Below are 72,089 nucleotides of genomic sequence, written 5' to 3'. Positions count from 1 at the left end.
AACTTCCGAAGAAACCGCTGGAGGAACTTCCGAAGGAATTCCTGGAGGAACTTCCGAAAGAATTCCTGGAGGAACTTTGGAGGAACTCATGGACGAACTACGGAGAAATTCCTGAAGGGACTCCCGGAGAAATTTCTGGAAGAGCAGTTTCAAGTTCAAACAGAATCTTCTGAGCCTCAGATGTGTTTTCATGACATTTGAGCAGTCGCATGCCCAGTTTCATTACAATTGGTGATATGGCCCTTTCTCACCCCATATGGACCTCTGAATCCGACCCTGGTCAAAATTTCGAAAAGTCAATTTGAAGTTCGAGCAGAATTCTTTGAGCTCCTGATGTGTTTTCATGAAGTTTGAGCAGTCGCATGCCCAGTTTCATTGCAATTGGTGATATGGCCCTTGTTCTCCCCTTTTTTACGCCTGAATTCGGCCCTGGTTAAAATTTCAGAAGGTCAATTTCAAATTCAAACAGAGTTCTTTGCGATCCTGATGTGTTTTCATGAAGTTTGACCAGCCGCATGCCCAGTTTCATTGCTATTGGTGAAATGCACCCCCCCAGGTCATCCATGAATTCCATCAAAAGTTCCTGGAGGGATTCCTGCGGAAGTTCCTTCACGAATTCCTTAGGAAGTTCATCAAGAAATTCCTCCGGAAGTTCCTCAAAGAATTTCTCCAGAAGTTCCTCCAAGAATTCCTCCGGAAGATCCTCCAAGAATTCCTCCGGAGGTTTCTCCAGGAATTCCTCCGGAAGTTTCTTCAGGGATTTCTCCGGAAGTTCCTCCAGGAATTCCTCCGGAAGTTCCTTCAGGAATTATTTCGGAACTTTCAGAGGAAATGCTGGATGAACTTCCGGAGGAATTCATGGAGGAACGGAGGAATTCTTAGAGGAACTTTCGAAGGAATCCCTGGAGGAACTTTCGAAGGAATTCCTGGAGGAACTTTTGCAGGAATTCCTGGAGAAACTTCTGCAGGAATTCCTGGAGGAATTTTTGGAGGAATTCAAGGACGAACTTTGGAGGAATTCCTGGAAGAACTCTCGAAGGAATTCCTGGAGGGACTTCCAAATGAATTCCTGGAGAAATTCCTGAAATTTCTGGAAGAGCAGTTTCAAGTTCAAACAGAATCCTTTGGGCCTCTGATGGGTTTTCATGAAATTTGAGCAGTCGCATGGCCAATTTTATTACAATTGGTGATATGGCCCTTGCTCTCTCCATTTGGACCCCTGAATCCGGCTCTGGTCAAAATTTCGGAAAGTCAATTTGAAGCTCGAGCAGAATTCTTTAAGCTCCGGATGTGTTTCCAGAAGTTTGAGCAGTCGCATGCTCAGTTTCATTGCAATTGGTGATATGGCCCCTGCTCTACCAATTTCCGCCCCTGAATCCAGTCGAACAAAAGGCCTATAGTGACCTAAGTTATACCTAAGCATTAAGCGCATCAAGCGAGTAGAAATAAGCACCGTAGTAAAATAAGTACCTAGATAAATTATTATACCTACGCATAGTATAAATAGTGTAAGCTGCGATCATTTTCTTCAAGTCGAGTCAAGTACAAGACACTGAAGACGGCCTTACTGTTGAGGTCGAAATACGTATCTGTCAGGATACAATTAAGTGGTGGAATTCAATGGGATTGTTTAAACTCGTCTTATGACAGGGGAAAAGGCCTATAGTCGTTATGGCAAGTGTCAATCTGACGAGGCGTTCGATTGCACGCACACAGCGAGACAAACAAACTGACAGCGATGAAGTCATTCGCCCGTTGCTGATCTCTCGTCCACACGCGGTGCGAATCAGTTCGCGAGAAATAAAACGTTTCGCGTGGAAAAACGTGTGATTAGGCACATATCGGCTCGCTGAAAACTACCTTTTCATGACCATTCGAAGGATTCACAAAGGTGTACCTAACCTCCTGCATCTGAGTCGGTAACCGGGAGTCCCCTGGAAACGAGCGATCGGTCGATATTAAGGGCCATGAAGAATCGGCGGCGGGCATAAAGCTTCTCAAAGCTGGATGTGCCAACGAATTTGAGAAGAAGGAACTCTCCCCAGTCGCCGCGTGGAGCTAAACCGTCGTGACAAAAGCACGAAACGATCAGTGACTGGACCAGCTCGGAATCCACGAGAGCCGAAAAAAGACCCCTCTGGGGTTTTATTGTTGAGCCAACTCGATCGAAATCCGGTCGACTCACGGACGGTGGTCGTTGTGGACCGACGACACAGTAACGGGATTCGCTTGCACACACATCCGCTTCTCGATTGCCGGAGAGTACCCATCTACCCGAATTCCAGACGCGAGCAAAGACAACGGTTGCACGACGCGTGGCCGATCCGAGATATCCCGAAGCACCGTTGGAGAATCCACTCACATCAGGAATCGAAGGTGGAGTGTTGGAGTAAGGGACAACGTTGGAGTTTCGGCATCGAGACATCGCACAGGTGCGATCGACGCAGATTGGTTGCTGATCATGGGATCGTGCGGGGATGCTCACGACGCCAGAGTTGGGGGACGCCCCGTGTAGCTGGTATCGTGAGTAGGAAAGATGATTAGCATGTAAGAACTTGATTTTGATAGGAAGAAGAGAGAAAGTAGGAATGGAAGGATGATTAGGCTCCGTTAGGAGAAAATGAATCGATGGAATAAAGATTCCATGTATGGTTAAATTGATTTGTGGAGTTTTGTTTTCAGTTTTTTTTTAGCGCAATTCCTTGAGCTTTCCGGGACTGTCTGAGGTTGCTATTCCCCTCAACAGTAAACCCGCAATAACTGCTTTCTTTTTCTTTGTTCCTTCTTCATTCTGCCTACTTTTTTCTTCCTTCTTGCTTTCTTCTTTTTTCTTCCTCATTTTTTTCCTTCTCCCTTCTTACTTCTAGTTTCTTCTTCCTTCCTTCCTCCTTCTTTCCTCTTTTTTCTTCTTTCTTGCTTCTTCCTTTTTCCATCTTTCTTCTTCCTTTCTACTTCCTTCTACCTTATTCATTCTTTTTCCTTCTTCTTCCATATTTCTTCTTCCATCTTTCTTTTTCCTTCTTTCTTCTTCCTTCGCTTTTCTTCCTTCTTGCTTCTTCCATATTTCTTATTTTTTTCTTCCTTTTTCCTTTTTTGCCTTTCTCGTATACAAAGTATACGTAAAGGCTATATGTTCGCTCCAAAAACGAACTTTTTATAGGAGTACCGGAGACCCATAGTGTTATATACCGATCGACTCAGTTCGACGAATTGAGGTGATGTATGTGTGTGCGTGTGTGTGTATGTGTGTGTTGTGTATGTGTATGCGCAAAATAATCTCACTAACCGATTTGCTCGCAACAAGTTGCACTCGATGCGGAATTTTGTCCCATTGTTTCGTATTGAAAATTGAAATCGGGCTTCGGAGTTATATATTTTTTAATTAGAAAAATTCTTACTCACTTTTTAGGTACTTACTCTTAGCTGATTAACTCGCAATAAGTTTCATTCGACGCAGAATCTTGTCCCATTGTTTCGTTTGAATATTGGACATATCGGACTATGGGTTTCGAAGTTATGGCCAAAATACTTTTTCTTCATACCAAAAGTGCGTAGAAATTACTCACTCGAAAAAAACGAGAGAGGCACCATCACCGCTAGTTGGATAAATCTGGGTTTTTTCGTTCTTTCTACTTCCTTTATCAATGTTCCTTCTTTCTTCTTCCATCTTCCTTATACCTTCCTCCTTCTTCCTTCTTTCTTCTTCCATTTTCCTTCTTCCTTTATCCTTCTTCCCTATTCCTACTTCCTTTTTCTTTCGTTTTTCTTTCTTTTTCCATATTCTTTTGCTCATCTCCCTCCCTTTCCCTCATCATCTCCCCATCTCCCTTTGCTTTCTTCTTCCTTTCTCTTCCTGCCTTTTTCTTTCTTGGTTTTTCCATTCCTGTTTTCTTATTTCTTCTTCTTTTTTCGTTCTTAATTTTTCCTTTTTTTTTTCGCTGTTTCTGCTTCTTGCTTCATTCTGTCATCTTTCTTCTCTCTTTTTACTTCTTCCTTATTTCTTCTTTCTTCTCATTTCTTTCCTCTTCCAGCCTTCTTCCTTGTTGTTTCTTCCTTCTCCCTTCAACCTTTTCCTTTCTGCCTTCTGGCTTCCCTTTCCCTTCTTCCTTTTTCTTTCTCCTTCTAATATCTTCCTTCGTCCTGCTTTCTTCATTATTCTTATTCTTTTCATTATTCTTCTTTTTTTCTTATTCTTTCCTCTTTATTCCTTCTTATTTTTTTCTTCTGTTCACTTCGCTATTCCTGCTAACTGCATTCTTTCTTTTTTTTATTTCTTTCCTCTTCCAGCCTTCTTCCTTCTACCTTCAACGTTTTCTTTTCTTTTTGCTGGCTTCTTTTTTCCTTCTTCCTTTTTCTTTCTCCATCTTGTTTCTTCCTTCGTCCTTCTGTTTTTCTTCCTTCTTCCTTTTTTTTCCAATCTCATCTTTTGTGTAGTATTTATTTCTACTCGCTATTACAAATTTCTTAGTTAATTTTAGACCTTATGTTGTGTTTGACTTAAATAGGCTTCGTTTTGTTATGGAAAAAAGCCGCAAAAACGTTTAAGCTGCTTTATATTCAGTCTTATAAAGAGCCGATAATAGTCAAACAAAATTTAGCTTAACAATCGAAAGCATCCCATAAAATTAATGATTTAAGTTCCAATACAATGATTAACAGTTTGAGTTATTTATAGTAAGCAATGATTCTTTAAGCTGTTTTAAATTTGACTCATAAATGTTTTAAGTAAAATTTGAATGCGATTCAAAACATTTAATAACTAATTGCTCGAGATTGAAATCAATGCATGGAAAAGGCTTGGGCCATCATCCCCTATATTCTAATAATGGAAAAGGGGCCCTCAGGTGCGAAAGCTCATTTTCTGGTAATGAGACAGATTGAATGATAATAGGAGCAGTGCGTGTTGATAGATGGTTGCGTGATGTTTCGGAATCTCCAGCAGAGTTAGATTTTAAAATAGTAGGTATATAAATATGGGTTTTTGTTTGCCGATACAATATATGGAGGCGGGACTCTTGTGCTAACTTTTGAGGGCAAGGTTGAAAGAGTAACCAAACATGGTCACACCATGGCTGTCTCTGTATCTCGCAATTTTAGGGGTAATCGCTGGGCGATGAGTTTGGTTGCGAACCCGAAAATTGAAACAGTCACGGATCGCCAGACATTTATTCAAGATAATTTTCTATATAAAATAGAGTGTTCCAGCATTGATTGCTCAAAGTCACCTTGATTAAACGTTTCACAGAGTTTGAATTTCAGTTTCATTTCAAGTCATGTTATACAAAGCTACGAGGTTCCACAATATACACATTGTTACCTGTTCTATAGTTTTAGGTTGCCGTGTTTCAATTCTTGTTCAGGAAGCTGTTTAGAGCTAGTATTGACCATGCCTTGACGAAGGTTTAATCGTCCTCTACTGCGCAATCAAACTGCGTATTTAACATGAACAAGTGCTAATATCTTCTTAGTTTCTGGAATTCCTCAATGCCATGTTTTCTATGGAAAATTTCTAATTATTTACCGGTAGTTAATTTTGCTGCCAAAATATTCGCATAAAAAACGCTCAAAAGACTTCTGTGTAGATTAGGAGATTCCGGGTATATGAACTGTATGTCCGACAGATTATTTTTGTGTACCACATTTTACTACCCCTTTCAGGTCGTTTAGTTTTGTTTCAAATCTTCAAAAGGGTGAGTAAGTTGCCAAAAATAGACACTTTTTCGATCCGTGTACGGATAGAACCTAATAAAACCCGCATTGCTTGGGAAGCAAAACGCCACTTTAGCAAAACCTCCCAAATCAGTCCACTGTGCTACAACAAAAACCTCAAATCCGTGGTGCTTCATCATCCGGTCACGCCAACCTACTCGATGGACCACTACCGGTAATTAACCCCATTCCGTCATGGACCCGCCACCTCTGACGCGTCGTGACATCCGCCAGGGCTGTACAGTTTTTGATGTTAAGCGGTGGTACTGACCCTGCTATTTCCCCAGGAGTTCCGTTTATCGCTAATCTCGCCACATTCGAAACCTTTCTCTATAACAAGCGATCAATCTTTCTGGCGAACGGTACGTCGCGTCGTCCACGTGACACGTGTATTTTAGCAGCACGACGAGGCACTCGCTGGCTATCGCAATTCGACTGGGTTAGGTGCTATCACGAAATAATTATCCTCCCTCGCCGGTTTTCATTTCCCCCAGGTTCCGATAAGTCGCTGGCCGTTGATTCCTCTTCGGGATAATTTCGCTGATTGAGTCTGATAAGCAGCATGGTCCGGTCACACCACCGAGCAATAGTCAGCGGTGTGCACCGACGTCAGATGATGAATTTTGGAATGGAGGATTTGAAATGTTTCAAACTACCGTCCAATTTATTAATTGGCTCAATCGTTTGCTTCAGTTTGTGGTGGTACACTAATCACGAAAGGATTTTTTCCAAAAGAACTTTATGTTTGTGAATAAAAATGTACCCTGTCGGATAAACTTCGCTGTGGAGAAAATGCAATACATAAAATACTGGTTTGCGGGGATTTGAATAGCCCCATGCAGTGGACGTCAACAATCGAAACAAATCGAACGTGAAAGCATTGGCAGAGGCCTGTGATATGATTCCGTGCTTGAAGGCAACAGCACCACCACACCGTAGAAGGAAGGAGGCGTCACTATCTAATCTAAAACTGTCAAGCGGAGAAGCTTAATTTTTCAGACACAAACACCTGTATTCACAGCACAACTGGGAGCAACATAGAAGCGGGACTCGCGTGCGAGCTATCCGTTTTGTCCGCAGTAGTGGGACAACATAGGGAAGATCCATTAATTACGTAACGCAAAAATTGGACTTTTTCAACCCCCCCTCCCCCCTATGTCACACTTTTTGTATGAAGCTTCTGAAAATTTTGTATGGATCGTAACACTTCACTCAACCCCCCTCCCCCCTCTAAGCGTTACGTAATTTGTGGACGTTCCCATAGACGCAATTCTGTTTCTGGCCGGATGCCAACTAGCGTGGAAGGAATCAATGGGAACTAGAGCACCCCGCTCTTCGAAGGGGGTCTGTTTTGCATTAATGGAAGAGAAAGCGCTGGTTGACACGCAAACCATCGAAAGAGCCCAGCCAGTCAACCCGCCAACAGCAGCCTGAGTGAGGCGTTAGAGGTCGCGTGTCTTTTACCTGGCTTGGCCTCGGTTTAAACCCCGGCCATGAGCCAAACAAATAAGTTCGAGGGAACCGTGCTCACAAACATATTGGGATAATTTATTCATTCTGTTGCGTATTATCGTTTATGGTGGGATTGTGATTTATGAAATAATAGAAACGTGCGAATGTTCTAACTTTCAGAGCGGAATGGAGCGGTCTAGCCCATTTTGATGTTTGCAGGCAAACATATTGGTTTCATTAAAATGAAAATGGTGGGACTTGGATGTTGTATCGCTCAGTGGAGCAGATGGGAAAATTTTCGCGTATGTTTATAAAGCCACTCAGAGATCATGCTAAGGAAGCTCAGGTAGTCAGGCACGGCTAATGAAAATACTTCGTTCGTTGTCTTTTATATGTTAAGGCTCCCCTAGACCTAAGCGATTTCATCGCCGCGACGGCGACAGCTAGTCGCCGCAATTCTATCATTGGGTCGCTGCAAGCGATATTGGTATTTACGCTTCCATATTACCGACGACAGAATCGCTGTCGCCAAGCGATAGAATCGCGTCGCGACTGTCGCATCGCTTGGGGGAACCTTTATACGAACATCTTTGAACACTAATTCAATTGGACTCAGTATATACGATATAAGATCCAAATTCTAGTTGCTTCTATTTTAAATTAAAGAAAAATAAGTTTAGTACTTGATTGTTAATAAAGTTTTGCATTTAATCCTCGAGAACACGCACCGTTGCAAAAAGTACAACACTGGCGAAAAAAGCACGCTTGTAATATACAACGGAGGGGAGACTGCATGAGTGATTCAGAACTAAGCGAGTCCCGGAAGAAGTCAGTTATTAATTTACAGAATAAACATATTGATAGAGCACATTTAATATAATTAAATGATTTTAAAAACAATTGTTGCTCGGTAGCAATTGAGTGGGTCTTCGCCTTTTGAATGTATAATTTAGATGTTGACATGGACATTTTTGTGGAATGTCTTCATGTGTATTTAGACGAGTGGTACTTTTATTAAGTCAAGTCAAGTATGAGACAAACAAATTGAACGGTTCGTTCTATACTTCTAGGGTATAGATTACAACAGAACTAAAGTGATTTATTCAGCAAAAACAGGCCAAGGCGATGAGTGAGGACAAAGACGAAGAGTGAGAGAATCATTCCGGTGAGATTTGGGCCGACATAAAGTTGTGCCATTTCGTGCAATATGCTTAGAAACGATATTGTTTTCCTTGATACTAGCAGAAATACTTTGAAACACAAACATATTTCGCTTTGAAAATGAAGGATTTCAATGGAGTTTGGCGCTTAATACTAAAAAGTACAACATTATCGAATAAGGGCAACCCTTACATATAGAAGAAGAAGACAAAAGATGATATTTGAAATGAATGGGACGGGAAAGCACGGTGCAATTTTATAAACGCTTCTCAAAAATTTTAGAAGCAATTTAGACAAAAACGGTACGGGAATGGACTTTCCTTATATTGTATAAAAACACTTCATTTCAATTTTGAATTTTATTTTGTGATAGTGCACACTATACAGTATACGATCAATATGTTTTCTGTTTTTGTTTCGACTTTGGAACTGTTGCATTTACCGAGATTACCTGACGAAAATTGTATTTAGAAATCGTCACTAACATATTTTAAAGCGACAGGTGGGGCGGTATAATGTTGGAAATACAAGGCAAGAATAGTTTTGCCCACAGACAGCTCAAAAGCAAGCTAAAACAAAATATCTCATATTAATACCTTATCACGCATAAATAGTATCAACAGCTACGTTAAACTTAAGCCATGTATACTTTCATTCTGTTCGATTCATCGTTCAACAAAAATTCATTTTCATCATTTATCCTCAAGACTTTGTGTCTGACAAATACTTTCGGTGCAGAATAGAAGCACAAAGAGGCCGCACCCAAGATGATTATAGAGTGACTGCGGAAAGTAATTGGGGTTGGGTATTGTTAAGACTGTGAACAATGCAGTAGGGTAAACTGTCCAATAGTGGACCCCCAACCAATAGTGGACCCTCTAGCCATTTTTGCATTATTCAAGCACAATGTAAACATTTTGTTATGAAATTCCATCGGGAGAACCTACCCTACAGTGCTATGATTTGATTACATGCATTGGAAATGCTAGGGAAAGAAAAATTAGATGATTTTTTACAATTCTATAAAAAATAAACACGAGAGTGTCCATTATAGGAATATTTTGGGGGTCCATAATAGGGAAGAAGAACGTCCCGAAACGGGACATGAAAATCAAATGAAGTGTCGACTATAAGGAAGCAATTTCTTATTATGGACCCCCAGGGGGTCTACTATAGGGCGAATTGAGTTAGGCTTTGAAATGTTAATTTCAACGAATAACGTCGTGTATTTGGGTGTTTTATGTATGTATCGTAAAGAGGAGATGCAGAGCTTGTCGTTAGATATCAAGCATAATTAATATGTTGAAAATCTCTACTCCTTATGACAGGAAGAAGAAAATTGCGCTACTAGGGTGTCCACTATTGGGCATTTTACCCTATAACGGCTGACCTATTCGGCCGATTTTTTTTTTCAAAATGTTTGACACATAAGAGTCAACACTTCATTGCATTGTTCGAAAAACACAGATTTTCAACTATTTATTATTGAAAATTGGCAAAAAGCTTAGAATTAGTGAAACAACCAATTCCGTACATGCATCGCAAGCACAGACATCAAAATCAGACAAACTAGAGCGAACACAGCAGCACTGGAAGGCGCTGGTAGCAGTCTCAACGGTAAACTATCGCATCAATGGTAGTCGTTGATATGAATGCTGCAAATCATCCAACCTTAACGATGGCAGCTATAGCTCTTTGGTCAGCAGCGTCGTGGTTGACCAGCAGCAGTGGCGACTTAGGAATGGGCGATACCGATACGATATATCGGGAATCGATATTTTGTATTGAAAAATTATATGTTCGATATTTGACCGTATGAGGGCCGTTTGAGGGCCCTCCTTAGTCTCTCTCTCTCTCTCTCTCTCTCTCTCTCTCTCTCTCTCTCTCTCTCTCTCTCTCTCTCTCTCTCTCTCTCTCTCTCTCTCTCTCTCTCTCTCTCTCTCTCTCTCTCTCTCTCTCTCTCTCTCTCTCTCTCTCTCTCTCTCTCTCTCTCTCTCTCTCTCTCTCTCTCTCTCTCTCTCTCTCTCTCTCTCTCTCTCTCTCTCTCTCTCTCTCTCTCTCTCTCTCTCTCTCTCTCTCTCTCTCTCTCTCTCCTCCCTCTCTCTCTCTCTCTCTCTCTCTCTCTCTCTCTCTCTCTCTCTCTCTCTCTCTCTCTCTCTCTCTCTCTCTCTCTCTCTCTCTCTCATCTCTCTCTCTCTCTCTCTCTCTCTCTCTCTCTCTCTCTCTCTATCCACCATTTATATCACGCACTAGCTGTCATGTTCAATGTTCAATGTGGCGTTTACCGTCCGATCCGGAATTTCTGGATTTTCTCAATCCCTTCCGCCGCTATATTGACTACACCTCGTCTTTGTACCTTATCGTCGGCCATCCTTGCGTCCGCTTGCCGTACTCGTCCGTCCGTACCTTTTATTACCGCTTCGATGACGCCTTCCGGTTCTTCCCGTCGACCATGAATACCAAGTCGCTCTCCTGGAGCCGCTTTTGCTCGTCGAACCATTTCGATCGTTGGTTAATCGTCGGGAGGTACTCCTTACTCCACATGCGGTCCGCGAGCAACTGTGAGCGCTTATACATATTCCTCAGAGTTTTTGCGGGATCTGTTGGCCTACCGTCCATCTTCACATCTGCACCAGACACCGTTCCCCGAATAAAATGATTATGATTATGTCGGCCGCTTCTGCCAGTGTCGTCACCAGGATCTCGTCCGTCAGCTTCCTTCCATCGTCGAGTGCCCGCATTGCCTTTTTCACCGACCGCACCATCCGTTCCCAGAAACCTCCCATGTGTAGGGTTCCCGGCGGAATGAAATGCCAGGCGATTGTCGAACTGCTTACGGTTTCGGCGCACTCTTCGTTGATCTTGTCCATCAGGATCATCTCATTGTTCGCTCCGCGAAAGCAAGTGGCATTGTCGGAGAATATATGACTTGGCCTGCCGAGCTTGCTTTGGAAACGAATAATGGCCATTCGACATCACTCGGTCGTGAGACTGTGCACAACCTCCAGGTGCACCGCACATACGGCCAAGCAAGTGAAAACCGCCACCCAGCATTTTTTTTACGCCGTCCAACTGTTACTTCCACCGGACCCAAATAATCGACGCCGACAGAGCTGAATAGCCGACAACGAGGCGTGACTCGTTCGACAGGAAGTGGAGCCATTCTCGGTGAACGTGGCCTACACTTGTTCACTTTACACCAGATGCATTTACTCACTACCTGTTGTATTGCCGGACGCATTTTCGGAATCTGAAACCGCTGCTTCAATTTGTTAAAGACAGTCTCCGAATTGGCGTGTCCGAGCTGGTCGTGGTAGTGCTGGATAAATTTATGTGTGACGTCATGGAACCGTGACAAAATGATCGGGTGCTTTGTTGAAAACGAGAATTCGTCCACACTCCGGTCCCAGATCACTCCCAGAACTCTTTCCTTCGACGTCTGTTTATCGCTGTTGAAATGCACCGACGCAGCCGATTTTTCCTCTCCCAGACTTCGTAGAACTTCGGGCGAGTTGGACACCCAATTCCGGATCTCAAAACCTGCTTTTCGGTGGACTAATCTAATCTCTTGTGCTAGGGAAACCGCCTCTTTGGGGTATTGTGCGGCGAACTCTTCGACATTCCGATTCTTCACAATTTGGGCCGAACAGGGAAAGCTTGTCGATCCGAAAGTCGCCACGTCCATGACGTAAATGCTTGGTGGATCCGCCGGCGTTTTCCGGAAGATGAACCGCTGCTTCTGCTTGTCCTCTGCGCGTATCTTCAGCTGGTGGAACATCTCCTTCAAATCTCCACCAAACGCAATCCGCCGTTTGCAGAAACCGAGGAGGACCTGGATCAGCGGTACGAGCATGTCCGATCCTGTTAGCAGCAGAGATTTTAGAGAGACTTCTTGCACCGTCGCTGCGGCATCCCAGACGTGGATTGTGGAACGCCCTGCATTCGCCAATATTGCAGCGGATGTTGAATTTGCACTGCCCTTTGTGCTTGTTGAGGCAGATGTGGCACAGCTTCTCGATTCACCAACTTCAGCCGATCAGCATACCGCAACTTTTTAAACTCTACGCAGTGCCGCAGACGATGATCGGTGGCTCGGCATTGTTGGCACGGTTGAATCTTCTTTCTTCGTTTGAGTTAACCGCTGGACTGCGGCCTTCGCCGTGACAGTACAACGCACCTTTCTCTTTCGACTTGCTCTTCCCGGTTGGGAAAACTCTCCTCGACTGATGCGACGGCTGGACCTCGACGTCTACGTTGGCTTCGCAGGCGTCCACCACTATGTCCATGAGGAAATCAGTCAGCCTCTCCGGTAATGAACCCATTCACGCTTCTCACTATCCGAAAGCTTGGCGACTAGCGACTTAATGAGCAGCGGATTGACGAGGTGTTGCCATAGATCCGCAGCCTCCAGGTGTCCGAAAAGTTGTTTCATCGTGTTTCCGAAAGTAACAAAACTCCTGAGATTGTCCGGTTTCGGAGGCTCCAAACGATCCACCTTGTCCAGCAGACTTTGTAGAAGCTGCTCTGGGCGATCATAGTGCCGTTGAAGCTTCTCGATGATCCTCGGAATCGATGCCGGCAGAAGCAGTTGTCCTGACACTAGCTCGAGTGCATCCCCTTCGAGCGCTTCCTGCAACCTCATCAGGTTTTTGTGGTTCGTGTAATCACAGGTATCGTTTGAGGCTTTGTAGGCCGTGTAAAACAATGGCCACTGTGCCGATTTTCCCGAGAATTTGGGAATTTTGTAGGTCAATCCCTTTCTCACTGCCAACTGGGCCTTTGTCGGTTTGACCTGCTGTTGCCCCAGCCTGTCTTGGCTCACGTTGTCAACCTTCCTCCTGCTCGATTGAAGCTAATTAACTAATTAACTAATACATGCATTCATTTCTTAGACTAGCTGTTCCGTGTTTAATTAACACTATCATCCTTATTTGCTATGATACATTTTTAGTTATTATGTATTAATATATTTCAATTGCCTTTGGCAGTTCATATTTTTTCTCTGGTTGAATTGAACCACGTAGGAATTATTCCGATCGATTTTTATTGTTTGATGGGAATTGGGAATATATATGATTCAAACGCAATTAATGAGAAAACTTCTGCACACAATGTTCAAGCGGAATTATGGGTCTTTGCCTTAGTAGGGAAGGTTGGGACGGGTCCAGTCTTGCCAAACTATGGTAGGTATACCTCCAACTGAATAAGAACAAAAAATATACAATTTAATCTTAGAAACCAAATAAAGTAAAACTCAAGCATCAATCTTTCTTTTCATCATATGCACTTGTCGCTATAAGAATGCTTTTTCTTCCTTTCAAATGTTTCTTTTAATTTCCTCAGGTATCGTTTTCTTCGCAATAAATAATCCATCCGGTCCTCGAGAGGCGCATTCATCTCACAGCAGTCATAATTTCCCGAAACCAACCTTCAACATCAGCAACAATAGCAACAGCAGTTTCGCCAAGCGGCACCAGAAGCAGTTTGACAAGTTGCTGTCTCATCTAAACGAGCAGAAGCTGAACCCCACAAGCCTGAAGTCACGTCGTAGTTCTGCAGTCATGGTCCTAGAAGTTGGTACTCCCTAGGTGTGTTCCACACTTACGGTAAAATGTGGTAGTGTGGTGCAAAACATCGACCTCTACCTCTTCCAGAAGAAAAACTCACGTCCTAGTTGAGAAAAGCAAGCAGCAGAGCTCTGAATCAAAACAGGGACAGTGATATAAAACGAGCTAGTAGAATGGTATGACACATATAGCATCGTTCATAGATGTATTAAAAAATGAATGAAAACGAATTATAGATACTTTAATGTCAAGTATAAGTAGATATATGTCAAGTGGTAGATAGTGGCATATAGCAGAAAAAAAACTATAATTATAGACTATTTTGATTTGAATTTTAAATATTTCCTTTTTCTTTCTAAATATGTTAAAATAACGTACAAATATATAAAAATTATTCTCATTATATTGAACTGTTTAAAATTTCTAACGTGATGCAGATTGGGCTATTCTCTTCCATTGCCACGAGTACCTATGAGCTTGCTGAGGGAACAAATAGCGCTAAAGCAAGCAGAAAAATGAACAATTTCAAGCTTTTCGGAGATGACGATGGAGTCTCGTTCATATGGATATAGCATGCTGGCTGGAGCGAATTTTGCTCTTCATGAAAGCGAACACACATGTTTCCCAACTGCAGCAGAGTAACAGTTTTTCCTGCTTTGTCGTCTCTGTTCATTATGACTGGGGGAAAGCAGTTGCGCGCCTCATTATTTCACTGACTGTTCCAAAGTTCACCCCATGACTGTCGTTGGCTGTAGGATGTGACTTTCAGCTATGATTCCGACTGTTGTTGTGTTAATTTGTTTGGACAGGTAATTTGGATTTGGTGGATCTGATCGTTTGAATTGTAATATATCATAGGTTGTGACAATGTGTACCTATCAAATTGCGTAATAATTATGAGAAAATTTCAGAATCAGATTATTTGTAGCTTTTTAAATTTGTTGATTGAGCTTTTTTTTGATTGCAAGAAAGATGGTTTTCAGATTATTCTATATGATTCTTTTCATTTGAGTAAAACAGAATTTTTCCTCCAGACATAAGATGTTCAAAAGATGGATGGAAAAACTGTTACCATCGACTTCTGTGGTTCTCTCACGGAAGATTAATTGAAGCTCCATGCTTTATCCTTGCTGAGCAAACAGCTTTGCTCAGTTCATCTTAATTACGCCTTCAAAAAGCCATTCCACAGAACAAACCAAAGGCCTCCAAGCTAAATGACGCACTGAGAACGCACTCACTCTGTGCTTGCCTACGTTTCTGCAGAGCACACATAAATACGCACACATAAGTACCTGACGTATGTGTGCCCTTGTGCTAATAACACACAGCCAGGCACATTGTATTACGTGATGCGTGCATGAAGGGGGCCAAACATCTGCCATTTAGTAGCGGGCAGCAGCGGCGACAACGGATGGGCAGCATTCACAAAGCAGTCAACAGATTAACCTGTAAATCTTTCATCAATTCAGCAGCAGCCCGGCCTTCTATTTGCACAATGAATTGCCCACTCTGTTTGCGTTGGTCTGATGAACTTTTGCTCCCGTTTTCAATTGGACCGGGCAGCGTTCCTCAAACTAAAATCCAACATTTCTTTGTCGCAATCAGGTGCAGTGCAATTATTTTACAGAAGTCTTGTTGACCTGGTTACATTTTTCAGGAAATCCCGTCGGAATTTCCTTGAAACTATACACACTTAAATTTTTCCACCGATCTCGGTTGTGCAAATCTCGGTTTAAGTTCGTTTGCTGGAATATCGGCTGAATGTACGTATGTTTACGGTGGCTCCTTTGAGTGCCGCAGTAAACAAACAAATTTTTCAGCTGAGATATCAGCAGTAAGTCACGAACCGAGCACTCGGCTGTGCGAATCTCGGCAAAAGAATCAAAATATGCCGAGCTGAACTGAGTGTGTAGAGAGTTGCCAGTTATTCTTGAAGTTTTTAATGTTTGTTCTTTAGATGAACCATCTGTCTATGCATCGCAGTCTCCATGCTTTTTAGACTAAATTCAAAATTCCAAATCCAACAAGAACAAAATCAAGAACAAGACAAATACCAAGATCAAGACCAAGACCAAGACCAAGACCAAGATCAAGACCAAGAGCAAGACCAAGACCAAGACCAAGACCAAGACCAAGACCAAGACCAAGACCAAGACCAAGACCAAGACCAAGACCAAGACCAAGACCAAGACCAAGACCAAGACCAAGACCAAGACCAAGACCAAGACCAAGACCAAGACCAAGACCAAGACCAAGATCAAGACCAAGACCAAGATCAAGACCAAGACCAAGACCAAGACCAAGACCAAGACCAAGACCAAGACCAAGACCAAGACCAAGACCAAGACCAAGACCAAGACCAAGACCAAGACCAAGACCAAGACCAAGACCAAGACCAAGACCAAGACCAAGACCAAGACCAAGACCAAGACCAAGACCAAGACCAAGACCAAGACCAAGACCAAGACCAAGACCAAGACCAAGACCAAGACCAAGACCAAGACCAAGACCAAGACCAAGACCAAGACCAAGACCAAGACCAAAACCAAGACCAAGACCAAGACCAAGACCAAGACCAAGACCAAGACCAAGACCAAGTCATATTTCAGTGAAAGCATTATTATTCTGATGGAAAAGTATTGCAGTCATTCCAATTTTTTAGTTGCCATCCGTTAACATCATCCTCAATGTGTAAAAACTGGTGACCAAAAATTAAACAATACCGGCGTTGGCTGTGTCCGAATGCAGGTCAATTGAGAAATAGGTAGGAAAATGCTGACGTAATACTCGCTTTGATGGAAGCCGACGAGTGATCTGCACTTCCACGAGAAATCATTGGGATTTTGGACGTAGAGGTAAGGTGTGTAGCTAGGTTCGTTTTGGTAAACGGAATGCCTTGTGTAACGTGTAGGTAGTTTGATCGCTCAAAACAGAACAAAATAACGCGGATCTCGAGATCATTCTACGCTTTCAAAAACGTTTTTTTTATCGCGCAGGGCAGAACAAAATAACGCGGATCTCAAAATCATTCTACGCTTCCAAACACGTTGAATCGCGCACCATTCAATTTTCTTTTCGACGGCAGAATAAAATAACACGGATTTCGAGATCGTTCTGCGCTTCCAAACATGTTCGATCGCGCACTAAGTATTTTCTTTTAGATCGCACAAGGCAAAACGAAATAATGCAGATCTCGAGATCGTTCTGCGTTTCCTTCACTTTGACGGCACAGGGCAGAACATACTAACGTTGACCTCGAGATCGACCTGCGCTTCTAAACGCGGCTGGTCGTGCACTAATAATTTTCTTCTCAACCGCTCAAGGAACAACAAAATAATGCGAATTTGGGGATCGTTCTGCGTCTCCAAAACACGTTTGATCGCGCATTATTTGTTTCGACCGTAAAGAGCAGAACAAAATGACGCGGATTTCGAAATCGTTCTACGCTTTCAAACACGTTCGATCGCGCACTATTTAATTTTCAACCGCACAAGGTAGAATAAAACAACGGTGAAGAATTTTATTATCATTCCATTACTATATACTATAATATACTATATTATCATTACTCTAAGATGTTTACACCGTGTCTCATATACTTTTTCTCTTTTACTCTAGTCGTAGAGGTGAAGTTATTTGCGATCGCAAGCTACCGTTTGTTTTGATCGAAAATGGCGATAAAAATAAATCTTTCTATTATGAAAAAGGTAGTGTTACAGAAAGTCGCCAGGCCAAGCTTAGAGAAAATGTACGGAAAGGATGATTTCGTGTTTCAGAAGACAGAAGCGAGTTCTCATACACTAAGTTTGGTTCAAAACTGCTGAATGGCTTTTCAGTTCACCAGACGTCGAGAAAAGAAAGAGCGTGAAGTGTTTAGTCAGACCAAATTTAACGACGTTGGTCTACGTACGTGCTGCTTGCGATGGCTTTATTTTTTTAGATTTGTAGATTAAAAGCGGTATTATTGCGTAACAAATGCTGTAATTAATCCATATTAATTTGACTTTCAATAAAAACAATAACCATTAAAATCCGAATAACCAATGTAAAGTAATCTAAGCTTCAATTATAATGAGAATATATTGGACACAGTGTAGATGGTACATTAACATATAATTACTGAAACCAAGTTTTGGCACCGCAAATGCTGGGTAAAGCGTACCAATGGACTTCGCGTACCTGAAGGAATAAAGTAGACCCCATCTCGCGGTCCTTAGCCTCTTACCCAGCAACTCCTATCCCTACCTCCCCGCGGTGCTGGCTGGGATACGAGCAACCTTAGGGAAGATCGGGTAATTAACCCCGGTGGGAACTATAGTCGTATGCTGACAGGGAAGGGGGTGGGGGGGGGTTTGCTCCTCTCCGGAGGAGCAAATCTTATTGAGCGTCTGTTCTCCATGCCATGATCGGCTCACAGAAGCGTCTGTTCTCCATGTTAGGGGCGGCTGATCATCGTCCGAGTGCCAGCAAGGACTCTAAGTGAAACGGTGCACCATGGTCCTCCGAAAATTTAGGGGGTTTGGTGTCAGGCCCTGCAAGACAGCCTTTTTAAAAAGCATACGCAACGAACAATAAACAGGAGAGTACGGACCGGAACCATCGGCGAAGACCACTGCGACGAAAAGGGACTAGCGATTGGAAACCCGGTTCGTGGAACTGCAAATCTCTCAACTTCATCGGGAGCACACGCATACCGATGTGCTCAAGGACCGTGGATTCGGCATCGTAGCGCTGCAGGAGGTTTGTTGGAAGGGATCAATGGTGCGAACGTTTAGAGGTAATCATACCATCTACCAGAGCTGCGGCAACACACACGAGCTGGGAACAGCTTTCATAGTGATGGGCGATATGCAAAGGCGCGTGATCGGGTGGTGGCCGATCAATGAAAGAATGTGCAGGTTGAGGATCAAAGGCCGGCTCTTCAACTTCAGCATAATCAACGTCCATAGCCCACACTCCGGAAGCACTGATGATGATAAGGACGTATTCTACGCGCAGCTGGAACGTGAGTACGACAGCTGCCCAAGCCACGACGTCAAAATCATCATAGGAGTTTTGATCGCTCAGGTTGGGCAAGAGGAGGAGTTTAGACCGACTATTGGAAAGTTCAGCGCTCACCGGCTGACGAACGAAAACGGCCTACGACTAATTGATTTCGCTGCCTCCAAGAATATGGCCATTCGCAGCACCTACTTCCAACACAGCCTCCCGTATCGGTACACCTGGAGATCATCACTGCAGACAGAATCACAAATCGACCACGTTCTGATTGATGGACGGCACTTCTCCGACATTATCGACGTCAGGACATATCGTGGCGCTAACATCGACTCTGACCACTATCTGGTGATGGTTAAACTGCGCCCAAAACTATCCGTCATCAACAATGTTCGGTACCGACGACCGCCGCGGTACGACCTAGAGCGACTGAAGCAACCTGATGTCGCCACTGCATACGCGCAGCATCTCGAGGCAGCGTTGCCGGAAGAGGGTGAGCTCGATGGGGCCCCTCTTGAGGACTGCTGGAATACAGTCAAAGCAGCCATTAACGACGCAGCGGAGAACAACGTCGGGTATATGGGTCGAAGTCGACGGAACGATTGGTTCGACGAAGAGTGCAGACAGATTCTGGAGGAGAAGGACGCAGCGCGGGCGGTCGCGCTGCAGCAAGGTACCCGGCAGAACGTGGAACGTTATAGACGGAAGCGGAGACAGCAGACCCGCCTTTTCCAGGAGAATAAACGCCGCCTGGAAGAAGCGGAGTGCGAGGAGATGGAACAGCTGTGCCGTTCTCAAGATACACGCAAGTTCTATCAGAAGCTCAACGCATCCCGCAAAGGCTTCGTGCCGCGAGCCGAAATGTGCCGGGATAAGGATGGGAGCATCTTGACGGACGAACGTGTGGTGATCGATAGGTGGAAGCAGCACTACGAGGAACATCTGAATGGCGCTGAGAGTACAGGCAGTGAAAGTCAAGGCAGCGGAGGAGATGACTACGTCAGTTCAGCGGACGATGGAAGCCAACCAGCCCCCACCTTGAGGGAAGTTAAGGATGCCATTCAACAGCTAAAGACCAATAAAGCAGCTGGTAAGGATGGTATTGGCGCTGAGCTCATTAAGATGGGTCCGGAAAAGCTGGCCACTTGCCTGCACAAACTGATAATCAGAATCTGGGAAACTAAACAGCTGCCGGAGGAGTGGAAGGAAGGGGTTATATGCCCCATCTACAAGAAAGGCGACAAATTGGAGTGTGAGAACTTTCGAGCGATCACCATCCTTAATGCTGCCTACAAAGTGATATCCCAGATCATCTTCCGTCGTCTGTCACCATTAGTGAACGAGTTCGTGGGAAGTTATCAAGCCGGCTTCGTTGACGGCCGCTCGACAACGGACCAGATCTTTACTGTACGGCAAATCCTTCAAAAATGCCGTGAATACCAGGTCCCAACACACCCTCTGTTCGTTGATTTCAAGGCGGCATAGGACAGTATAGACCGCGTACAGCTATGGAAAATTATGGACGAGAACAGCTTCCCTGGGAAGCTTACCAGACTGATCAAAGCAACGGTGGATGGTGTGCAAAACTGTGTGAAGATTTCGGGCAAACACTCCAGTTCGTTCGAATCGTGCCGGGGACTAAGACAAGGTGATGGACTTTCGTGCCTGTTGTTCAACATTGCGCTAGAAGGTTCTCCGCATGACACCGCCGGATGTAACAGCCGGGGTACGATTTTCAACAGATCCAGTCAATTTATTTGCTTTGCGGATGACATGGACATTGTCGGCCGAACATTTGCAAAGGTGGCAAAACTGTACACCCGCCTGAAACGTGAAGCAACAAAAGTTGGACTGGTGGTGAATGCGTCAAAGACAAAGTACATGCTTGTGGGCGGAACCGAGCGCGACAGGGCCCGCCTAGGAAGCAGTGTTACGATAGACGGGGATACCTTCAAGGTGGTCGAGGAATTTGTCTACCTCGGATCCTTGCTAACGGCTGACAACAACGTTAGTCGTGAAATACGAAGGCGCATCATCTGTGGAAGTCGGGCCTACTACGGGCTCCAGAAGAAACTGCGGTCGAAAAAGATTCGCCACCGTACCAAATGTGTCATGTACAAGACGCTTATAAGACCGGTTGTCCTCTACGGACATGAAACATGGACAATGCTCGATGAGGACTTGCAAGCACTCGGAGTATTCGAGAGACGGGTGCTTAGGACCATCTTTGGCGGTGTGCAAGAAGACGGTGTGTGGCGGCGAAGAATGAACCATGAGCTCGCCCAACTCTACGGCGAACCCAGTATCCAGAAGGTAGCCAAAGCCGGAAGGGTACGATGGGCAGGACATGTTGCAAGAATGCCGGACAGCAACCCTGCACAGATGGTGTTCGCTTCCGATCTGGCAGGTACGAGACGGCGTGGAGCGCAGCGAGCGAGATGGGCAGACCAGATGCAAAACGACTTGGCGAGCGTGGGGCGTATCCGAGGATGGAGAGATGCGGCCTCGAACCGTGTATTGTGGCGTCAAATTGTTGATTCAGTGTTATCTGTTTAGATGTAAACTAAATAAATGAATGAAATGAATGAATGAAGTGAAGAAGTGAGAAGTGGAAAGGAAGAAATAAGAAGTACAAAGTGGCAAGTGAAAAATGTGATGTGAGAAGTGAGGAACGGAGAAGTAAGAAGTGAGAGGTAAATAAGAAGTGAAAAGGAAAAAAGAAGGAAGGAGTAAACATATATAGTAGGAAAACGAAAGGAAAAAAAGAAAAAGAAAAGAAGAGGATAAAGAACAAAGAAAGAAAGAAGAAAGTAAAATAGAAGAAAGGAAGAAGAAGGAGAAAAGACACAAAGAAGTAAAACAAAAGAAAGAAGGAGGAAGAAGTAACAGGAGAAGAGAGGAGAGATGGAAGAAATTAGGAAGAAAGAAGAGAGAAATAATGAAAAAAGAAGGAAGAAAGTAGAAATAAAGAAGAAATATGGAAGAAATAAGGAAGAAATAAGGAATAAAAAAGAGATAAAAAAGGTAGAAAGAAGAAAGAAAGAAAGAAGAAAGAAGGATGAAAGAAGGAAGAAAGGAAAAAGGAAAAAAGAAGGATGAAAAAGGAAGAAATAAGAAAATAAAGGAACAATGAAAAAGAAAGTAGGAAGAAAAACAGAAACAAGAAGGAAGAAGAAAGAAAGAAGGGAGAAAAAAGGAAGAAAGAGAGAAAAAAGAGCGAAGAAAGAAGGAAGAAATGAGAAAAAAAGAAGAAAGAAAGTAGGAAGAAAAAAGAAAGCAAAAAGGTGGAAGAAAGAAGGAATAAAGACGGAAGAAAGAGAAGAAAAAAGGAAGAAAGGAAGAATGAATAAAGAAAGAAGAAAAACAGAAGGAAGAAAGGAAGAGAAAAGAAAGAAGGAAAAAAGTAAAAAAGTAAAAAGAAGAGAGAAGCAAAAAAGAAATAGTAAAGAAGGAAAAAAAGGAAGAAAGTAAAAAGAAAGAAGGAAGAAAAACAGGAAACAAAAAGTAAGGAAAAAAGGGGGAGGAGAGAAAGAAGAAAGAGAGTAAGATAAGGAGAAAGAAGGAAGTAAGGAGGAAAAAAGAAGAAAGAAAGAAGAAAGCAAGTAGGAAGAAAGAAGGAAAAAGAAGGAAGGAAAAAGGAAGAAGAGAATAAAAGGAAAAAGGAAGAAGAAATAAGAAAGAAGGAATAAAAAAGAAAGACCTTTCGTCCTTTCGACCTTTTGTCCTTCGACCTTTTGACGCAGTTTTTTTTTTCGACCTTTTGTCCCTTCGACCTTTTGACCCTTCGACCTTTTGTCCTACAACCGCAGACGGTACATGAATATATAAGTACTGAATCGATAATTTAGTTGCACATGTTATGACTTTTGCCAAACAAAAAAAAAACGCGTTCTCATCCTGTCAAGGCCTCCTTTGACTCTCTTTTCATGGTAGAATGGAAAAAGAGTTAAAAAAGTAACGGTAAATGCTTCAAATTAAGTTACGCTTTTAAGACGATTCTTACTCGCTGGAAAGTTTTTATCAATTGACAATTTATAAGTAAATGAGTTCGCGTCTGCGTGTTGATCAAGAATTTATTTGTAAATTCCTTTAGAAATTCAATAGTATTTTTTCGGAAACTCCCTTTGAAACGCTTTCATACATTTTCTCATACTTTGGGAATTACCTTGGGAATTTTTGTCAAAACTCTTATTGGAATTTATTTGGGAATTTCGTTGGAAATTCCTATTGGAATATCTTAAGAAAATCATATATGAATTCCTTTGGGAATTTCTTTATTTTTTTCGGAAATTTATGTAGGAATTGATTTGGAATCCCTCTTAGGAATTCCGTCGGCAATTGTTTGAAAATTCCTGCATACATTTCATAAGGGGAAATCATTTGAGATTTCTTTCAGAATTTTTTCAAGAACTTCTGAATAAAATTCCTTCATGTATTTCTATGGACATTTCTTTGATTTCTTTGTAGACCTTTTACGAAATATTTTAGGATTTTTTTGGAAATTCTTTCAAAGATTTGGAAATTTGGGAATTTTTTGAAAATTTCGTCAGGAACTTCTTCAGAAATTTCTTTATGAATTTCTTCGTAAATTTCTTGAGAAATTCTACAAGACATTATTTCTTTGACCTTTCTGAAAGTATTTCTCCAAGTATTTCTTCGGATATTCCTCCAGAAATTCCTTAAGGAACATCCCCGGAAACTTTAAGAAGATTTTTTAAGTTCCTTCAAAATTTACCACAGAAATTTCTTCAGACTTTCCTCTATCAATGTTTTAGAAAATTCCTTTAGAACATTCTGACCACTTCTGACATTCCTTGTGAAATTCCTTTAGCAACTTTTCCAAAAAATTCCATCATACCTACGGAATTTCCTTTCGAAGATCCTCAAATAATTCACTGGAGAATCTTTTTAGAATTTAATTTTGTAATTATTCTAGCATCCCTTCGTATATTTCTTGAAGAAAATTGCATTCTGTAATGAATTTCTGGAAGAATTCTTGAAGTAATATACGAAATAATTCTTATAACTAGATTTCCAAAAGAATTCCTGCAGGGATTTAGGAAAGAAAGGTGTTTTGTATGGTTTTACTAACGGAATTTCCTGGAGGAACTTAAGGAATCTCCGAAGAAATTTACAAATGAATTTTCAAAGAAATCGTTCAAGGAATAATCCATATTATTCCTGGAACAAAGAGCACCTGAATGGCCATTAGGATACGGCTTATTATTCGAATGTTTTTGAAACCAGAAATTCGTGTGCTTAAGGTCACTTCTCACGGAATCCAAGTTTCAGAGTGCTCGCGTTTTCGGAGGCACACCACTCGATACGGAGGCGGCGCACATCTGTCATTTTTGTTGATTTAGCTTTGCTGGGTCGCAGCATGCGTGAAATGATAGTTGTGTGTTGCTTCCGTATCGAGTGGTGTGCCCCCAAAAACGCGAGCACTTTGAAATTTGGATTCCGTGAAGAGTTACCTTAAACGCTTTTTCATGGCCAAAAAAAAAAGAGTAGCCTCAGAATTTGAAACCAAAAGAATTTCAGTTGCTATCGCCCTCTGGTGACAACGATGATGTAGCTCGTTGTTCGAGATCCAGTTGTGTGGCCACTAGGCACGAATTATGTACCGCAGGCATCTGGTGATGAACACATGCAGCCGTAGAGTGGTCATTACTGATACACACAATATTTCGCTAGCATATAACAGCATTTCACATTAGACTTAAAAATTCGAATTTTCATGCGCTTACTCATCTGCCTATTTTCCAGATATTTCTCAAACTCGCAAAGGCAGCACTTGCCTTGTCGGTGCGTGCACCTAAGTCGATCTTGGTACCGCCGTCTGACGCCATTTGTCTACGAGCTTGTATCGATGGTTGAAGATTTCGTGATCTTGGGCTCACTAGTGACCTCCAATAGCGATACCAGCAGATAACTTTGGAGGAAAGCGTACGTACTTTGGACACCGCAAAATGCTCCGATCGAATAAAGTTCGCTTTCGTAACGAACTGACTATCTACTAATCGCTCATTAGACCGATAGTTTTCCACGGACACGGAACCTGAACAATGCTCGTGGAAGATCGACGTACACTTGGAGTTTTCGAAAGGAAAGTCTTGCAGATTGAAGACGGTACGTGAAGGAGGCGAATGAATCACGAGTTGCAACAGCTAACCATCGTTCACACCGCGAAAATCGGAAGACTATGGTGGGCCGGGAACGTAGCCAGAATGTCAGGCAATAATCCGGTGAAAATGGGGCTCGATAGCGATCCGACGGGCACAAGAAGATGAGATGCGCAACGAGCAAGGTGGATTGATCAGGATGATGTAGAAGACGAATTGCGGACCATCCGCAGAGTGCGTGACTGGGACGTACAGCCATGGACCGAGTTGAATGGAGACGACTGTACTAATGAGGGAGGATTTTCAAGAACATCTTCTGAAGGAATTCCCTTAAAGATTTCAGAATAAATGCTCTTATGAATTTAGAAGGAGATCCTGAAGAAATTTTCGAAAAGGATTTCTGGACGAATCGCTAAAGGAATTTTCGAAGGAATTTCTGAAGAAATTGCTAAAACTCTCCAGAAATGACTTTGTGGATTATCCCGGAAAATCCTTCAAAAATTTCAAGGACAATATTCAATTTGGTAGGTCCCGTATCCCACCGTGCCCCAGTTTAACTCCGCCAGTTCTTGTTCGGTCGGAGCAGGGGGTGAACGGCATCGTGTGACCAAAGCTGACGAAATCCAGGGAGAAACCAGCCGGCCTGCAACATAAGTTGATCAGCGGACTGAAAACACTTTAAAACTTGTCAGCAGAGCAAAGCGGATGGCAGGCGCGTTTTATCCTGTAAGAAAACTGAGGCACAGCTGCGAAGCCTTGTTGGTAAAAACGGAAAATATGTGTGACACGTAGTGAATAGTGGGGTCAAGTAACGGTAAGCAAAAAAAAGGAAAATACTAGAAAACAAGATAGAATAACAAAAATGTAAAACAAAAAAGCGAAAAAATAAATAAACGGAAAATGTCCCCGGTAGGCTCCCTGACGGAAGGGCAGAGGAGTAGGCCGGGCGACAAAGAAAAAGAGTAAGATAAGATAGCAAAAAAGAATGAAAATGATTAAAGCTAGCGTCTCCGGTAGGCTCCCTGACGGAAGGGCAGAGGAGTAGGCCGGATGACAAAGAAAAGTGCAACAGACCGCATCGTGCTTTCGTGCTGTGCGGTTCTTTCTCTCTTTGCGGAAGGAAGTTTTTAATACTACCCGAAGCTATTTTAATTTCAACGGTGCTTCTTAGCGCTATTTGTACCCACTGATCCCGTTACGATCTTTGCAAGGACCCGTGCCTTCGTTTTACGTTGGACCCGTTTGCGGAAGTAAAATTCCGACAAGCGGTGGTAATCCTGCAGGGACACCGTTCTGGGAAAAAACCTCTTAGAAGGTCACGTCTCCACGCTCAGCAATGAGTATTAATAAAAACATGAGGAAGGAGTCTTTGAATTCTCCACTTCCTTCAAAGAAACAAGGTTTCAAGACCGTCCTGCCAAAGCGCGGAAAAATAGAAGGAAGCTGGAGAATTCAGATATTCCTTCAAACTCTAATGTCGGAAATAATTTTTCTCCTATCGAACTGAGCAATCAGTTCGATTTGATTAATGATGATATTGAGCAAATCGAATCTAGCCCAGGTGATTCGATTCATGCGAAAAGCAAAGGGTTCCGCCAATTGTGGTATCTGTTGCCGAGTTTCTGGCTTTAGGAATAAGATTTTGAGTAACCTTCAGGGATCAAGGTTTTATTTCAGATTGCTAGGAAGGGTGACTGCCGCGTTTTGCCGGGATCCTTTGACGATCGCAAACGTCTTCTTCAGTATTTAACTGAGAAGCGCCATAAATTCTTCACATACGACGACAAAACTGAGCGATTGTTCAAAGTCGTCTTGAAAGGTCTCCCCACTGATGACAAATCACTGGATGAGATTAAAATTGAAATTTCTCAATTACTTGGATTTTCACCAGTCCAAGTAATTAAGATGAAAAAGAAATCCCACTCTGGTACTTCCCAGAGGAGCATTTCTCAAGAATTTTATTTAGTTCATTTTAACAAAAGTGAACTAAATAATATGAAAAGTTTGGAAAAGGCCTGTATTATGTCTCATGTCCGTGTTACATGGGAACATTTCCGCAGGCCTGGGGGAAATTTCCAAAACCCCATTCAGTGCCGTAAGTGCCAGAAGTGGTGTCATGGAACCAAACATTGTCACATGAATGCTAAATGCATGATTTGTGGTGGAACCTCTCACGCCAAGGACGCATGTCCTGTGAGAGAAGATTCCAATAAATTTAAATGTGCTAATTGTGGGGGCAATCATAAATCCAATTTCTGGGAATGCCCTTCACGCAAAAAAGTTTTGAATTCCCGTGCAAAATTGATGACGGGAAATTCCAATCGGATCCCAGATTCGACGGGTAGAAATTTTTCAAACGCTCAAATTCCGAAACCGGTTAACGGTCGAGCAATTCATACCCACCACAATTCACAAACAAATTTTGCCGCTCGTCAACGGGTAGCAAGCACTTCAGTAAATTCCAATTTTTCCAATGTACCTACGTATGCAAACATCGCTGCTGGTAGACAAAATTTCTCTTCTCAAAATGAGGTTTATACCCATGTCCCAACGGAAAATAACGGTCATGTTGCCGATTCAGGTAGCATGACTGCTTCCGATTTTGATTTTTTAACTGAACAATTGCATCACATGATTGATGCAATGTTCAAAGCAAATACCATTCCTGAAGCTGTTCAGGTTGGTATAAAGTACACACAAAAATTGTTATCGGACTCCGTTTCAATGGATCCAAATAATTGTGTGAAAGTTCTAAATTGGAATGCCCGCTCTCTAAAGGGTAAGGAAGATGAATTATTCAACTTCCTTTCAGTTCATAATGTGCATATTGCCATTATAACTGAAACGTATTTAAAACCAGGACTCTCCATTAAAAGAGATCCAAACTATTTTATCTACAGAAATGATCGTCTTGACAGCGCCTGTGGTGGGGTCGCCATTGTCATTAATAGACGTATCAAACATAAATTATTTTCTTCGTTTGAAACCAAAGTTTTGAAACCTTGGGAGTTTCTGTTGAAACAAATTTTGGACAATTTTCCTTCATTGCAGCCTACTTGCCTTTTTCAATGCAATGGGCAGCAAAAGAATTTGTTGAAAGCTGATCTTCAAATTCTGACTCGCAACAAATCAAAATTCTTCGTAATTGGTGACTTCAATGCCAAACACCGTTCATGGAATAATGCTCAAAGCAATTCCAATGGTAAAATTTTATTTGAAGATTGTTCTGCAGGATATTATACTATTCAATATCCCAATGGACCAACTTGTTTTTCTTCCAGTCGAAATCCTTCTACAATTGATTTAGTTTTAACGGATTCAAGTCAGCTGTGTGGCCAATTGGTAACTCATGCTGACTTTGATTCTGATCATCTTCCTGTGACATTTGAAATCTCACAAGAAGCCATTTATAATCCAATCAGCTCTACTTTTAATTATCATAGAGCTGATTGGGATTTATATAAAAACGTATGTCGATAGGAATTTTGATGTTCATATTCCTCTCGATACCACCAGTGATATTGATAATGCTCTCGTATCTTTGACAAATTTAATTGTCGAAGCCAGAGGCATTGCAATTCCTAAATGTGAAACTAAATTCAAATCCATTATTATTGACGACGATCTTCAGCTACTGATCCGTCTTAAAAATGTGAGAAGAAGGCAATACCAAAGAACTCGCGATCCCGCGTTGAAAGTTATTTGGCATGGATTTGCAAAGTGAAATTAAAAACGTTTCGCTATTCTGAGAAATACCAACTTTGAGAATAATGTCTCGAAGTTGGATCCCAGTTCGAAACCCTTTTGGAAATTAACAAAAATTCTTAAAAAACCTCAAAAGCCAATTCCAGCGCTTAAAGAGGGAAATAAAATTTTATTAACAAATGGCGAAAAGGCTCAAAAACTTGCTCAGCAGTTTGAGAGTGCCCATAATTTTAGTCTAGGTCTCACTAGTCCAATTGAGGATCAGGTTACACGGAGCTTCGAAGACATTCTCAATCAAGAGAATGTTTTTGACCCTTCGTTGGGAACCAATTTGGATGAAGTGAGATCTATTACTAGAAAATTTAAAAATATGAAAGCCCCGGGTGATGATGGTATTTTCTACATACTTATCAAAAAACTTCCTGAGAGCTCTTTATCCTTTTTGGTTAATTTATTTAACAAATGTTTTCAATTGGCATACTTTCCAGATAAATGGAAAAACGCCAAAGTTGTTCCAATTTTGAAGCCGGACAAAAATCCAGCTGATGCTTCTAGTTATCAATCAGTTTGCTTTCTTCAATAAGCAAACTGTTTGAAAAGATTATTTTAAATAGAATGATGGTTCATATTAATCACAATTCTATTTTTGCTGATGAACAATTTGGTTTTCGCCATGGGCATTCAACCACCCATCAGTTATTAAGAGTAACGAATTTAATTCGGCTCAACAAATCTGAAGGATATTCGACTGGAGTTGCTCTTCTTGATATAGAGAAAGCATTTGACAGTGTTTGGCATGAAGGTTTGATTGTAAAACTGATGAATTTTAATTTTCCTCTGTACATTATTAAACTGATCCAAAATTATTTATCAGATCGCTCACTGCAGGTGAACTATCAGAATTCTAAATCTGATAGATTACCTGTAAAAGCTGGTGTTCCCCAAGGCAGCATACTGGGGCCCATTTTGTATAACATTTTTACTTCTGACTTACCTGATTTACCACCAGGGTGTCAAAAATCTTTGTTTGCAGATGACACAGGTCTCTCAGCCAAAGGGCGTAGCCTTCGTGTCATTTGTAGTAGATTGCAAAAAAGTTTGGATATTTTCTCCACTTACTTGCAAAAATGGAAAATTTCCCTGAATGCTTCCAAAACTCAGCTTATAATTTTCCCACATAAGCCGAGAGCTTCTTATTTGAAACCTTCTAGCAGACATATTGTCACTATGAATGGGGTTCCAATTAATTGGTCTAGCGAAGCTAAATATTTAGGACTTCTGCTAGATCAAAAATTAACTTTTAAAAATCACATTGAAGGCCTTCAAGCCAAATGTAACAAATATATTAAGTGTCTATATCCACTTATAAACAGAAAATCAAAACTTTGTCTTAAGAACAAACTTTTGATTTACAAACAAATTTTAGACCTGCCATGTTGTATGCTGTGCCAATATGGACTAGTTGCTGCAATACCAGAAAGAAGGCACTCCAGAGGATTCAAAATAAAATTTTGAAAATGATTCTGAAGTTGCCTCCGTGGTATAGTACCAATGAACTTCATAGAATTTCTAATATTGAGACATTTCAACAAATGTCCAACAAAATAATTCCAATTTTAGACAAAAATCGTTACAATCTTCTATTGCAACGATTAACTCCTTGTACCCTTAGTATAAAATAGGTTAAGTTTAGTTTAAGTTGAAAACATTGTAATTCCTACATGGTTCAATTCAACCAGAGGAAAAATTCTAACTGCCAGAGGCAATTGAAATGTATTAATAATAACTAAAAAGTAACATAGCAAATAAGGATGATAGTGTTAAGATAACACGGAACACCTAGTCTAAGAGATGAATGCATGTATTAGATAATTAGCAAATAAAATTAGTTAAAAAAAAAAAAAAAAAAAAAAAAAAAAGAAAAGTGCAAAAAAAAAAAAAGAATGCAAATGATGAAAGCTAGCGTCTCCGGTAGGCTCCCTGACGGAAGGGCAGAGGAGTAGGCCGGGAGACAAAAAAAAGTGCAAAAGAGATAGCACAAAGAAAAAATAACCGAAAAATGCTAGCGTCCCCGGTAGGCTCCCTGACGGAAGGGCAGAGGAGTAGGCCGGGTGACAAATAAAAGTGCTAAAAGAGATCGTGCTAAAAAAACAAAAAAAGTGAAAAAAATATGGAAAGTTTATAAAAATGCGTCTCCGCTAGGCCACTCGACGGAAAAGCAAAAAAAAAACAAAGCGAAGACAAGTTGAAAAAAGAATTATATAAAATAGGTTAGGTTTGAATTGAATACGGAAATGAAACATGTTTGATTGAAGCAAAAACAAAACTTTGAAACGATATTTTAAGATTCGATGAAAATAACGGTTTTGGAATTAGGTTTCAAATATTTTGTTTACTGAACTTCCATTTGAAAAAAGTTTCTAGATTTGAAGATGTGTTTCAGAGACCGTATAACCGTTTGGAAAACTGGAAGCAAACTCGAAGGTAACAGGAGATTGGAATTGATTTATTTTTAAATTTGATGAATGGATATGGGAATCGCAATAAAAATTGGCATTTGGAGATTGGAATGGATTCGGATTGAATTTGGATTGGATTTAGATTAAATTTTGATTGGATTTGGATTTCTATTGGATAAAGTTTGGATAGTGTTTAGATTGGATTGAAATGGCTTCGGATTTGGATTCGATGGTGATAAGGTTTATGTTAAATTTGATAGAATTTTGATGAATTTGGTTTGTTTTGAAATTAGATTGGTTTTGAATTGGGTGAAGGTTGAATTTGGATTGGATATGATTTAATTTGAATTGAATTTGGATTGGACTTCAATTTGGGTTGGATTTGTATTGAACTTGGAAAAGATTTGGATTGGATTTGGATTGGATTGAATTTGGATTGGTTTTTGGTTGGATTTGGATTGGATTTAGATAGCATTTTGATTGGATTTGGATTGGATTTGGTTAGGATTTGGATTGGATTTGGATTGGATTTGGATTGAACTTGGATTGGATTTGTATTGTATTTTGATTTCAATGGGATTTGGATTGGATTTGGATTGTATTTGGATAGGATTTGGGTTGGATTTGGTTTGGATTTGGATTGGATTTGCAATAGATTTGGATTGGATTTGGATTGGATTTAGATTGGATTTGGATTGGATTGGGTTTGGATTGATTTTTGATTGGATTTGGATTGGATTTGGATTGAATTTGGATTGGACTTGGATTGGATTGGATCTGGATTGGATTTGGATTGGATTTGAATTGGATTTGGATTGGATTTGGATTAGATTTGGATTGGATTTCTATTGGATTTGGATTGGATTTGGGTTGGATTTGGATTGGAATTGAATTAGATTTAGGTTGAATTTAGATTGGATTTGGATCATATTTGGATAGGGTTTTTGATTGTATTTAGAATTGGTTTTGTATTGGTTTAAATATGGTAATATAGTTTTGGATTGTATTTGCTTTAGAATTGGATTTGGTTTGGAATGGATTTGAATAGGAATTAGATTGGATTAGGATTGAATTTCTCTTGGATTTAGGTTGGATTTGGATTTAATTTGGAATCGATTTGAATTGGATTGGAATTGAATTAAAGTAATGGTTGAATATGATCTGAATTAGATTTGTATTAGATTGTTTGGGCTTGGATTGTGATTGAATTGGATTGGGATACGATTAGGATTGACTCTGGATTGAATTTGTTTTGGATTTTGATTGGATTTGGATGGGGTTTGGATTTGAAATGGTTTTGGAATAAATTGCATTAGATTAGGCATTGCATAACGTTTCTCTTGAATTGAAAAATATTTGAAAAAAAGAGGATTAGATTGAAGTTGGATTGTATTTGGTTTAGAATTCCAACGCTACTATTTGATTGTGATACATTTCAATTTTTGTTAAGATTTTGTTATGTTGTTATTTATTTAACAAAAAAGAAAGAAAAGGATTCAAGGACCAACAACATATAGCAATAAAGTCATTTTACGACTATTACACATCGGAGAGTAGGGGAGAAGAAGAATGTAGTAGATAAGATCAGGTCTATAAAATATCGAAAAAAGTGATCCACTTTACTGTATTGTGATATTAGCAATCAGTAAATTTCTTATTATAGTATACTCTTTTATTTTGTATTTATTTTTAATGTGTAGCGAGCTATCTTGGTTTTAAGACATATTGATTCAATCTACCACGAAAAGATTTCGGAATGATCGTGTCAAAAAACGAAGTGCGAATCAGTTTGCTGAGTATTGTTGCGACGAACGGACGGGTCTAGAAACCTCGTCTGGGTCACGACACTATGCTATGGATGAACCTACGCGAGCCCGCATCGAGGAGGTGAGGGAGGGATACCGTGCGGTTCGCCTAAGCCGGCTCTTCAAAGCGAAGCCTGGTTGCTGATATTATTCGACACGTCACTTCTCCGGCAGAACGTTATCATCCCAATGTTTTGGAGCACTCTAGTCAGTGCCTCACTATCGTGTTGAAGTGGTTTTCCTGGTAGATGATTAGCCCCAGGGCATTGTAGTTCTCCAGTCGGCCAATCTCCTCCAGAGTTTCCAGGAGATCCAGAACTAGTCCTACGCGTAAATTAGTAAATAGTTTGTTAAAACAACCTTGAGTTTGTGATTTAAGTTTTTAATCAAATCCCTCTCATCGAGGTGCGAGGTGAGAAACATGAATTAAAACCAATTGAGAATTACTGTACTTTAAAGATGCATTTTGCATTGAGACGCTTTTATTTCTTCTCACCAAGCATCGACTGGTTTGAGTGAATATTGTTTGCTATCTAACTGTTCCAATTACAGCTGCACATCGAGGAAAAGTACAAACATCGCTTACACCCACATGGACCGGGTTACCTCGAGGAACTGTTTCCATCCCTACTTGAAAAGAGGCAATCATCCGGAAGTGCCCATTGCAGCTGCAATCACGTTAGATAGATCTCGCTAAGCTTTCACTCGTAAACTTTTACTCATTCATCCCAGCTACCGTCGTCATCTGCATGTCGATTAAAAATTACCCATGCAAATTAGTTTGCGATAACATACCGCCACTGGAGGTCTGTCGTGAAAAAGAGAAAAAACGAGCTACATGATATCCGTCCCACATGTGTGTGTGTGATCTCCCCGATTTGAGCAGCCTAATTTGAATTTCAATCGCCCCCCAGCGCCATCTCAAGCACTCCCAAAGGGCTTTTTCGCGCGAGCGCTGCTTGTCGCCGTTGTCGTTGCCCGTTGGTGGTGTTAATATGTAGAACGTAGGTAGCAGCCATTCCATCAAAGAAGAATATGATGTTTCACTAGAATTTTGTACTTGTTTGTACAATACTAGAAGATGGATTTGAACTAGTTCATTTTAATACTTTATCCGTCCCTTGGAAAATATGTGCATTAGGCATAAGCCTTAGGAATTAAGCAAAAGCCTTAGAAGTATTCCGAATTTTCCATGGAATGGTCGTAAGAAGGTAATCTGCAACAATGCCCTCCATTCGAAAGCCAATTCTCAGCATGATGCGGTTCTTATGCAGCAGCATATTATATCAGGCCAAGAAGCTGCCTGATGCCTGCAAGCTAACCATTTTCGCACGGAACCGATGAAGCTGCTACTAGCCGCGTTAATTGCCTCCGGGTTGCGATGGATTTAACCGGCGCTTATCTTACTGGCCATTACTCCGTTCGAATGCGACTTTTGTGGGGCTCGTAGATCTGCTTTCGATGCATATTATGGTGAAACGTCGTGGGGTAGCTTGCCTTTACCAGCAATTCTTCTGCAGTGGAACAATTTACACCTTTTGCGGGAGTTAGGTGGAGAAGATTCGAGAGGAAGACGACCTATATTAGTAGATATACATATTTGTAAAACAGGGCTGGATTATTTTAGAAAACTATACTTTAAAATCTGTCAAGCTCTAGGTCAAGATGTTTCCGGGACTAGAGGGGACAAAATACTTGAGCATGATTGACCACCCGCGGTTGCTACTCCGTTATTGTCATGTCAGCTGTAATTACACAGATAACCAACAGATGACGTGTGGGACTTACATAATCTTCAATGTGTAAGAACTGCAGCAGTGACCAAAAATAAAGCCCAGGGGCCCTCCTTAGCCGTACGGTAAGATACGCTGCTACAAAGCAAGATCATGCTGAAGGATTCGATTCCCGGTTCGGTCTAGGAAAGTTGTGGCTTGGAAATTTTCTCGATTTCCCTGGGCATAAAAGTATTATCGTGTTAGCCTCATGATATAAGAATGCAAAAATGATAACTTTGCTTAGAAATCAGGTAACAAATGTGGAAGTGCTTAATGAACAGTAAGCTGCGATGCGGCAATGTCCCAAAGGGAGATGTAATGCAAATAAGAAGAAGGAGAAAACTCTGATTCTACCAGAGATTGCGGACAAGGAATGTGAGCATGAAAAGAGGCAGACCGGAAAGCTTTTTGGATTTTCGAGCGACAAGTGCTGCGTGTATTACTGGGATATTATAGTGAATCGTAAAAAATACGGCTGACTTCAGTGGGCTGGTCACTCTGTGCGAATGCCAGAAGAAAAAATAGCAAAAACACTTTCCCACAGGGAACTGATCTCTACAGGTCACCAGGCCTTCCACTTCCTTAGCGCTACCTCCTACCTTTCTCTTTCCCACTTCTTTCAACACTTTCTTCTCAGTTCTTCCGAGCCCCGCGCTTTGCTACCCGTCGACTATCTGCAATCCGCTATCCGTTCAGCTTGATAACCAGCTTCTTCTTCGTTGGTTTGTAGCTTTCGTGGACTCTCCGTCTGTGCCGGACTCGAGGCTTCCGCTTCAGCAATCCGTAGACTTTCTGGAAAAACCTGGGTTTTTGACGCACTAGGTCGGCGCACACCACTAAAGCAGGGGTGGCATTGCGCATCTCGATTCGAACGTAATTTTATCGAGTCGAACATGTTTGGTATTACGGCTTTCGATTCGATCTCGAAAACGACTCATCGTTCGAGTATGCTCGAGGAGGTACAAGAATAACGAGATGTTTTGGCATTATGGTTAGTCGATAGCACACTGAAAAACGACTCAAGTCGAATGAAAAATACTCGTCACCTTTCTAGCTTTCGAATGTTGTCATTTCTTGCTGAAAGTTTTTAATAAATAAATGTTTCATTATTGTATCATGAAGGAAATAATGTCATTATTATACCTACTTTTATAGTTTCCAGACAATATGCAATCTCTAATTATCCCGAAATCCGCGTAAAAACGACTTCAACTATTTTTTTTGTAGTTTTCACGTATTCCTTGACGATTTCGAAAAAACTGATGGGGAAAATATGCGTAAAAACGTGTATATTCTAAAATCTACGTAAAAATAGTTGAGTTAAATAACAAAAAACGCGCAAGTGATAACCCAATTTAAATAAAACACATGTAAACATCAAAGTAATTTATTATCGAATCCTTCTTTATGGCCCGTTTACATATACGCTAGTTCTAGCGGACAATACACTGTCCGAAAATACTAGCGCGAAATTAGCATAATATAAACAGGAATTGTCATCACATTATGCTAATTTCACGCTAGTATTGTCGGATAGTGCATTGTCCGCTAGAACTAGCGAATATGTAAACTGGCCATTATGACCCGTTTACATATTCGCTAGTTCTAGCATACAATTCACTATCCGACAATACTAGCGAAAAATTAGCGTAATGTGAACTGGAATTGTCATTTGCTTATAGTGGGCCATTGGCTTTAAATTATTTAGCTCAAAAATTGATCTTGTCATAAGACGAGTTTATACAATCCCATTGAATTCAACAGTAAGGCCGTCTTCAGTGTCTTGTACTTGACTCGACTAAGTCGAGTCAAGTACAAGACACTGAAGACGGCCTTACTGTTGAGGTCGAAATACGTATCTGTCGAGATACAATTAAGTGGTGGAGTTCAATGGGATTGTATAAACTCGTCTTATGACAAGTGAAGACATTCCACTAAAAAGCTCAAAATAATTTTCTTTTCAAAATTTGATCTGTGGCATATGACCCGTTTACATATTCGCTAGTTCTAGCGAACAATGCACTCCGACAATACTAGCACGATATTAGCACAATGTAAACAGTAATTGTCTCCGCTAATAAGAGCTTACATTATGCTAATTTAGCTCTACAATTGTCGGATAATGCCTTGTCCTCTAGAACTAGATAATATATAAACGGGCCAATAAAACATAAAACTTAAAATTTGTGTCGTAACAATATCTCAATCTACAAAACATATCGTATCAGCATAATGTTTTAATCGGTTGCAACTGCTCAATAAATAATATTCCTTTTTATAGTCATTGAACACAATTTGCTTATTTATAAATTAACCGCCAATACATGCCATGAAGGATGCCTTTCCAGGCAACATGCTACACGCTGATGAAATTACTTTTTTTCTCTCTGTTTACTCACATTCGCCATGCGCTGAAGGTTGTCTCTCCAGCGGGCGGCACACTAAACACGGAGACAGCTATCTCTTATGACGAATTCGTTTTTAAACCTGGGTCAGTGCCAACCCGAACTCTGAATAAAAAAACATTTTCAGTTCCATCTGTCATTGGATATGTTGGTGTGCGTAGCATCGTGTTTGTTTTGAGTCGAAACATATGATCCAGGACAGAGCTTCCCAAACTTTTGGGTATGCGACCCACCTAGCACAATTCTATATGTCTCGCGACCCACCTATGAAAAAATGCATTTTACCAAGTAGCATTAAACATTATTTGAATCAGAATGTCATCTGTTTTGGCAAGTTTTACAAAAATATTCACGTTACCTTCATGTACAAATGCAAAAAAAATGACAAACATTATATTGTTTGTCAAAATGTTTTTATTTTACTTTATTAAGGGGACAGCTTTTAGGCATAAATGTTTTCTAAAATAGCGTGGTGATGAATATTTAAAATAAAATGCGGTTTGAACTTGAAATTATGTTGCTGAAAAAAATGATCAAAAGGTTCGGCATTCGAGCTGCAATTAATATTTGTTCTACGCGACCCACCAACAATCAGCTCGCGACCCCCCTGGGGGTCGGGACCCACAGTTTGGGAAACCATGATCCAGGACATCCAGTGCACTGGCAGTGCGTTGGCCTTGATTAAGGTGGTTATACAACAAAGCCACAAATCGGCCATCTTGGAAACCACGTGCTTTTTCTAGTGATTTTTCAAGAGCACGAATTGAGAGAACCACAACGCCCATGGGGATTGAACATCCGTAGATCGTTTGCTTACTCATGCTAAACAATCGACTTTAATTTCAGCATTGTACGAAAATTATTACGCTAGATTTGAACTTTTGATAATAGGAGTAGAAAACCGTGTGGTGAATTTGAAATTCACCACATGGCTTGATTGTATAATCACCTTAATCAGATCGATAAATATGGCAAGATGGATCAATCGTGGTCTTAGCCAGTCAAAAAGACAAATCCAAAGAAAAAAAAAATAAATATGTTTAAGTGCGTGAACTGATTTTTGCGGATAGTGGAATTAACTTTTGGGTGGATATAAATAGGGGAACTGCTCCTGGAATTTATCTCATGGCTCCGATATTCATCCCATCAAAAACAAAGCAATGGAAAGAAATTTTGATTGTTTATTATTTTTGTAATTTTTTCAGCAGTGAGCACGCATGTTGACAAAAAGAGGCGACGAAATTTGTGCTGTATTTCTTTGTTTCCCGATGAGATGAATATATATTCAGTGAGATGGAGATCGGAACAGTTCACCTATTTGATTATATTCAATAATCTCGTGCACATTTTTATACCAAGAATTCATGTAAAAGAGATTTTCTATTCTACAAAAAAATCATCTATTTCTGCAAAAGTTTTTTGTTTCGGAGAACACTCAGAAGCATGTAATAAAAATTCTCCAGGATTCGCTAATTTTTTTCCTCACTACCTCTCCTGATAAAGGGAAAAATTGAACTTGGGAAAAATTTCCGCCGGATTTTGGGCCCCGTGCATTCTGAAGTAATTTTTGGCAGAATTCCCGATGACAATTCTGAAACGCACGAAAGAGTTTTTGGAAGAATTTCAAAAGAAATTCTGCATAAGAAATAATTCTATTCGGTATTCCTCAAATATATTTTTCTGACAATTCTTAGCGGATTTTGTGAACGGGTTTCAAGGGGAATTCCCAAACTACATAATTGCATCCACCGACCTAATTTAGGACACAATCAGTAAGGAAAACCTGAATGAACTTATGAATACATAACTTCCCTAACAATTATTTTTAAAACTGAATCTACAACAACTATACCGGTTTAATTTCATTTGAAACTACAACAACAAATATCACAAAATTATCGGAAAAAAAGATTTTCAACGCGCATTTTATTTTAATAAACAGACAGTTTCGTTTCTCCCTTCTGCTTGTTTATTCTGCCCAGTTCCACCCACCCACGTGGTTTTGACAGTTGAAGTACAGTTGTATTGGTGAACCCGATGCGAAACCGTGAAACAACACAGTGCGAACCCGACAGCTTTGGGGTTGGAACTAGTGCGAACCTAGTTCCAACTTGAGTGAATAAAAAAACACTTTGACAGCACTTAGGTTGGAACTGGTTCCAACCTAGGTTGGAACTTTTTAAAAACGAATTCGACATAATGTATTATATTATATATATTATATTCTCTCTGTTTACATTTCGTTTGACAGAAGATACTCGATTGAACTAGTACAGCACCATTCGAAATCTTGTACTGCGACTGAAGCAAGTCGAACGAAATACATAATGCCGCAATTTTTTCGAAACGAATGCAAAAACGTACGAATCGAGTGATTCGATTCGAGATGCACAATGCCACCTCAGGTAACGGGATGTGTAACGGCTTTCCCAGAATGGTGTTTATGGGAAACCACTATGAGGCTTTATAATAAAAACCGCAAGGTCCTGGTGGCACAATGGGGGATTCGAAATTCAGTTATCTTGAAGGGAATTCTTGGATGTCCAGTTTCCAACTTTCAGCTCCTCTCAATTCCGTTCTCACAGTCACTTTTAGAAAATCTTTAATAACTTTTTTCCATGGGTCACTGTAGTGTTGGCTGCGTTCGTAGGGTTAATGGGAGCATGAACATTTAAAACTTAACAAACGCGATTATTTTCCATTTTTTTTAAACAAATAAATACGAATACTATAACGCAAAAAATCTCACCAATCTTGCACGACACTTGTTATATCTCCAATAGTTTGCAGCTGGGTGCTGCGGATAGAGCCGCTTTTCTGCGCTCAAGCGAGTAGAGGGATGCAGTTAGTTGGCTGTCAAACATTTCGCGCTCTTCCAATTTTTCTTTCCATTCTGCACGAGGGCGAACAAATGCGAGACTCTACATGACTTCACGAGTGTTTGCATTCATTCCTGCTCCAATCACTTGCTGAGTTTCGTGAAATTTCGCAACGATTGCTTTTTAGTTGTATTCCTACTAATTTTCCACTCGAAATATAATGTGAAATATATGGAATTCCTCCGGAAGTTCCTCCAGGAATTCCTCCGGAAGTTCCTCCAGGAATTCCTCCGGAAGTTCCTCCAGGAATTCCTCCGGAAGTTCCTCCAGGAAATCCTCCGGAAGTTCCTCCAGGAATTCCTCCGGAAGTTCCTCCAGGAATTCCTCCGGAAGTTCCTCCAGGAATTCCTCCGGAAGTTCCTCCAGGAATTCCTCCGGAAGTTCCTCCAGGAATTCCTCCGGAAGTTCCTCCAGGAATTCCTCCGGAAGTTCCTCCAGGAATTCCTCCGGAAGTTCCTCCAGGAATTCCTCCGGAAGTTCCTCCAGGAATTCCTCCGGAAGTTCCTCCAGGAATTCCTCCGGAAGTTCCTCCAGGAATTCCTCCGGAAGTTCCTCCAGGAATTCCTCCGGAAGTTCCTCCATTAATTCCTCCGGAAGTTCCTCCAGGAATTCCTCCGGAAGTTCCTCCAGGAATTCCTCCGGAAGTTCCTCCAGGAATTCCTCCGGAAGTTCCTCCAGGAATTCCTCCGGAAGTTCCTCCAGGAATTCCTCCGGAAGTTCCTCCGGGAATTCCTCCGAAAGTTCCTCCAGGAATTCCTCCGGAAGTTCCTCCAGGAATTCCTCCGGAAGTTCCTCCAAGAATTCCTCCGGAAGTTCCTCCAGGAATTCCTCCGGAAGTTCCTCCAGGAAATCCTCCGGAAGTTCCTCCAGAAATTCCTCCGGAAGTTCCTCCAGGAATTCCTCCGGAAGTTCCTCCAGGAATTCCTTCGGAAGTTCCTCCAGGAATTCCTCCGGAAGTTCCTCCAGGAATTCCTCCGGAAGTTCCTCCAGGAATTCCTCCAGAAGTTCCTCCAGGAATTCCTCCGGAAGTTCCTCCAGGAATTCCTCCGGAAGTTCCTCCAGGAATTCCTCCGGAAGTTCCTCCAGGAATTCCTCCGGAAGTTCCTCCAGGAATTCCTCCTGAAGTTACTCCGGAAGTTCCTCCATTAATTCCTCCAGAAGTTCCTCCAGGAATTCCTCCGGAAGTTCCTCCAGGAATTCCTCCGGAAGTTCCTCCAGGAATTCCTCCGGAAGTTCCTCCAGGAATTCCTCCGGAAGTTCCTCCAGGAATTCCTCCGGAAGTTCCTCCAGGAATTCCTCCGGAAGTTCCTCCAGGAATTCCTCCGGAAGTTCCTCCAGGAATTCCTCCGGAAGTTCCTCCAGGAATTCCTCTGGAAGTTCCTCCAGGAACTCTTCTGGAAGTTCCTCCAGGAACTCTTCTGGAAGTTCCTCCAGGAATTCCTCCGGAAGTTCCTTTAGGAATTCCTCCGGAAGTTCCTTTAGGAATTCCTCCGGAAGTTCCTCCAGAAATTCCTCCGGAAGTTCCTCCAGGAATTCCTCCGGAAGTTCCTCCAGGAATTCCTCCGGAAGTTCCTCCAGGAATTCCTCCGGAAGTTCCTCCAGGAATTCCTCCGGAAGTTCCTCCAGGAATTCCTCCGGAAGTTCCTCCAGGAATTCCTCCGGAAGTTCCTCCAGGAATTCCTCCGAAGTTCCTCCAGGAATTCCTCCGGAAGTTCCTCCAGGAATTCCTCCGGAAGTTCCTCCAGGAATTCCTCCGGAAGTTCCTCCAGGAATTCCTCCGAAGTTCCTCCAGGAATTCCTCCGAAGTTCCTCCAGGAATTCCTCCGGAAGTTCCTCCAGGAATTCCTCCGGAAGTTCCTCCAGGAATTCCTCCGGAAGTTCCTGCAGGAATTCCTCCGGAAGTTCCTCCAGGAATTCCTCCGGAAGTTCCTCCAGGAATTCCTCCGGAAGTTCCTCCAGGAATTCCTCTGGAAGTTCCTCCAGGAATTCCTCCGGAAGTTCCTCCAGGAATTCCTCCGGAAGTTCCTCCAGGAATTCCTCCGGAAGATGTTCCTCTAGGAATTCCTCCGGAAGATGTTCCTCTAGGAATCCCTCCGGAAGTTCCTCCAGGAATTCCTCCGGAAGATGTTCCTCTAGGAATCCCTCCGGAAGTTCCTCCAGGAATTCCTCCGAAAGATGTTCCTCTAGGAATCCCTCCGGAAGTTCCTCCAGGAACTCCTCCGGAAGATGTTCCTCTAAGAATCCCTCCGGAAGTTCCTCCAGGAATCCCTCCGGAAGTTCTTCCAGGAATTCCTCCGGAAGTTCATCCAGGAATTCCTCCGGAAGTTCCTCCAGGAATTCCTCCGGAAGCTTCTCCAGGAATTCCTCCGGAAGCTCCTCCAGGAATTCCTCTGGACGCTCCTTTAAGAATTCCTCTAGACGCTCCTTTAAAAATTTCCTTCGGAAGTTCCTCTAGGAGTTCCTCCGGAAATTCCTTTAGGGATTCATCAGGATGTTTCTCCAGGAATTTCTCCGAAAGCTACTTCAAGAATTCATCCGGAAGTTCCTCCAGGAATTCCTCCGGAAGGTACTTCAGGAATTCCTCCGAAAGGTACTTCAGAAATTCCTCCGGACGGTACTTCAGGAATTTCTCCGGAAATTACCACGAGGATACTTCAGATATTTTTTTTTCAATTCCTTCCGAAATTCACATGGAATACTACTAAACCCACCTCCCGGGAATTCTACGGGAAAATTGTTCAGGCATTCTTGAAAGACTTCTTATGAAAATTGCGAAATCTAGATCTAGAAAATCTTACGCGCATTCCTCTGGGAATTCTTCTTGAAAATAACCCAGAAATTCTAACTCCATAATTTCTCCAAGGATTCTCTCGGGAAGTGATTCATAAATAAATTCTTCTGGACATTGATTCTTTGGTAATTTGTTTAGAAGTTCTTAAAAAAAAAATCCAAGAACTCCTTCACAAGTTCCTTCAAAATTCTCCATGGCAATTCCCACGGACACTTCTCCAGTATTTCTACAAGAATTCGCCCAGAAAAAAACTACAGAAATTTTCCGGGAAGTTCCCTTGAAAACTCCTTCGACATATCATAAGGGAATTATTCCGGAAATTCTCCCGCTTTTACTTCAAATACTTTTTTCCAAATAATCCAAGATAGCTCTCAATAATACCTACAAGAATATCCGCAAAAAATCCAAAAATAGCTCTAAATGTTGCCCTGGAAATTTCTCTTTCATGAAGAATTCACGACGGAATTTTTTTGGGAATGTCCGAAGGAAATCATTAAAATCTTTTATGAATGCATGAAGTATTTCTTGAAGAATTTGGGAAAGGAATTCCTGATTTGAAGTCCAGAAGATTGTTTTGTAAAAAAAAAATAGGCCCTCATCAAATGTTACTCTTGACATTTTTTGAAAAACTAAGTATGCAGAGTAGTTTAGATATACCATATCTTTATGCCCACCAAGTTTCATTCGATTCTGAGATGGTGCTGCCAACCGTTGGTCGAGTTGGCTCGAAATCCGTCTTTTGTAGATTTTCTGATGGACTTACAGAAAGTATTTTTGAGGGATTCCTAAAAGAGTTTCAGAAGTAATTCTATAAGTGGACTTCTTAGTTCATGAAGAATTTCAAAAAAAGATTATCGAGCATCCAAACAATTTTCAAATGAAATTCTGAAATATATTCAGACCGAAATATTCTAGTACGAACATCCGAAGAAGTTCTAGGACCAATTCCTTGAATCCCTGAAGAGCAATTCCCTTATTTTCTGAATATTAAATGTCGGGTGGATTTTGTTTGAAAAAATCAGAGTTTGCAGGAATCGCTCTCAATAGATAACGAATAACGATGAAAGAGAGGCAAAAACTGTTCCGAATCATAACAAGCCATGATAACAAATTTATCAAACTTGTATACAAGTGCGAAAAAACAGAATCGGGTAGGCAGCCCCCACAGAAGAATGGTGATTCTCGCTTTGTTTTCGCTCCTTTCGTGTTGGTTACTGCACAGCTGTGTAGAACAAGTTGAAATGCATCATCAGAGCCAGTGCTACCCGCATTTGGAGCTTTCTAAAAGAAATTTACCATGGGGTATAGCATCCTTAATCAGTTCTCTATTATGATAGCAAGCAAGTTTCTCGCGGTATCAGGTATCAGGTATCAGAACGTCGGCTCAGGTGGCACGTTCCCCTCAATTTGGGAGATTTGTGCCATCGCCTTCACTGGCCTTTCTCATTATTTACCTGACGGAAAAGGAAGTGAAAAGGGGAAAGGAAGAGGAAGTGAAGTTGGAAAGGAGAATGGAACCATTTATAGGAAAGCCAATTATGTAGACTCACACGCATTCAGCTAGGGACTAGTTGACAATCACAAAGTACATTGTAAAAATTGCATAATGCGAATCCATATAGGTGGCAATTTGTTGAAAACTAAGTAAAACACATATTCATAACCCCATTCTTATTGAACCTCACGTTGAGATTGAACAAGAGTAGCCGAACCCGAACGTTAAGAACGAAACACAGAGTACACTGTGAAAAACGCATCATGCGAATCCATATAGTAGACAGACACAAAGTACATTGTAAAAAAATGCATAATGCGAATCCATATAAGTGAAAGTTTGTTGAAAACTAAGTAAAACACATATTCAAAACCCCACTCTTATTTAACCTCACGTTGAGATTGAACAAGAGTAGCCGAAGCCGTACGTCAAGGACGAGACACAAGGGAAAAGCTGTCTGCCGTTCTTCGTACACTTAACAACTATAAAAATATATGCTAGGGTTGGAGCTTCTGGAATTAAATGGACAGTACTTAATTCGTCTTAGACGGTTTAATACATTCCACTAAACGAGCTTAATATATTTTGCTGTATAATTATAAAAAAGATAATTGTCATATAAACTTGGCTGAAAATTAGTAATTCCGATAGGTGCGAGATAAATCTAGACTTAACAGTAAAAATGCCAGCGGGCGCCAAAAGGGCGAAACTGATTTTGTAAACAAGAATTTCTCACGTCCCCGGTGGGCTAATTTGAGCCCACCCACGCAATTAAACACCACTGATGGGATTAGTGATTCCTCTTCTTTCATTATATGTAAACATTGTAACCAGAGGCGTCGCGTCCGCATGTGCAACCTGTGCACTGCACATGTTGCAATTTTATCCCCAACATTTAAACTCTAGACAGATTTCTTGTCTTTCTAATCCAAGCATGTATTTGAATTATGTGAATTTGAAAGATGTTTCATGCAAATTTGACTATTAAATACATAAACGGAAAATATGCATGTTTTTTTTTTAGGCGACATGTGATGTGAGGCAACAAATGCAGCGATGGGGACGCGTTATAGTTTTCTCTACGACACCAAACCGACCCACCGACACCACATGTTGTATCAACACGGAACTTTGAGCCGAGAACGTTTTGGCATGTATCATACACGCATTATTTTGCATGTGTGGATCATCTGCTCTAACCGCAATCGGCGATGTATAGGTAGTCAAAGCGTTCCTCGCAGGCAATGCACGGTTTGGTGCCTATCGAGAACCGCTTCAAACAGCGCATGCGCGATTCGGTGAAGAGAGCGCGATTGGAACAAAATCGAAAGAGAAGAGTATAAAGCGCGAGCATTTCTGCTTCCTCTAATGACGAAAGTTCCGCTTTGTATAAGCAACGCGAAGCAAAGGCGCTTTTGATATTTTTATATTTTATATTTTTATATGTTAAATGGGATTGCCCGTTTACACATCCACTAATCCTGACGACAATGTCAATTTAAACAATTTAAACAGAAATTGTCATCTGTTAATAAGCGCAATAAAACCTGTTTACAAATACGCCTATTATATTAGACATTGAAGTATCCGATAATATTAACATATTTTAAACAGACATTCATCTTCTGAGTTAGGGACGGGGTAAGTCAAATGTCAATGGTCCACACGAATTTATGAAATTTTTTAGGAGCAAGTTTCCATGCTGATGGACGGAAAACTTCTCGATATCTGTCCAGTCCAGAATATTGATCAAAGATATAAATTGCAAATAGAATAATTATTAATTGAGAAGAGTAAGAGCTATGAACTTCATTGTTCTCTTTATTGTACAGACTTTATTTTTCTGATATGACATGCTAATTACAAATTATTATTAGAGTCTTTGCATGATTGATATATTCCTTTTCTGTATTTAAAACTTCGTCTCATTTTACGAATAACTCAAATTAGAATTGAAATAATTTCCGAATAGTGCTTATTTGCCACATTGGAAACGATTCTGATGATAGTAATTTTTAATTTTACTTAAATCACTTTGAAGCTTAGTTAAGTTTGAGTTAATTCAGAAAATAAGAAGTAGCTAAGAACCAGTTAGATGCCACAAAATAAGAAACACGCTGGAAAATTATTTGTTCATCATTTCAGGTCCCTTTAATGTGTTTTTCTCGAAATATTAAAATAGTGCACAGGTTGAAGAATTGATCACGCGACGCCTCTGATTGTAACATATTATCACAGACAAACAGACATAACACTCGTTAAATTTCCATCGTTCATTGAATTACTGGTCAATTCAAATAGTCATTAGTTGGCCAATCGATCACTCGTGGCGCGCGCATCGTTTTTGCTCGAGTTTGACGTTTGCTCACTACCGCCATCTGGTTCGTGATTTGCCCAACTAACTGAAATCCACAGATGTCGTTAGTGTTTGAACGACGATGAATTTGATGAGTAAATGTTCAATGTGTTATGTCTGTTTGTCTGTGATATTATGTAAACATGCTTGATTGCTTGATTCGGTCCTGTAAACAGCTCCACTGTCACCGTGCGACTAGCCTCGGTTGCATCCTTTTTCTGAGCAAGACCGAATCAAGAATGCAGCAAATTCTTATCTCAGACTGGTATTACTTCGTATACGTGGTCGGTTTTAGAAGTTATCCATTTTCGGAGCGCAATTTACATTGTAATGCGGGGATTTACTATCTTTGGGTAAGCGATCATGCTAATGGAAAACAGGTTGCTGGAAGGACAATTCGATTCAAACTGCATTGTGAATTAGCATCTTTGGTTCACAATTCTTCTCTACGTAATGCTCAAATAGTAATAAATATCATATAAACTGCATCCAAGTGTTGCAGAATTGTGTCCCTTGCATTTTTAATATTGTCATGAAACACATCAATTAAATGAACGGATGCAATCGTTATTCAGTTTATCATTGATAATTGATAGAATACCCAATGAATCGATATTAAATTATGCATGCTTCGCCATACCGCTATCTGTGCAGCTTGGGACAGGATTATTATAACACCTCGTTAATCAATCAATATCAAAGATTTTTCACTATTTGCCTTAAATAGGATTACTACAACCAGTTAGTTAAGTAGCGGCTTTCGTTCTTTTCCCTTAGAGTCGGGAGAACGCTCAGCGAAAGACTGATCTTCACTGCCTCCGTCATCTTCATTGTCTCCAGCTGCTGCCACTCCAGCAGGAAATGTAGACACGTGATGAGACAGCAAATTGAATCAAGAAGTAATTAGGTGTTGGCGAAAGAGTTTTTCGTGCGTTTCTGGCGCTCGGCCCTGTCGGATGGAGGAGGCACGTGTCTCGAAATGTCTAGATCCCGAGGCGAGTTGAGCGAATTAATGATGTGTACTTAATCGTATCAGCTTAGCCGGGATTTCTATTTGCGAAATCTGTAACGATGGTGATTTATGTTTGATCAAAGCCACAATCCGATGCGTCCCAATGGCTTGTAAGAGAGTGAACTAATATTTTATTGATGTATCTTAGATACTTGAAGCAAAGGCGTAGGATTGTCAATCCGGAGATGACGAGTTCGATTTTTGGTCCGGTCTAGAATGTTTTCGGGTGGAAAACGCATAATCGACTCCCTGGACATAATATATCTCTTGTCACACAATTCATACAATGGCAGCCAAAGAAAAGCTTTCAATTAATGACTGTGGAAATACTAAAAGAACGCAATCTTTAGAGCCATTGACGAGAAGAAGAAGAATATTTGGTTAAAGTGTGGCACGAATAAATTTCTATAAGGTACACTGGGGGAAGTGGAAAAAGGGGGTAAGTGTAAAAATCGACTAGAAAAATTGGAATTGTACATAATTTACAGTTTTTACCACATCATAACATTATGCAAGAATAAATTTTGATGCTCACACTAATACTATGTTGAAATTTGTATAATACATACACTAACACGGTTAACGCTTGAACTGTAATTTTAGGTTTCGCGAAAAGTTGATTTTTGCATTCATAAAATCAATTCCTATTTGCACCAATTGTCCCTTTTTCCAGTGAACTTATATCACAGGCAGTCTTCCCACGAACATGTGTGATGTTCAACACAAGTATATTTTCATCAACTCGTGTTGAACACTGAACATGGATTATTGCCGTACTCGAGTACAAAGGGATACCCAGTACCTAGCTAAACAAACTTGTACTTAAGTACAAAACACATGTAGGGGAGAATGGTCCAAAATGCACCCCTGGGGCAAAATGGCCTCACCTATAAAATCACTCATATAATCTGTTGTAGTACATTTATGAACGAATATTACCTCTACAATTCATAATTAGTTATCCATCATTGAGCTCCATTGGAAAAATTTAGCAAAATCCCTTGATATTCACTCAAATTTAACGATTTGCTATTTTTCCACCACATCCGTAAGATTGTAGTTCAATCAATTAAGAAAAAACAAACAACCATGCGTTCACCATCATTTTATATGCAATTGAGTCATTTTAGACCACCATTCGGGCGTTTTGCCCCACGCCTATTTTTAAAACATTTTTTAAATGCGTTAGAAAGTCATGAAAACCTTATTTTTTTGAATAGGAGATCATTGTGGAATGTAGCTGGGTTTGTAAATTTTGCACCTATACGTTGAAATGGTTTGATATTTATGTTTATATGGGCGAAAACATTGAAAAAGCTTAAGGGGTGCATTTTGGACCGTTCTCCCCTACAAACTTGCTTTCAGGTCCGAGAGTCGACCGGCAAGAGACAAAGAGAATGAACAAAATGGAATTCGAAAACTGTGCACGCTGAAATGAAGATGCACAGTGATGGGTGGATCTGGAAGACTTTTTTTTCGAATAATTTTCTAATGTTGCAAAACTTTTTCACGACGTTGGTAACCAACTGACATGGGCTTCCAACATCACGTAAACAATAATTAAGTTTACAGAAGATGTTGATAAATTTGACTTCGATTCACATACCGCTATATAACTTTTGTTGAGCGTGAACATTCAACAGGGAAGGAATAGGCGAATACGAGAAGGATCCAGTGGTAGAGTGCGCTGCGAGAGTTTGGGAGAAAAGTCGTCAGAAGCGATTATTTACATTCAAAATCAAATTTTCTCCATAAAATTTACTTCACTTTTTGGTAAATAGTCACATGTTTTCCACTGGCAATGGCTTCTTACAGTCTTTAAGCAGCTGTTGAAGATGAATCCCACCCAAATAAGCCGCGAATATAAAATCCGGGAATTCATAACCACGATAGTGCGGTGGAGGCACTGCAAGAGATGTGCTATTTAATCCGAAAAATCATATGCAAGCACCCACCGGATGGAATATCATCCCAAAGAAAACAAAATTTTCTTCCAGTTTGCGACTATTTCAGCTTTCATAAATGGTTGGTTGGATTACATCACTTACCAAGGTGAATCCTGATCTAAGTAATGACACTTCCTCTCCCTATTTACAATACTCCTGCCCGTAACAACCGTAGAGATGCAGACGATTCGTCGGTCTCTAAAACAACGGTTGCTACAATAACATTCCTTCCCTTCCCTCGATGATCGTAAGGACGTGGCCGGCGCCGTTATTGACCCATTAAAAGTTGAGCTTTCGGAACGTGCACATTGAGGATGGAGAGCTAATCCCAAGTCCCATCTGTTGGTTCCCTGTGCAATTCCGCTAGTTCTGGTCAATCACGGAGTAGTAACTACGAATTGTACGATCATCTCATGCTCATGCTCATGCTCATGCTCATTTCAGCTTTCATAAATGGTTGGATTAACCAGAAAACGCGAAAATCGTACTCCCTCCGTATGCTGCCAATGCACTTTTTTGGCCAACGACACTTTTTTCGTGGTTCTTGTGACGACCACCAGATGTCGAAATGATCGATGAGCTTTATTCAAATTCGCCTATAGAAAGCGCATAATTATAAATACTATGTATACTCATAGATCAGTGGAACAATTTCTCGACTCTCTGTTAATGTATTCCTAATAAAACTAAATTGTGTATTGTCACGCTTTTAGAAATGCTCCATCGGGAGAGAGCATTTCGTGTTGCACTATGGAACCGCTCACAAATTACGAAACATAAAATTGGGCGAATCCAGTCCTCTTCTTTGTAGCACATTATGTATTGACAATAAGGCTATCCCCTTCATCCCTATATAGCGTCACGTAATTCATCCACAGCCCCCATGGATGCACAGCATTTTTTTGGTCAAAAATCGGCTTCGTGTTGGAAAATACTATACATAACATATTACGCAATAGCCTCCACAGACTACCAGCTCTTTGACTTAATGATATCAAAGATCACACACCTCATTTTATTTTAAAATGATATCAAATGACTATAATCTGTATATGTAATCTGTTCAGACTATAACCTAGGAATGTAGAACTGAACCATTCCGAATGACAACAACATTGTCCTCTCAGAATTGTCCTCAGAATAAACTAAACACGCAACAAGCGATTGACTTTGACTTTGCAACAAAATAGGGGCATAACCCTTAAAGATATAAACTTAATTTTTGCGTGAACACTTTTGGTGGCCATTTTACTGAGTCTTCTAAAGTACAAAACCTCATGAAAATATTGATATATAATAAATTTGCTTATACCCGCACATCTATGAATTTGTTCACTGTCTACATTTGCTTTGTTTGAGAAGCTTCTGGAACGCTATTCAACAGCAAATTTTACAGCCAGGGTGTACATGTGTACTGTACAGATGTACAGTACATCGGTACAAAATGAAACTCGAACGCAAGTTCGGGTACAAGTATACATTTCGTGCGTATACGTATAAACACGAAGCAAGGGTACAGATGGAGTATACGGACAGCTGTACTCAGCGTGTTTGATGTTCGTTTGGGAAGACTGATCACAGGTGACCCTTATAATACAATTAAACTAACCCCATTAAATTGGTAGTGGTTTGTACCAAGAAAGCAAATAATTAAAAGATTTTACACTTACCCCAGGTATCAAACACTGCGGGGGAAGTGGATAATGTTCTAATTACGGAATTTTTTTCTTCCCTCCAGGGTTTATTTCGATAGCTGTGAATCATAATATGTTTCTTCTTTGTTATCATTGTGAATCCAGTGGTAATTGGACTAATATAAATGAGAAAAAGCCTGATAAATCCACCTATCGGTATTGATACCTTTCAAATGTTTTACATATGAAAAAAAAATGTATAAGAAAGTTAAAAATAGCACTGATAGGTAAATATATTCTATAATTCACATTAATTTTTATTCATAACAAGTTTCGCCGTTGAATGCCTTTTTTTTTGGGAACAAATTGGCTAAGGACAAGTGCTTAAGAATAACTGATAACTTTCTACGTGCTTTGCGCACACATATACAAACAAATACGCACATACAGACATTATCTCAATTCGTTAAACCAAGTTGATTAGTCTATAACCCTGTAAGTCCCATTTTTCCTTTAAAAAGTTCATCTTTGGGGCGAACATATAGATTTTACGTACACTTAGTCAAAGATGGCAAGAAGCAACAAGATAACCGAGTTCAAAACTTTTCATACATCTCACCGGAGACACTGAAATCAATGAAAGTGCTTCCATCTGTTGCACAAAAACTCAACCATCAATACTATTTTTGAAGGTTTTTGTTTATCGTGTATCGAGAATGTATATTAAAAAAAGAACACAAACACAATTAAACAAAACAATTACTCGGCAACACCATCTGTATTTGCTTTTTTTCTGAAACGTGATTGATTTGTGACTTCTGTTTAGACATATTTTTCTGATAGCTTATTTCTTTAAAACTCTGTTCTCTTCCTCCACGATAACAAGTCGCTCCATAGAATTAATACAGGTCCAAAAAGTATTCGTCTAGCTGCATATTCTTTAGTAAAATGTAAAACTTGGGCGTGATAGAGATGAAATCAAAAAACTTTCTTCTAAATTTGGTAGAAAACTTATTAACAACACATGATTATTATTGAAAAGCAAATAGAAATTTCAATTACTTTTTCTGGTATGTAGCGAATATCCAAATTTCGTCAATAGGAGATCGTCAGTTGCATTCTACCAAAAAATCCGCTTGAGGCCCTTTCAAAACATGTTAACAACAGCCACTACACCTGATGGTATAATTGCAATATTTCCATTATCAGGCGACAGGTGGTGTTGCTGCGTGTTTGTATTAATGTAATATTGCATATACACTAGTGACATCTGCTGTTCGATATCGTAAACTTTCAATGTTCCTTCCACACACACGAGGAGGAGAACAGTCTTGAAGAAATTGAAAGTATACAACTAGAATTTAGTATGGAGGTACAATGAAATCTCTTTTATTGTTTAGAACTGTAAAACAAGTCGTGGGAACAAAAAATCTAAAAATTATTTGTTGCTTTTTGACCTAGGTTTCATATTGATGCGATGCGTAGTTAATGAGAACGGATGATTTGTCCATACAAGGAAATTCATTTTACTTTAAATGTTGTGGCGCCATCTCGTTCAAACAGCACCTTTGTCTTTGCCTTATTTCGCTCGCTCAAAAAGTATTCGTCTATTCAGAAAATAATCGAGTAGAACACGAATATAATAGTTTTATTCGCATGTAGTTACACTTGCACACTCTAGTGATGTCTAGCAACATTTTTGTCAATATTCAATGACAGATCAAATAATGTTTTAGTTTTGTTTGAACTTGGCGCGGAAAATAGAAGCACCATGGGTGGGAAAAGTAAAAAGATGAGTCAAAATGAAAAAAAACTTATTCTACGTCTGCATAATTAGTGCAAGTTGACTTATGACTTTGCATGAAATGTGGGAAGGCCAAGGGTAGCAATAATTCAACCATTTGATTGGTGATTGATCGCATCAGCGCCACAAAAATCTATCAAAACAAATAACAGAGTGGTCGTCAGCGATGGTAAACTGATAACGATGAGCGATTTATTGCGCGGAAAATTAAAAAAAAATCCTTAAAAACGAGTTCACTCATATAGAAAAGTGAGTTGGAGAGAAGAAGTGCTCAGATATGAACCAATACGAACAGAAATACCTGTGAAAAGTATGTGTATAATGGGCGAGTATCGCGGAAGAAAATTCAAGTGAGCCATCAAATTATCAAAAACAGCTCGATTTCAGCTTAAAATATCGCTGGAAGAAGGATGACTTTCGGAATCAAGTCATGGTATCTGACGAAAGCAAGTACAGCATATTTGGATCAAATGGCCGATGTATGGTATGGCGGAAAATGAATATTGAGATACAGCCGCAGAATCTCTTTTGAGCAGTAAAGCATGGTGGGGGCTCCGTCATGGTCTCTGAGGTGCTTGAGCGCAACCGGTGCGGGAAAATTTCACATTATTGAAGGAATTATGTATCACAAAATGTTCATCCGCATTTTGAAAGAAAATTTGAACGCCAGTGCTGGGAAATTGGGCTTACAGGGAACATACATCTTACGGGGTGATAATTACCTCAAGCACACAGCTCAAAGTACTAAGCTGTAGCTACTCTATAATACCCCAATCAACTCAAAACGTCTCCTCAGATCCCAGATATGAATTCAATTTAACACTATCGGAACGTTCTGGACGACAAACTTTTCGTGAAATTCGTGAAAGCCATATTTCCAACAACAATGAATTGAAATTAGTGTTGAAAGAAAAATGGAAGAATATTCCGTCCCCCATTACGGCTAATTTCGTCAGTTCCATGCCACAAGAACTACAGCCCGTCATAGATACACAGGGGAATCCAGCGACATATTGAATTCCATTCTACAACTCCTGTTTTCGTTTCAAAAGCGCGCTAAACCTGACTAGACGAATACTTTTTGAGCCCGTATTTAATGAATTGTTATGTTTTGTTACCTGTGTTTTTGTTATTGTTTTATTTTTCTGTTTGATTTTTAACAATAAAGATAAATTGATTAATTTACTACACAATGTAATCGATAGTTTTATTTTTTTGAGCTTACTAAATTCTATCTTTGACATTTTCTAGAAAACACACAGCTAGACGAATACTTTTTGGACTCACTGTAACTCGCTCCACATCCAATGCGCAATCATGATCGTGGGCCGAATGCTTGTCGCGAGGTTTCCTTGGATTTTCGATAGTTAGGTGTATTTGCTGATCGTTATCGACATTTCCCAATTCAACTTCTCCAGCAACATTAATTTCGTTATTCTCATATTTGTGGTCTACCACTGGAGTCGATCGATGAAACATCTATTTCCATCGGAGTTGATATTATTGCTGCTGGATTAGCCGGTAAAAACGATGGAGCTGCGAAATACCTTAAGCTAAAATTGATTTAATAGCTGGACTTTGTTATCATTGTTCTCATAAACATACCCTTGAGATTTATTTCTGTGATTTGTAAAAGCAGAGTTGGCGAAATGTTTGAGCAGATTTGACTATTCTTATTGATACCCGGTTTTAACAAAACCCGATCCAGGGTCTCTAATCCCTGAACATAATTTAATAAACGCACTTCATCAAGTTTTAAAGAAACTGTTTGGCCAGAAACGATGGCCAATCGCCTTGTATTAGTTGTCTACATGGTGCAATGGCTCAGCTGTTATTGTTTTATTGTATTGACATCTTCCAAAGAGGATCGATTAAAATTAACAGTGTACTAGTTCGGTTTTTGTTCACTTGCGGCGCTTATCGTGTCTCCGTGAAGTCATAAAAGTCGGGTATCTTGTTGCTTCTTGCCATCTTTGACTTAGTGTTCGAAAAGGCAAAACCAGCCCTTCCCTAGCTATTACGAGAATTTCTTGATGATCTATTCCGTTAAAATAATGAAATTATTCCAGAAAAGATACTCAGAGCAATTATCGTATTGATTTTAGTTATATGTAACTACTCATCACTAGTGAAGGTCAAGGTAACATGGGTTTTCCACTTACCCCATCCCACTAGGGAAAGTGGAAAAACAACTCCTAATTTTAAAATCTATTTCCATAAACTTCAAGCGACCAAAATGGTATGAATTATCGCACAGTTGATGCAAAATTGACTGTTTTTGATAGCCCATTTTGATTGAACGCATTTAGATCATTTAAACTGGTTTTACACTAATTTAAACATGCACTATCGATTTTTCCTTTTCCACTTCCCCCAGTGTACCTTAATATAAAGCCAGACGCATTTGCATTTTCAATATAATGGCCCTTAATCATTGTATAAGATGGACCAACCAGCTCCTTGCAAATGTTAAGGAGATGATTTGGCTGTCATCTACTTAAAGTAGATGCAAAGATCTGTGACATTAGCGCCTATATACGTGGCTATAAGGTGGCGATGGGTCTTCCTTACCTCTTAACCATGACAGTCGACTCAAAGAGCATGTGGAATATGACAAAATATATAATATTATTGTGGGTTTCTAGACTGTGGGTGAGATCGATCTCCTGACGGAGTTTAAGCAGCTAAAAATTTTCCTATCTCTTAAGCTTTAAGAGTTAAACAATCAAATTTGTTGGAAAATTGGAGTTAATCCAGGAAAAGAAAATCGGCCGCAAGAGCTTCCATGCTTTTCGACTCCTTAAAGCGCCATAGTCCGCAAAACAAACTCTGGTTGGAAATCCTCAGCAGCCTTTCCCGAATGTTGCTGCTCGATGAGGAGGAAAATATTTAATATTCATTTATTCTAGCCGGTAGGTATTCCCCAGAGCATCCCAAAGCATGGTTCCGTTTTCTCCAGTTTTGTTTTCGGTGCGATGCAGCACGATGATGGTCGATAGAATGAAATCATCAAGGAAAGGGATAATGAAGATTGCAGTTTCATTTCAACTTTTCCTTCGCCTTCCGAATATCTGTCCAAATTATTCCTCGGCGAAGATATTACGGTGCGGCGGTGGTGGCGCCTAGGCTAAATATTCAAGTTCGTTACGGAAAAGTTGCAAATTTCTGCTAGCTTGAATTTATTTTTCTCTTGATTTTCGTCCTACTGGAACCATTCCATCACTCATCCTACGAGTGAGTTGAATGATTTCAAATATCCTTATAAGGGGAAAGTGCATCGAGCATTGAGTGAAGATAGACAGATATCAAGTAGACGAAGGGGAAGAAAGTGTAGATAATTTTAAGATGCGTTCGACTTTCTTCGATCCAAATATTGTTAGATTTCTATGTGGGTAATGTGGGTAAGACCGTCACCCCCAGATTTTTACAAAAAATCCATTTTCTATTAGCTTTATGGCCACATATTATACATATTATGTTTTTGCCTTTCTCGTTGTACTGAAAGGCTATAGGATTATGGCAAAAATGAACTTTTGATAGAAGCCCCGGAGACCCAATAAATAAAATAAAATAAAATACTGCACAGACTGATGCATAAGAACTTATTGACGTTTATTTTTAATTTTAGGACAAGGGCCTAAGCCTACCAAATAAACAAACTTGAAAAAAAAAAACAAAAACAATATGGGCCCCAGTATGCTGCTTTGGTGAACACTAGCTCTTACAGGTAATCTATCAGATTTCGAATACTGATAGTTTACCTGCAGTGAGCGATGTGAAAAATAATTTTGGATCAGTTTAAGTACATTATTAAAAGGAAAATTGAAATTCATCAATTTTACAATCAAACCTTCATGCCAAGAACTGTCAAATGCTTTCTCTATATCAAGAAGAGCAACTCCAGTCGAATATCCTTCAGATTTGTTGAGTCGAATTAAATTCGTAACTCTTAATATCTGATGAGTGGTTGAATGCCCATAGCGAAAACCAAATTGCTCATAAGCAAAAAAAGAATTTTCATTGATATGAACCATCATTCTATTTAAAATAATCTTCTACAAGAAAGCAAACAGATTGAGCGATAACAAGAAGCCACAGCTGGATTTTTGTCGGGCTTCAAAATTGGAACAACTAACTTTGGCGTTTTTCCATTTATCTGAGATGTATGGCAATTGAAGCTCTCAGGAAGTTTCTGGATAAGTATGTAGAAAATACTATCATCACCCGGGGCTTTCCTACTTCTAAATTTTCTAGTAATAGATCTCATTTCATCCCTACGAAGGATCAAAAACATTCTCTTGATTGAGAATGTCTTCGAAGCTCCGTGTAAGCTGATCCTCAATTGGACTAGTGAGACCTAGACTAAAATTATGATCTCGCTCAAATTGCTGTGCAAGTTTTTGAGCCTTTTCGCCATTTGTTGATTTCCCTCTTTAAGCGCTGGAATTGGTTTTTGAGGTTTTATTTAAAGATTTTTTTAAGAACTTAAGAACATCACCGCTAGGTGGATTAATCAGGGTTTTAAATTTCATTTTGCAAATCTCGCCAAATAACTTTCAACGCGGTATCGGAAGTTCTTTGGTATTGCCTTCGACGATTAAATTTGTCAAAGTTACGAGATTTCGGAAACATGTTTTTCAAGTAGTTGAGACCATAGGATGGATGACAATCGGAACTTCCATCCTGGAACAGACCTAAAGTGGCCACAAATTCATTTTGAAGAGACCATGGCATCAAAATGCTTGGAATTGTTTCCAAGTTTCCATTTTTCCAAGAAGGTGGGACCGATGCTGGGTCATTAGGCCGAATGGCCATTAGTCCGAATCGACATTAGGCCAAATGGTCATTAGGTTGAATGAGAAGTGAGGAGTGGATAGTGAGAAGTGAGCAGTAAGAAGTGAAAAATGAAATGAAAGAAATGAAAAGAGAGAAGTGAAAAGTGACACAATGTTAACTTGATTTTGTCACTACCCAATTTTGTCACTCCCCGATTTTGTCTACCTCAGATTTTATCATGTTTTCGACCCGATTTTATCACGTCCCGCTTTTGTCACGTTTTTGACCCATTTTGTCATCCATCCACCCCGCCCCCCACCAAAATTTTAAAATGTTTGTCGTTCTTTTTATTTTTGTACGTTATTCCGCAAACAACATTGATTTTTATGAAATAACTTATAGCCCCTGTGGTTTATTATAAATCATTTCTGAGTACCTGCCAAGAATTTTTTAAGCCTTTTTAACAAGAAACAACGGGTACCGTTCACGCATTTTACCTTTCCCAGGCATAAACGGATTCAAATTTATGAAATGGATTAAACAGTTGAAAATAAAAAAAACCCAGATTAATCCACCTAGCGGTGATGGTGCCTTTCTCGTTCGTTCAAAAGGTTTGGAAAAATCTCAAATAACACCAATATGTGGATTGGTCTTATTTTTCATATTTTTTTATATGCATAAAAAAAATTCTCGCCAAACGCAATTTGTTCCAAACAAATCGGATGAGCATAAGAGCAAAAAATGGCATTTTATTTTGTAGTATTAAAATTAGTATTTTCGCCATAACTTTTGACCCAATTGTACGATCCGGCCAAGTTTCTATAGGAAACAATGGGACAAGATTCTGCGTCGAGTGCAATCTGTTGCGAGCGACCTGAGAAGCACACATATTGCACATCAATCACAGTAACTTATATATGACCGGATTCAGTCACTATATGGTTACTGCAACCAGATTTGTTGAACTTGTGTTGCTTGGGGGGGAATAGATGAAGTCTAAGTGCTAAAAAATGAGCTAGACTTTTTTGAACTCTTTTTCACAATAAATAGTAATTTGACCATAACATCTAAGCCCATAGTCCGATCTGGCCAATTTTCAATAAGAAAATATGAGACATTCTGCGTCGAATGCAATTTAATGCGAGCAAATCGGTTGAGGATAAGTGCCCGAAAAATGAGTGACATTTTTTACGCGATTTTTTCGTAGGATTTTGTATTTTGGCCATAACTTTCGATCCCATAGTTCGATCTGGCCAATTTAAAAAAGGAGACAGGGGGACAGTATTCTGCGTTGAATGCAACTTGAGGCGAGCAAATCGGTTAAGGATAAGTGCCCGAAACATGAGTGACATTTTTTACGCGATTTTTCGTAGGATTTTGTATTTTGGCCATAACTCTCGATCCCATAGTACGATCTGGCCAATTTCAAATAGGAAACAATGGGATAGGATTCTGCGTTGAATGCAATTTGTTGCGAGCGAAACGGTTAAGGATAAGTGCCCGAGAGATGAGTGACATTTTTACGCGATTTTTCCGATTGATTTTGTATTTTGGCCATAACTTTCGATCCCATTGTTCGCTCTGGGCAATTTCAAATGGGAATCAATGCGCCCGGTTTCTGCGACGAATGCCATTTGTTGCGCGCACTTCGGTTCAGGATAAGTACCCGAAAATGAGTGACATTTTTACGCGATTTTTCCGTATGATTTTGTATTTTGGCCATAACTTTCGATCCCATTGTTCGATCTGGCCAATTTCAAATAGGAATCAATGGGACAGGATTCTGCGACGAATGCAACTTGTTGCGAGCAAATCGGTTGCGAACAAGTGTCCGAAAAATGAGAGACATTGTTTACGCGATTTTTTCGTATGAATTTGTATTTTGGCCATAACTCTCGATCCCATAGTTCGATCTGGCCAATTTCAAAAAGGAAACAATGGGACAGGATTCTGCGTTGAATGCAATTTGTTGCGAGCAAATCGGTTAAGGATAAGTGCCCGAAAACTGAGTGACATTTTTTACGCGATTTTTCCGTATGATTTTGTATATTGGCCATAACTTTCGATCCCATTGTTCGATCTGGCCAATTTCAAATAGGAATCAATGGCACAGGATTCTGCGACGAATGCAATTTGTTGCGAGCAAATCGGTTAAGGATAAGTGCCCGAAAAATGAGTGACATTTTTTACGCGATTTTTCCGTATGATTTTGTATTTTGGCCATAACTTTCGATTCCATTGTTCGATCTGGCCAATTTCAAATAGGAATCAATGGGACAGGATTCTGCGACGAATGCAACTTGTTGCGAGCAAATCGGTTGCGGACAAGTGTCCGAAAAATGAGTGGCATTTTTTACGCGATTTTTTCGTATGAATTTGTATTTTGGCCATAATTCTCGATCACATAGTTCGATCTGGCCAATTTCAAATAGGAAACAATGGGACAGGATTCTGCGTTGAATGCAATTTGTTGCGAGCAAATCGGTTGAGGATAAGTGCCCAAAAAATGAGTGACATTTTTTACGCGATTTTTTCGTAGGATTTTGTATTTTGGCCATAACTTTCGATCCCATAGTTCGATCTGGCCAATTTAAAAAAGGAGACAGTGGGACAGAATTCTGCGTCGAATGCAGCTTGAGGCGAGTAAATCGGTTATGGATAAGTGCCCGAAAATGAGTGACATTTTTTACACGATTTTTTCGTATGATTTTGTGTTTTGGCCATAACTTTTGCTCCCATAGTCCGATCTGGCCAATTTCAAATAGGAAATAGTGGGACAAGATTCTGCGTCGAATGCAACTTGAGGCGAGCAAATCGTTTGAGGATAAGTGCCCGAAAAATGAGTGACATTTTTTACGCGATTTTTTCGTATGATTTTGTATTTTGGCCATAACTCTCGATCCCATAGTTCGATCTGGCCAATTTCAAATAGGAAACAATGGGACAGGATTCTGCGTTGAATGCAATTTGTTGCGAGCAAATCGGTTAAGGATAAGTGCCCGAAAAATGAGTGACATTTTTTACGCGATTTTTCCGTTTGATTTTGTATTTTGGCCATAACTTTCGATCCCATTGTTCGATCTGGCCAATTTCAAATAGGAATCAATGGGACAGGATTCTGCGAAGAATGCAATTTGTTGCGAGCAAATCGGTTAAGGATAAGTGCCCGAAAAATGAGTGACATTTTTTACGCGATTTTTTCGTATGAATTTGTATTTTGGCCATAACTCTCGATCACATAGTTCGATCTGGCCAATTTCAAATAGGAAACAATGGGACAGGATTCTGCGTTGAATGCAATTTGTTGCGAGCAAATCGGTTGCGGATAAGTGCCCAAAAATGAGTGACATTTTTACGCGATTTTTCGTAGGATTTTGTATTTTGGCCATAACTTTCGATCCCATAGTTCGATCTGGCCAATTTAAAAAAGGAGACAGTGGGACAGAATTCTGCGTCGAATGCAGCTTGAGGCGAGTAAATCGGTTATGGATAAGTGCCCGAAAATGAGTGACATTTTTTACACGATTTTTTCGTATGATTTTGTGTTTTGGCCATAACTTTTGATCCCATAGTCCGATCTGGCCAATTTCAAATAGGAAATAGTGGGACAGGATTCTGCGTCGAATGCAACTTGAGGCGAGCAAATCGGTTGAGGATAAGTGCCCGAAAAATGAGTGACATTTTTTACGCGATTTTTTCGTATGATTTTGTATTTTGGCCATAACTTTCGATCCCATTGTTCGATCTGGCCAATTTCAAATAGGAATCAATGGGACAGGATTCTGCGACGAATGCAACTTGTTGCGAGCAAATCGGTTGAGGACAAGTGTCCGAAAAATGAGTGACATTTTTTACGCGATTTTTTCGTATGAATTTGTATTTTGGCCATAACTTTCGATCCCATAGTTCGATCTGGCCAATTTAAAAAAGGAGACAGTGGGACAGAATTCTGCGTCGAATGCAACTTGTTGCGAGCAAATCGGTTGAGGATAAGTGCCCGAAAAATGAGTGATATTTTGTTGAGTAGTTTTGCGCACACACACACACACATACACACACACATACACACACACACACACACACACACACACACACACACACACAGACATCACCTCAATTCGTCGAACTGAGTCGATTGGTATATAACACTATGGGTCTCCGGGCCTTCTATAAAAAGTTTGTTTTTGGAGCGATCATATAGCCTTTACCGTATACTTAGTATACGAGAAAGGCAAAACGATTTAGTCACATTCCCTATTTTATCACCCCAATATTCACCAAGGGGATGATAAAATCGGGATATTACTGTAGTGAGAAGTGAGAAGAGAGAAGTAAGATTTGAGAAATGAGACGCGAGTAGTGAAAAGAGAGAAGTTTAAATGGAGAAGAATGAAGAAGCTGATAGGAAAAAAATTCTATCTAGGAAGAAGAAAGAAGTGAGAAGGAGCAATCTGAGCAATGCAGCAAATGAGAAAGTGTGGATCTATTGCATCCACTGCTTATTATTCATCAGATTGTTCAGAATGCTCAGAGCAGTGGAGACGGTTGACCTCCAGGACCATGGAATTTGAAACTTTGAAAATTTAAATAAAAAAAATCCAGGTGCAAGAATGTGGCCGGTATCATTCGCGGAAAACTGGATAAATATCAACATTTTTGAAATTGTTCCGGAAGCATGCTTTTAAAAGCTGATGGGCCTTCAAGAAGGTTTGCCATCAAAACGGTAAACTAGCAAAAGTGATTGAAAATAGTCAGGCAGGTAGGTTTTAGCTCTCACGCTCGTTATCTCCAATATCAAAAAAGGACTAGCCCGGATTGAGCTTAAGAACACTAGTGGTTCCAAATATCTAATCTAGAAAATTTAGGTTCCTCGAAAATCTGTTTCGTTCTTGTGGGAAGACACATGATGGGGCCCATTGGGCCACACGGAAACTTGTTTAAGAATGACCAGTTCGTTGTCAAACCATCCTATGGCCTAATAACTGAAAAGATCAAGCTTCCGAAACAATTGAATGAATTTTAATCATGAATTTGAAACTCATATTGCCAGGGTTTATTCAGAATGAGTTTGTGGCCAACAAAGGCCCCACGGGAACCAGTTCCAGGATGACCAGTCCGTTGTCAAATCATCCTATGGACTAATGGCTCATCAGATCATGCTCCCGAAACAATTTCATGAATTTTGATACCCATATTGCCAGAGTTTCTTCAGGATGAGTTTGTGGCCACTTTAGGCCTCCGGGATCAAATCATAAAATGGTCTTGTAACGAAGTTAAGTTATATTCTTTTAATTTCCAAGGAAGCTAATCAGTCATGACGCAAGAAATCTTCATTTGGTTGGCCTCCGTGGCTTGAACTGGTTCATCGGTCAAGATACCTGAGAGTCTATCTCAACTACATATCGTCAGATCTTTGTCTTCCATGTTATAACCCGCCTCGAGTTAACTTCCTCAAAGACAGTTCCTTCATTGGATACGATCTGTCCATAAAAAAAAAGCTATTCAAGGAATACCAGATCACCTTCGACAAATATCTATTCCCTCCCTTTTTTCTGAAAAATATGAACATGTCAACTGCAACAACAGATACTTTACTGATGGGACTGAGGCGGACTCGCTAGCAAAGTTGGGCGCACAGTAAGGTGAAGTTTATGATAGACAAATTTCGAACGAGTTTTTCCCATGAGTCCGTCAGACTACTCTTCAAAATTGGCAAATGATTTGGTCACACAATGAACTTGGACGGTGACTATTTTCCATAGTTCCTAAAGTTTCTGCGCGAGCGTGGTTCAGACGTGAGGACTTAAGCCGAGGCTTCATTCGCACGATGTCGTAGCTTATGTCCAATCACTATTCACTAAACACACATCTCTATAGAATAGACCTGGTCGATAGCAACCTATGTGGGTGTGGAGCCGGTTACAATGACATCGATCACGTAGTTTGGTATTGCTCGAAAAACGACGCCTCCAGAGAGCAACTATTGGATACCCTTGTGGCCCGAGGTAAACAACCCTACAGGGAAGTAAGAGGTGTTTTATGGGATCGCGATGGGATTTATATGCAGGCCATCTATGCCTTCTTTGCTCATCTGACATAAAAGTCTTCTTCTCCCTATTTTTGTTTTCTTTCTCAGTTTTTTTTTCTTGTCCTTGTCTTATTGCTCCGTGTAACACGAAGCTATGGCCATCCAGAAGATGCTCCCTGATGAACCACAACTCGAGCACGACGCTACGCCATGACGTCAAATAACCGGATGAGCAGCTGTAATACCTCAAACCTAAATCCCAATCTCGTCCGTCCTGAAATTACGCAATCTAACCTTGAGCCGCCACGAGTATCTTGGTCTATGCCCTTTTCCCCTTACTAACTGTTAATAATAAGATGATATCGATTGTAAATATCATGAAGTCTCGGCTCCGTTAAGTGTTATACACGCCTGAGCCTGTCAAATAAACGCAATAGAAAAAAAAGGGTTGAAAGTGTGTAATGTTTGTGAAATTTTTTATCAATTTTATTGCTTTTTTAGATTTTTTATGGAAATTTTCTTATTTTTTATTAATTTATTGTTGAATATTTTGTGATTTTTTTCTAATTTTTTATGGAAAAAGGAAAATTTGTAATTGTTTATTGCTGATATTGATTTATTTATGGAAATTTTTAATTTTTTTTCCGTGGAATTTTTGGATTTCTTTATGGAAAATTTTTCTTTCATAATTACAATTGTTGCTTTTAAAAGTGCTATTTTTTGTTTTCTGGAAAATTTTCAATTGTCAATATTCTTCATTATTTGTTTATTTGTGTAAATTTCATATTAATTTATTGTTAATACCCTGATTTATTTTTTGACAATATGTATCCTATTTTTTATGGAAAATTTCTAATTCTTCATGGAAATTTTATTTTGCTGCCATTTATAAATAAATAAAATACGATTACGACTTTGATTTTCAGCAACTTGTGTAGTGAATATGCCTTCAGGAATGTATCATTTACAGGAAAATGGATTTATTTATTTATTATTTATTTATTGTTACATTCATCGGACATTTTTTGCCTACATTAACACTTAGGCCGTTACAAATATTTAATTGACTTTTTGTCCTACTGGTCTTCGAAAAATCTGAGGGGGAGGGGGAGGCCGGGGTAATAAAAAATAAATATGAAAAAAATAAAAAAAACTCATCGGATTTGTTAAAGAATGTTTTGAAAATCCTCAAAATTATTCGAATTTTATTTTGTTGTCCCCTCACAATATTATTTTTTTTAAATAAAAATAGATTTTAAATATTTGTATCGGCCTTATTTGTTAAGAAAATGTATATAAATAAAATTAAACATTCGACAGTCGATCTCGAAAAACTTTAGCACTAACATTGAAGTCAAATAAATAATAATACAAATTGAACAAAGAGCACATACCTAGATCTGATTGGTTCGTTCTGTGCATAATCTGTCCTGTGTTGTTCATGCCGATTTGAGCGAGAATCCATGGCGCATCCAGTACGCCCAGAAGAGTTTTGGCAACAAATGTGGCTCTCATATCGTCCCGTCTCTTCTGCAGTGTATCCATAGCTAATAAACGGCATCGGCTCTCATAAGGTGGCAGATCGTTGGGTGTTTGCCAAGGAAGAAATCTAAGCGCGTACTTTAAAAACTTTGATTGAATTTTCTCAATTCTTTCGATCCAGACATTATGAACAGGACTCCATACTACAACTGCTGTTTCAAGTATAGACCGAGCTAAGCTAAAGTAGAGTGACCTCAGGCAGTATGGATCACGGAACTCCGAAGAAATCCGGAAGATAAACCCTAAATTCCGATTGGCTTTATTGATGGCGTGGCTGTAATGTTCACGAAAGTTTAATTCCGAGTCTAGCATAACGCCAAGGTCCTTTACGGCGCAGCTCCTTTCTAATGGTTCGTTTCCAATGTGATAGTCCCAGACGATGGGAGATTTTTTCCTGGTAAATGATATGATGGTGCACTTCTTCACACTGATGATCAGGAAATTACGTTTACACCAATCCACAAATTTGTCGATGAACATTTTCAGCAACCGACAGTCGTCTGGTGACTTAACGAGCCAATAGATTTTGAAATCATCGGCATAGATAATTTTGCAATTTTGGGGCATAACAAAACATACGTCGTTGAAAAACAAGGAGAAAAGCAGCGGCCCCGGATTGCTGTCTTGTGGTACGCCGGAGTTTGTTGCTGAAAGGTTCGGACTCAGTAGTTCCCAATTTCACGGTCAGCTGTCGGCCGATAAGGTATGACTCCATCCACCTTACAAAGTTAGTCGCCACTCCTAAGCGATCTAATTTAGCCAGGAGAATACGATGATTCACTCTATCGAAGGCTGATTTAAGATCCGTGTAGACCGAATCTACCTGAATTCCAAGCTCCATAGATTTCAAGCACAGTGAAGTAAATTGCACTAAATTTGTTGCTATTGATCTGCCAGGAAAGAATCCATGTTGGTCTGGTGAGATGTACAACTTTGCAGATCGAAATAACTGCACTCAGTGAAGTCACACCATGGTAGTTCGATATGTCTCGCTTGTTTCCTTTTTTAAACGCTGGGAATATGATGGATTCTTTCCAACACACCGGAAACATCGCCTGAGCCAAAGATTTATTGTAAATTGCTCTCAGAGGCCCACAGAGAACGGTATGACATTTAGTCAGCACAATGGGCGGAATCCCATCTGGCCCAGGGGCATAGGAAGGTTTCAATTTCTTAATGGCTCCCAGAACATCTTCATCATCAAACTCACGAACGACTGTATGTAGTGCCCCTAACGGAACATCCCTTATGGCGCCATCAATTTCATCTCTGCTAATCACACTATTATCGAAAGTGCTAGCAAATTGTTTGGCAAACAGATTGCAAATGCCAACTTTATTGGAGGATGTTTCGCTCCCCCAAAACATGCCTGACGGTAAGCCAGTCTCCTTCCGTTTCTCGTTAATAAAAGACCAGAATCGCTTAGGATATTTTTTTAGATCACCCTGTTTTCGTACCACATATCGACCATAAAGCACCCGATTGTAGTTTTTATACTTTGAGCTTGCGATGTTGAACAATCTTTTCGTGAATGAATTCCGAGTCCTCAAGGTATTTGCACGTTTTCGTTTTAGGAACTGAAGGCGCCGATTCGACCAAGGTGGTTTGCGACGACAGCGTGGGGAAGGCACAAACTCGGGAAATAGTAACGTCAGCGTAGCAGTGAAGAACCGGACTGCTTCATTTACGTTGTGTGTTAAGTACAGGGGAGACCAGTCAACACTTCGAAGTTAGCTCTAGAAAAATCCAGCATTCCATCATCTCAGATCTCAAAGAAGACTGCTCGCGTCGGGCGTCGTACCATGACGATAAAGGGAGGGTGTAAAGAATCGATTGGTATAAGAGCTTCGGGTGGTTCTACGAGACTGCACATTGTTATGGCATCTTCGCTGACAAAGATCAGATCCAGCGTACGTAGCAGGCAGTTCTTTAGTACATTCAGTTGTTTCAGGTTCAGTACCGACATACCGTCGTCGAAAGCGATACTAGGAGAAGTGAAATCGGAAGGCTCAGGGTAAGCATACCCCGCGGGTTTGGCACGTCAACATAAGTCGGGTAAATTAAAATCGCCAAACAGAAGAAGGGCAGTGCGGATGTCACAGGATGTGACGATGGCAGGGATAAATATGGCATATTTGAAAGAATGAAAAGTCATTTTTGAGGAAATGTTATTTGCGGAAAAATGTTTTTGTCGAGGATTTGATATTTTTTTAGAAGTTCGGGCAAATAGTTTTCAAGAAATTGTAGAATTTTAAGGAATCTCAGATGAACCAAAGAATAAAAAAAAATAAATTATGCCTAACATACATTATTTCCAACGTCTTTATGCTTAACATACCAATGCATGACCTCGCTTTCTACACAGAAAAAAAAAATGAAAAGTAATCGACGCGTAAATAATAAAGACGTGGAAAATTACACTATTCTGGGCGTACATGGTGCCAATGTTAGTGCAAATCGGTTAAGGAGTTCAAAAAATAAACTGAATTGTTCATTTTCAGAACAACACTCAACCCCAATAACCTTCCCCATCCAAATGATTCTTCCAACCCTCCTTATAATCGTTTCCTTATGATAGATAATACGTGCTGCAAATGCTACAAAAACTCCTCCCCCATACCCCTCCATATCTTCTAACGACGCTCCCAACATCACCATAATTGTCTTCTTAGAACAGAGAATATGTATTATTACGTGCAGGTTTTTGTTTAGGCTATTAGCTTAGATACTAAGTAAATAATTGTCGAACGAAACAATTTGAAATCATCAAATTAAATCAATTTAACAATATGTGCACCGTGCGCTGAGAACCCCTGCAAGAGAAACCATCAATCAGCGATCGTCTAGCAACGATCTTTAACTCTACTTTACTCGGTGTGGCACAGTGGTAGGTCACTCGACGGCGCGATGACATCCATCGTCAACAGCAGAACGTTGATCAACGAGGGTAGGCCGACGGTAACCAGCATGAGCAAGAACTGGGAGCAGGGAAGCAAGCGCATTTTGGTTGACACGATCGTACTTCGTGGCATCGTTGGATTGACTTGCGGTGGAGGAACGGACCAAACATTTATCGAGCAAGCGGAACGGAATCGCAGTGAGGGAGTCTGCTTGTCCGATACTTTCACCGAGTCGCAAGCTGAAGAGAGTTGAGTCCGCAACCACAATTGTACCGCATTGATCGTAGATCACCGGTCGGCAAGGACGGTTCCCATCCAAGTATTGGCCGCACTGGACGGTCAAAGGGAGCCGCGGTCGGCGAACATGCTGAAATGTGGGAGTTGGCAGCGACGAGTCGTCGGGGGAAGGAGATTGGTCCAGAGAAGAGCCTCACGGAGGCGAAGAAATTGTGAGTGATCGTGTTAATTTAGACTAGAAGCGCTTCATAGTTTAGAAAAGGAAGTAGGCAGAAGGCGAAACAGAAAATTAAAATAAATGATTAAAATGTGAAAGATGTGTTTGTTTGGAGTAGGCACGCCCCGGAAAAATCGGAATCGAAATCGGAATCAACGTATCAATCAACGATAAAATAAAGGCAAAAACTGTTGCGAATCATAACAAGCCATGATTATTTATCAAACTTAAATACAAGTGCGAAAAAAACAGAATCAGATGGGCTGCCCCCACAGAGAAGTGTTGATTTTCGCTTTGTTCTCGCTTATTTTGTGTTGGCGACCGCACAGCTGTGTAGAACAAGTTGAAATGCATCATCAGAACCAGTGCTCCCCACGTTTGGAGCCTTTTAAAAGAAGTTTATCATGAGGTACACGCATACTCGCCGATGTGCTCAAGGACCGTGGATTCGGCATCGTAGCGCTGCAGGAGGTTTGTTGGAAGGGATCAATGGTGCGAACGTTTAGAGGTAATCATACCATCTACCAGAGCTGCGGCAACACACACGAGCTGGGAACAGCTTTCATAGTGATGGGCGATATGCAAAGGCGCGTGATCGGGTGGTGGCCGATCAATGAAAGAATGTGCAGGTTGAGGATCAAAGGCCGGTTCTTCAACTTCAGCATAATCAACGTCCATAGCCCACACTCCGGAAAAACTGATGATGATAAGGACGCATTCTACGCGCAGCTGGAACGTGAGTACGACAGCTGCCCAAGCCACGACGTCAAAATCATCATAGGAGATTTTAACGCTCAGGTTGGCCAAGAGGAGGAGTTTAGACCGACTATTGGAAAGTTCAGCGCTCACCGGCTGACGAACGAAAACGGCCTGCGACTAATTGATTTCGCCGCCTCCAAGAATATGGCCATTCGCAGCACCTACTTCCAACACAGCCTCCCGTATCGGTACACCTGGAGATCACCACTGCAGACAGAATCACAAATCGACCACGTTCTGATTGATGGACGGCACTTCTCCGACATTATCGACGTCAGGACATATCGTGGCGCTAACATCGACTCTGACCACTATCTGGTGATGGTTGAACTGCGCCCAAAACTATCCGTCATCAACAATGTTCGGTACCGACGACCGCCGCGGTACGACCTAGAGCGACTGAAGCAACCTGATGTCGCCACTGCATACGCGCAGCATCTCGAGGCAGCGTTGCCGGAAGAGGGTGAGCTCGATGGGGCCCCTCTTGAGGACTGCTGTAATACAGTCAAAGCAGCCATTAACGACGCAGCGGAGAACAACGTCGGGTATATGGGTCGAAGTCGACGGAACGATTGGTTCGACGAAGAGTGCAGACAGATTCTGGAGGAGAAGGACGCAGCGCGGGCGGTCGCGCTGCAGCAAGGTACCCGGCAGAACGTGGAACGTTATAGACGGAAGTGGAGACAGCAGACTCGCCTTTTTCAGGAGAAGAAACGCCGCCTGGAAAAAGCGGAGTGCGAGGAGATGGAACAGCTGTGCCGTTCTCAAGATACACGCAAATTCTATCAGAAGCTCAACGCATCCCGCAAAGGCTTCGTGTCGCGAGCCGAAATGTGCCGGGATAAGGATGAGAGCATTTTGACGGACAAAAGTGTGGTGATCGAAAGGTGGAAGCAGCACTACGAGGAACATCTGAATGGCGCTGAGAGTACAGGCAGTGAAAGTCAAGGCAGCGGAGGAGATGACTACGTCAGTTCAGCGGACGATGGAAGCCAACCAGCCCCCACCTTGAGGGAAGTTAAGGATGCCATTCAACAGCTAAAGACCAACAAAGCCGCTGGTAAGGATGGTATCGGAGCTGAGCTCATCAAGATGGGCCCGGAAAAGCTGGCCACTTGCCTGCACAAACTGATAGTCAGAATCTGGTAAACCGAACAGCTACCGGAGGAGTGGAAGGAAGGGGTTATATGCCCCATCTACAAGAAAGGCGACAAACTGGAGTGTGAGAACTTTCGAGCGATCACCATCCTTAATGCCGCCTACAAAGTGATATCCCAGATCATCTTCCGTCGTCTGTCACCATTAGTGAACGAGTTTGTGGGAAGTTATCAAGCCGGCTTCGTTGACGGCCGCTCGACAACGGACCAGATCTTTACTGTACGGCAAATCCTTCAAAATGCCGTGAATACCAGGTCCCAACGCACCATCTGTTCGTTGATTTCAAGGCGGCATACGACAGTATAGACCGCGTAGAGCTATGGAAAATTATGGACGAGAACAGCTTCCTGGGAAGCTTACCAGACTGATCAAAGCAACGGTGGATGGTGTGCAAAACTGTGTGAAGATTTCGGGCGAACACTCCAGTTCGTTCGAATCGCGCCGGGGACTAAGACAAGGTGATGGACTTTCGTGCCTGTTGTTCAACATTGCGCTAGAAGGTGTTATGCGGAGAGCCGGGTGTAACAGCCGGGGTACGATTTTCAACAGATCCAGTCAATTTATTTGCTTCGCGGATGACATGGACATTGTCGGCCGAACATTTGCAAAGGTGGCAGAACTGTACACCCGCCTGAAACGTGAAGCAACAAAAGTTGGACTGGTGGTGAATGCGTCAAAGACAAAGTACATGCTTGTGGGCGGAACCGAGCGCGATAGGGCCCGCCTGGGAAGCAGTGTTACGATAGACGGGGATACCTTCGAAGTGGTCGAGGAATTCGTCTACCTCGGATCCTTGCTAACGGCTGACAACAACGTTAGTCGTGAAATACGAAGGCGCATCATCTGTGGAAGTCGGGCCTACTACGGGCTCCAGAAGAAACTGCGGTCGAAAAAGATTCGCCACCGCACCAAATGTGTCATGTACAAGACGTTAATAAGACCGGTTGTCCTCTACGGACATGAAACATGGACAATGCTCGAGGAGGACTTGCAAGCACTCGGAGTATTCGAGAGAAGGGTGCTTAGGACCATCTTTGGCGGTGTGCAAGAAGACGGTGTGTGGCGGCGAAGAATGAACCATGAGCTCGCCCAACTCTACGGCGAACCTAGTATCCAGAAGGTAGCTAAAGCCGGAAGGGTACGATGGGCAGGACATGTTGCAAGAATGCCGGACAGCAACCCTGCAAAGATGGTGTTCGCTTCCGATCCGGCAGGTACGAGACGGCGTGGAGCGCAGCGAGCGAGATGGGCAGACCAGGTGCAGAACGACTTGGCGAGCGTGAGGCGTATCCGAGGATGGAGAGATGCGGCCTCGAACCGTGCATTGTGGCGTCAAATTGTTGATTCAGTGTTATCTGTTTAGATGTTAACTAAATAAATGAAATGAAATGAAATCA

General features: G+C 40.8%; 1 protein-coding gene across 1 annotated transcript; it reads left to right on the top strand.

Moving 5' to 3' along the window:
* The first annotated feature begins 13,449 nt into the window (after positions 1-13,449).
* On the top strand, positions 13,450-68,574 carry LOC134221479 (micronuclear linker histone polyprotein-like). The gene is made up of 4 exons (XM_062700671.1): positions 13,450-13,505; positions 13,763-13,895; positions 15,918-16,525; positions 68,307-68,574. The coding sequence occupies exons 1-4, from the start codon at positions 13,450-13,452 to the stop codon at positions 68,572-68,574; spliced, it is 1,065 nt and encodes a 354-aa protein (XP_062556655.1).
* Positions 68,575-72,089: the final 3,515 nt, after the last annotated feature.

The sequence above is a fragment of the Armigeres subalbatus genome, chromosome 3, assembly GCF_024139115.2.
Source record: "Armigeres subalbatus isolate Guangzhou_Male chromosome 3, GZ_Asu_2, whole genome shotgun sequence".
NCBI classification, from domain to species: domain Eukaryota; kingdom Metazoa; phylum Arthropoda; class Insecta; order Diptera; family Culicidae; genus Armigeres; species Armigeres subalbatus.
Note: the sequence above shows the minus strand (reverse complement) of the source record. Positions and strands in the feature narration are given on the sequence as shown.

Excerpts from the sequence above, each read along its gene's own strand:
- LOC134221479 (XM_062700671.1), top strand. The coding sequence starts at position 13,450 with ATGGGTCTTTGCCTTAGTAGGGAAGGTTGGGACGGGTCCAGTCTTGCC. Across the intron at positions 13,506-13,762 it reads TCCAGTCTTGCCAAACTATG|CAACAATAGCAACAGCAGTT; the intron begins GTAGGTATACCT and ends CTTCAACATCAG. Across the intron at positions 13,896-15,917 it reads CTGCAGTCATGGTCCTAGAA|AACAAAATCAAGAACAAGAC; the intron begins GTTGGTACTCCC and ends AAATCCAACAAG.